We start from the raw sequence: 67,637 nt of genomic DNA, 5'->3' as shown, positions 1-67,637 counted from the left end.
TCAGCAGAGGGAGGAGCCTAAGGCCATGCCAGAAGCCAAGGTGAGGATCTTTAAGGAGCATTGAAGGAACGTCCCAAACCTGAAGAGAGCGATCCCGGATTAGCCCTGTCCCTGTGGTCATCTACTAGAGGCCCCATGTCAGAAGGATGTAGAGGCCCCTGACTTCCTCCTGGGGAAGAGAGATGCAGGTCTCAGGAAAGTGAGACTTGGATGAGGGGTACGTCTTCAGATCAGCAGAGAAAGGCGTGCCAGTACCTTCCATGAATCAAAATATCCTGTTGAAGGAGTAAGGGGACCCTCGATCACAGAAAAGAAGGGTCCTCAGCCCAACCCCGCATCTGCTATTAGCCTTGGGAGTCCCCAGGAATACAAGGCCCTATGTGTCCGCCTTTGAGATCTCCTGGAGGGAGGGGAGATCTCAAGGAGAGGAAATCTTTGATCTGAAAGGTGCTGCACTTGGGTCAGCAGAAGGGAGGGCCTAGGTCCCGTCGGTAATCAAAGGGAGGGTCCTGAGGGAGGCTTGAAGGGGCCCTGGACTCCGGAAGAGAGGGGACCTCCACCAGCAACAAAAACCCAACCTAGCTGTCAGCTGTGGGAAGCCCCATGACAGTCTGGGCAAATGTAGTATTTGTCACTTCCACCTGGGGACTGGGAAGGCAGTTTGGCTTCCTCTGAGGTGTGAATCCTCAAGTCAGCACAGAGAGGACTCCCAGACCCTGCGATGTGAAGGTAAATAAAGACCCTGAGGGAGGATCAAGGGACCCAGGACCCCAGAAAACACAGAGGGGACCTCCCAGAGTTCGCGACCTTGCGTCCTTCATGGAAGGGCCCTGGGCCTGTACGGACTTGCGGCAGCAAGTCTGTCCGGATTTCCACAGCCGGGTCTCAGAGACACGGGGTGGGGGGGGGGGGGGGGAGAGGGGTTTGGGACACCTCAGGTCACCAGAGAGCAGGGCCTGGATCTTGGGGCGATTCCTGGTGAGGACGCAGAGGGAGGACGGAAGAGCCTGGACCCCTCAACAGAATCAGTCCGAGTAGGCCCCCAGACGGGATGGGGACACTGTTAGAGCCTGGGCTTCGGCATCTGGGTCTCAGAGGGCGGGGACCGGGGAGTGGGGGGCGGTTCGGGGGTCGGACGGGTGAGCTGGGGAGGACGGGGGACCCACCAAGTGCACAGGAGGCCACCTAGGGAACACGAAGGGAGGGACTCCGGCCCCCAGAACGGAGGCCCCGGCCCGGAAGGCGACCCCTAGCGGCAGCCTAGGCAAGCCCCTAGTGGGAATGAGGCCCCGCGGGGTGTCTGGACTTCCGCATCCGGGTCTCAAGAGACTGGCGGGGCGGGGCGGGGCGGGGCGGGGCGAGGCGAGGGGGCCTCGGCGTCGTCGGCGTCTTCCGGCCTGCGCCTCGAAGCCCGTCGGGCGCGGGAAGGGCGCCGAGCCTCGTGGGCTTCGAGGTGAGGCCCAGAGGGAGGAGCGAGGGAGCCGGGACCCAGAGGGGAATGAGTCCGGCGGTGGGGGCGGCGGTGGAGGCCGCAGGGTGGCGCGACCACGACGACCGTGACCAGGGCGTGAGGCGTGGGCGGCCTCGGGCTCTGGGTCCCAGCCCGACCGAGAGCTGGTTGCGCGCGAGGAGCCGGCGTCAGGCGGCAGAGCCCGAGGCCCAGGCCGCCCAGGGAGTCCGGATGGGGACGAGAGGACAGGGCTGAGGGACCCCAAGGAACCCATGTGAGCCCCTGCCATCGGCCCCGGGCCTCCCCGGACTTGGTCGCCTCGTGCGACGCCAGCCGCCTTGGCCCGGACCTCGCCGGGCCGGGAGGGCTCTGGTGGGAGGCAGCGGGCCCGGGGCTCCCCGGGAGAGCCGTGCGGGAGGACGGCCGGAGGCCCCTTGGACCCCAGCCCCGGGGCCGCCGTCGGAAAGCCGCCCCCGCGGTGGGTCTGGGCGAGGGGAGGGCCTTGGTGTGCGGGGCTGGAGCCCGGTCAGCCGAGGCAGGATCCCGGGCCCTGGCCGGGGTGCAGGGGAGAGAGGAGGCGCTGCCTCCCAGCCCAGGACACCTACGTAGGGCCCAGGAGGCCTGCCCTGCCGCTCGGGTCCGCTCTGGCTGTCAGCGGAGGCCCAGAAGGGGCAGGTCCAGGCTGGATGGGGTGGGGGCTCCCGGGGTGGGGGGGCGCCCAGAGTCCTGGCCAGAACCTCCTGGCCGCAGTGGGGGGTGGGGGCCCGGGGCGGTGCACGCGGTCGGCACCCACCCTGAGACCCTGAGGCGCCCCCTCCGTCCCTCCCTCCGTCTCTCCCTCCCTCCGTCTCTCCCTCCCTCCGTCCGTCCCTCCCTCCGTCCGTCCCTCCCTCCCTCCCTCCCTCCCTCCGTCTTCCAGGGGCTCGGAGAGCTCTGGAGTTGAGGCCTTGGTCTGAGGCAGGAGTCCCGAGGTCACAGAGCAGAGGAGGCGCGGCCGCGTGCCAGTCGGTTGTCCAGGCGAGGTGCGTGCTCCGCGCGTGGGGCCGGGGGCTCGCCCATCCCACCCCAGAGGGGACCCCTCGGCCCCCAACCCCCACGCGGCCCCGCTCTCAGGCCTGGGAGCTGGGGCTCTGTGGGCTGGGCCTCCCCCTGAGGAGCCACCCCTCATCTGTCTTCAGGGTCTCGCGACCATCATGCCCCTGGGTGAGAGGGGTGCGCTCTGCAAGCTTAAGGAGGAGCCAAGAGAGGTCCCGCTGCCATGGGATGCACCGCTGCCAGAGCCTGAGGACAAGGAGGTGGAGTTGAAGAAGGAGGAGGTGGAGGAGGTGGAGGAGGAGGTGGAGGAGGTGGAGTTGGAGGTGGAGGAGGAGGTGGAGGAGGTGGAGGTGGAGGAGGTAGAGTCGGAGGAAGAGGAGTTGGAGGAGGAGGTGGAGTTGGAGGAGGAGAAAGCAGAGGAGGAGGAGAGGGGGGGCCCGTCTCCCCCCCCCTCCTCCTCCTCCTCCTCCTCCTCCCTGTCCTCCTCCTGCTCTGTCCTCATTCTGGTCCCCCTGGAGGAGGGATCTGCTGCTGCCCGGTCCCCGAGTCCTCCCCAGAGCCCTCGGAGCACCTGCCCCTCCCCCAGTGCCATGGCAGGCGCTCCGGGGAGCCAGTCCCACCAGGGCTCCAGCAGCCCCGATGAGGAGGGGTCGAGCACCTGGGGGGCCCCGGCAGGGGCCCAGGCCTCGCTCCCAGATGCGCTCCGCGTGAAGGTGGCCGGCCTGGTGCTGCTGCTGCTCCTCAAGTATCGCACCAAGCAGCCGACCACACGGGCGGAGATGCTGGCGGCGGTCAGCCGAGATGACCGGGACCGCTTCCCCGTGATCTTCCGCCGAGCCTGCGAGTATCTGCAGCTGGTCTTTGGAGTCGACGTGAAGGAAGTGGACCCCCGCGAGCACTCCTACGTCCTGGTCAGCATCCTGGGCCTCAGCTGCGATGGGACGCCGAGTGGTAGGGACGGCATGCCCAAGACCAGCCTCCTGGTGCTGGTCCTGTGGGTGATCCTCCTGGAGGACGACCGTGCCCCTGAGGAGGCGGTGTGGGAAGCGCTGGGGGTCATGGGGGTGTATGCCGGCAGGGAGCACGTATTCTATGGGGAGCCCAGGGAGCTGCTGACCGAAGTCTGGGTGCAGGAAGGGTACCTGGAGTACCGGCAGGTGCCCGGCAGCGAGCCCGCACGCTACGAGTTCCTGTGGGGTCCCAGGGCCCACGCAGAAACCAGCGGCGCGCAGGTGCTGCAGCACATCCTCGCGGTCAACAGCAGGCAGCCCGGGGTCTCCGTGTCTGTCCGAAGAGGCTGTGAGCCATGAGGAAGAGCGGGCCTGAGCCCGAGGGGCAGCCGGGCCCGTTCCCGCCTGGGGTCGAGCAGCTTCTCCTGCGGGGCACGAAGCCAGGCCACTTCTCGCCTGCGAGTGCGAGCAGAGCGGGCGCTGGGCGTTGTGAGTAGTGGAGGGCCAGGGCGGCTTGGGGGAAAGCGGGGCCAAGAGCACGTTTGGGTGGGTTCTTGTTCTCTGTCTACGTGGCCTCGGAAATCGATCTTTGTTTCCTCGAGGAAGTTTTCAGATGTTGTTCCTTGTCACAGAAGGTTTCGTGAGCTTCGGGCTCAGCGTGGGAGTGGCACCCACGCCACAGGTGTTCGAGAGTCAGAGTTTTGCCGTTTGGTGCAACGAGCCGGGAACCCTTCCGTCCTCGTTCGGGATCCAGAAGGGAATCGCGGTGCCTGGGCTGGGCACAGACAGGGATGTCTTGCAAACGTGAAGACCTTGGCAGTAAACGGATGGTTTCAGGCCATGGAGAAGTAAAAGATGTTCGTTCTTGCTTCTCGTCCCTTGTCGTCTGTCATTCTGGACAAGGGACGTAGAGATGTGTGCCTGCCTTTGCTCGGGTCTCCAAGAAAGGAGGAGACACTCGATCTGAGCAGAGGTCCCCAGCTCACTGGGACATTTGTGGCCGGACATTCGCCGAGCTCTGCTCGCTCTCGGAAGGGCCCTGTGTTGGCAGTGAGGACACTAGGAGAGAGAGGCAGGACACGTCTCGCCCATAGGTGACTATCTAGCAGCTGCGGTCCCCATGGGAAGGCAGGGAAAGGTCCCCTAAGAGGAGCAGAAGAAATGAAAGAAGGCTGAGGCGGTGGGGCTCCAGGGGGGGGAAGCCCTGCAGTGGAGATGCCCTGCCCGAGCCAGGCTGGCCTGGGATCTCGGTTCAGTGCGATGCCTTCCGGGCAGCTGATCACAATGTAGCGGGGAGGGGACAGTGGCTGCGGTGGGCTCCCTGCCTCTGTCTCCAGGAAGTCGGGGAGTGAGAGCCTGGATCTGAGGCGCACAGACTCAGCTGTGCAGAGGGCGGGGGCACGGCCCGAGCCGGTCAGAGTCAAGGTGAGGATCCCGGAAAGGATGGTGACAGAGGTGGGGGCCTCGGTCTGGGATGCCTGGTTCGGGCCGGCAGAGAGAAGGGGCCCGGCCGGGCAGCAAGGCGTGCACGTCGACATGTGAGGGAGCACGGCCGGCCCCCCATCCCGGAATCCAGGTCAGTCCAGCCGGCAGCCCGAGAGACCCCGGCAGGGTGGTCAGGCGGAGCCCTTCTCCCAGCGGGGCTAAGGGTGGTAGACTCGGGGCCCCAGAGGGACGGGCCCAGGCTCTTCCTGGAGCTGGTGTCTGGACCTGAGGGAGAGCGGTAGGGCCTACTACACCCGCCCACCCTGGGTAGAGGCGTTCAGGCCCCGCTGAGGCCCCGGGGTTTCTGGAGAGGGCAGCCGCAGGCTGCGTCCACTCAACTGTACCTCGGGGGTTTGAGGGAGCTGAGGACCTTGGGGTGAGGGACAGGATCCCAGGTCAGAAAGGGCAGGGGCACGGGCCGGGCTAGGGAGTCCAGGTGGGGACATGGGGGGGGAGGACCGAAGGACTCAGGTCCCTAGGACACACAGAAGGAACCTGCCAGAGTTCGGGCACCCGCGTCCTTCTGTGAAGGGCCATGGGCAGGATGGGCATTTGGGTGGACAAGTCGGGCCGGACTTCCACAGCGGAGTCTCACAGCCACGGGGTGTGTGTGTGTGTGTGTGTGTGGGCGGGGGGAGGCGGCTGGGACACCTCAAGTGGGCAGAGGGCAGGGCCTGGGTCCTGCGGCCATTCTTGGCGAGGATGCAGAAGGAGGACAGAGGGAGCCTGGGCCCCTCAACAGAGTCAGTCTGAGCCTTCCGAGTGCCTGCCCCTCCCCCGCTGACATGGCAGGTGCTCCGTGGAGCCAGTCCGATGAGGACCCCAGCAGCCCCGATGAGGAGGGGTCCAGCAGCAGAGGGGACCCAGGAGGAGCCCAGCCCTCGCTCCCAGACGCATTCAGCCTGAAGCTGGCTGACCTGGTGGCATTCCTGCTCCTCAGGTATCGCACTCAGCAGCCGACCGACCACACAGGCGGAGATGCTGGCGGCGGTCAGCCAAGATGACCAGGACCACGTCTCCGTGATCTTCCACCAAGCCTGCGAGTATCTGCAGCTAGTCTTTGGTGTTGACGTGAGGGAAGTGGACCCCAGAGACCACTCCTTCTTCCTGGTCACCATCCTTGGCCTGATATGTGATGGGATGCTAAGCAGTAGGCAGGGCATGCCCACGGCCAGCCTCCTGGTGCTGGTCTTGGGGGTGGTCCTCCTGGAGAACAACTGTGCCCCTGAGGAGGAGGTGTGGAACGTGCGGGCTACCAACTGAGACCTACTCTGATGACAACGTGACCTAGGGGCAAGAAATCAGGACGCGTTATCAGGGCATACGTGAGTAGCACCAACTAACCAGCAGGATCAGTTGGAAGAGACCAAAGTGGGAAGTGTGTGGCCACCATGAATAAAAGGGGAGCTAACAACTGAAAACCAACTCTGAGGACAACGTGACTTGGGGGCAAGAAAACAGGACTTTCTTTTGGGGCTTATCTGAGCAGGACCAACTAACCAGATGGAACAGTTGGAAAAGACCAAAGCAGAAAGTGGGTGGGGGGGGCTACCAACTGGGATCCTACTCTGAGGACCACTTGATCTAGAGGACAAGAAAACAGGACTCTTTGCTCGGGCCTCAATGCGCAGGACCAACTAACCAGCAGGAATATTTGGTGGAGACCAAAGATGGGAGTGTGTGCTGGGGAGGGGTGGCTGGAGTAAAACGGGGGCTACCAACTGGAACCCTACTCTGAGGACCACTTGACCTGGGGGAAAGATAAAAGGACTCATTGTTGTGGCCTATTTGAAGAGGACCAACTAACCGGCAGGAGCAGGTGGAAGAGACCGAGGCGGAACTTTGTTGGGGGTAGGAATAAACGGGGGGCTACCAACTGAGAAACTACTCTGAGGGCAACTTGAACTGGGGGCAAGAGAACAGGACTCTTTGTTGGGGCCTATCTGAGCAGGAACACCTAATCAGCAGGACCAGTAGGAAGAGACCAAAGCAGGAACTGTGCGGGGGGCAGCAGGAATAAAAGGGGGGCAACCACCTGAAACCATTCTCTGAGTAGAACTTAACCTGGGGGCAAGAAAAAAGGACTCTTTGTTGGGGCCTATCTGTGCCGGAGCAACTAACCAGCATTAACATTTTGAAGAGACCAATGCAGGAAGTGGGGGAAACGAATAAAAGGGAAGGCAACCATCTGAGACCCTATCCTGAACACAATTTGACCCGGTGGCAAGAAACCAGGACTACTGGTGCGTGTCTATCTGAGCAGGACCAACTAAGAAGTAGGGACAGTTGGAGGAGACCACAGCGGGAAGAGGGGGAAGGGAACAAAGGGGGACTAAACACTGAAACCCTACTTTGAAGACACCTTGACCTGGGGCAAGAAAATAGGACTCTTTCTTGGGGGCTATCTGAGCCGGACCATCTAAGCAAAAGGAACAGTTGGAAGAGACCAAAGCAGCAAGTGGAAGCAATAAAGGGGGCCTACCAACTGAGACCCTACTCTGAGGACACCTTGACCTGGGGGCAAGTCAACAGGACTCTTTGCTGGGGCCTATCTGAGCAGGACCAACTAACCAGCAGGAACAGTTGCAAGAGACCAAAGCGGGAAGTGGGGAGGGGCAGGAATAAAAGGGGTGCTACCAAGTGAGACACTACTCTGAGGACAATTTGACATAGGGGGCAGGAAAACAGGACTCTTGGTGGTGCCTATCTGAGCAGAACCAACTCATCAGGAACATTTGGAGGAGACCAAAGCAGGAAGTGAGTGTGTGTGTGTGTGTGTGTGTGTGTGTGTGTGTGTTGGGGGGTGGCAGGAATGAAAGTGGGGCTACAAACTGAAAACCAACTCTGAGGACAAATTGACCTGGGGGAAGAAAATCAGTCTTTGTCGGGGCTTATCAGAGCAGGTCCACTTAACCAGAAGGAACTGTTGGAAGAGATCAAAGTGGGAATTGGGGGAGGACAAGAATAAAAGGAGGGTACAAACTCAGACACTACTCTGAGCATAACTTGACCTAGGGGGCATGAAAACATAACTCTTTGTTTGCCCTATCTGAGCAGGAACAATGAACCGGCAGGGACATTTGGAAGAGACCAAAGTGGGAAGTGAGGAGGCAGGAATAAAAGAGGGGTACCCTCTGAAACCCTACTCTGAGGACTCCTTGACCAGGGAGCAAGAATATAGGACTTTTTGTTGGGGCCTATCTGAGCAGAACCAACTAACAAGCAGGAATACTTGGAAAAGACCAAAGCAAAATGTGTGGGGTGAGGCTGCGAGTATAAAGGGGGCGTACCAACTGAGACCCTACCTTGGGGACAGCTTCATCTAGGCAGCAAGAAAATAGGACTTTTCGTTGGGGCCTAAGCAGAGCAAGGATCCAGCAGGGACATTTGGAGCAGACATAAGCGGGAAGTTGGGATGTGCAGGAATAAAGGCAGGGCTACTGCCTGCAACTCTACTCTGAGGACAACTTGACTTGGGGGCAAAAAAACAGGACTCTGTGTTGGGGCCTATCTGAGCAGGATGTACTCATCAGCAGGAACAATTGGACGAGACCAAAGCAGGAAGTGTGGGGCGGGGGGCAGGAATGGGTGGGGGGGCTACCAACTGAGACCCTACTCTGAGGGCAACTTAACCTAGGGGGCAAGAAAACAGGACTCTGTGTTGGGACATAGGTGAGCAGGACCAACTAACTAGAAGGAACAGTTAGAAGAGACCAAATAGGGAAGTGTGTGGGGGGTGGGAATAAAAGGGGAGCAACCAACTGAGACCCGACTCTGAGGACAACTTGACTCAGGAGGCAAGGAAACAGGACTCTTTGTTGGGGGCCTACCTGACCAGGAACAACTAACCAACAGGAGCAGTTGGAAGAGACCAAAGCGAGAAGTGAGGGAGGGGCAGGAATAAAAGGGGGACTACCAACTGAGAACTTACTCTGAGGACAACTTGTCCTGGGGCAAGAAAACAGGACTCTTGGTTGGGGCCTATCTAAGCAGGACCAGCTAACCAGCAGGAACAGTTGGAAGAGAGCAAGCGGGAAGTGGGGGTGGGGCAGTTATAACAGGGGGGCTAAAAGCTGAGACCCGACTCTGAGGACAACTTGACCTATGGGACAAGAAATCAGGACTCTAAGTTGGGGCCTATGTGAGCAGGACCACCTAAGCAGCAGGACCATTTGGAAGAGACCCATGCAGGAAATGTGGGGGGTGCGGGAATAAAAGTAGGGCTACCAACTGAGACCCTACTCTGAGGACAACTCGACCTAGGGAGTAAGAAAACAGGACTCTTCTTTGGGGCCTATCTGAGCAGGACCAACTAAGCAGCAGGAACTGTTGGAAGAGACCAAAGCAGGAAGTAGGGGGCGCGGGAATAAAAGGGGGCTAACAACTAAGACCTTACTCTGGGGACAACTTGACCTAGGGGGCAAGTAAAGAGGACTCTTTGTTGGGCCCTATCTGAGCAAGACCAAGTAACCAGCAGGAATAGTTGGAAGAGATCAAAGTGGGAAGTGGGGGAGAGAGAATAAAAGGGGGGCTACAAACTGAAACACTACTCTGAGGACATCTTGATCTGGAAAAACAGATCTTGATCAAGAAAACAGGACTCTTTGTTGGGACTGTCTGAGGAGGGCCAGCTCACCAGTAGGAACAGTTGTTAGACAGCCAAGCAGAACATGTGCAGAAGGGTTAGGAATAAAAGGGGAGGCTACCAACTGAGACCATGCTCTGAGGACAACTAGACCTAGGGGGCAAGGAAACAGGACTCTTTGCTGTGGCCTATCTAACAAGGCCCAACTAATCAGCAGGAACAGTTGGAGAAGACAGAAGCTTGAAGCAGGGTGGCAGCGTTAAAGTGGGGCTACCAACTAAGGCCCTACTCTGAGGACCATGTAACCTGGGGCCAAGAAAACAGGGCTCTTTGTTGGGGCCTATCTGAGCAGGACCAACTCACTAACAGGAACAGTTGGAAGAGGCCAAAGTGTGAATTGCAGGGGCAGGAATAAAAGGGGGGCCACCGACTGAGACCCTACTCTGAAGACAACTTGATATAGGGGACAAGAAAACAGGACTATTGGTTCCGGCCTATCTGAGTAGGACCAACTAACTAACAGGAACAGCTGGAAGAGACCAAAGAAGGATTGGGGGGCAGGAAAAAAGGGAGGCTGCCAACTGAGAACCTGTTCTTCAGACAAGTTGACATTGGGGGCAAGAAACAGGGCTCTTTGTTGGGACCTACCTGAGCAGGACCAACTAACCAGCAGGACCAGCTGGAAGAGACCAAAGCGGGAAGCGTGGGGGGAGAAAACAATAGCGGGGGGGAGCCACAAACTGAAACCCTACTCGGAGGGGAACTTGACCTGGGGCAAGAAGAAAACAGGACTCTTTTGGGGGGCCTATCTGAGCAGGAGTAACCAACCAGCAGGAAAAACTGGATTAGACCAAAGGAGGAAGCGGGGGCGGGGGGGGGGGCAGGAATAAATGGGGAAGCTACAAACTGAGACCCTACTCTGCAGAAAACTTGACCTAGAGGGCAAGAAAATAGGACATTTTCTTGGGGCCTATCTGAAGACAACCAACTAACCAGCAGATACAGTTGGAACATACCAAAGCAGGCAGAGGGGGGAGGCAGGAATAGAAGGGGTACAACCAACTGAGACCATACTCTGAGGATAACTTCACCTAGGGGTCTTGAGAAATGGACTCTTTGTTGCGGCCCATCTGAGAAGAACCAACTAACTAGCAGATACAGTTGGAACAGACCAATGCGGCAAGTGTTTGGTGGAAGCAATAAAAGGGGGTCTGCCAACTGAGGTCCTACTGTGAGATCAACTTGACCTAGTGGGAAAAAAACAGGACTCTTTTTTGGGCCTATGTGAGCAGGACCAACTAACCAGCAGGAACAGTTGGAAGAGACCAAAGCTGGAAGTGTGTGAGGGGGTGCAGGAATAAAAAGGGGCTACCAGCTGAAACCCTACTCTGAGGACAAACTGACATGGGGGCAAGAAAACAAGACTCTTTGTTGGAGTCTATCTGAACAGGACCAACTAACCAGCAGGAACCTTTGGAGCAGATCAAAGCTGGAAGTGAGGGGAGGCATCAATAAAGTGGGGCTACCAACTGAGACCCTACTCTGAGGACCATTTGACCTGGAGCAAGAAAACAGAACTCTTTGTTGGGGCTTATCTGACCAGGAACAACTAACCGGCAGGAGCAGTTGGAAGAGACCAGGAAGTGGGGAGGGCAGGTATAGAAGAGGGCCTACCAACTGAGACCCTGCTCTGAGGATAACTTGATGTGGGGGCATGAAAACAGGACTCTTTGTTGGGGCCTATCTTAGCAGGACCAATGAACCAATAGTAGCAGTTGTGAGAGACCAAAGCAGCATGTGGGGAGGCAGGAGAAAAAGGGAGGCAACCAACTGAGACCCTACTCTGAGGACAAATTGACCTAGGGGGCAAGAAAACAGGACTCTTGTTTCGGGCCTACATGAGCAGGACCAACTCACCAGCAGGAACCATTACGAGAGAAGAAATGAGGAAGTGTGTGTAAGGGGGTGGCAGGAATAAAAAGGGGGCTACCGACAGAAACCCTACTTTGAGGACAACGTGACATAAGGACATGAAAATAGGACTGATTGTTGTGGCCTACCTGAGTAGGACCAACTAACCAGCAAGAACTGTTGGCCCAGGAATAAAGGGGGGGGGGGCTAACAACTAAGACTTTACTCTGGGGACAACTTGACCTAGGGGGCAAGTAAAGAGGACTCTTTGTTGGGCCCTATCTGAGCAAGACCAACTAACCAGCAGGAATAGGTGGAAGAGACCAAAGCGGGAAGTGGGGGAGAGAGAATAAAAGGGGGGCTACAAACTGAAACGCTACTCTGAAGACAACTTGACATGGGGGTAAGAAAACGGGACTCTTTGTTGGGACTATCTGAGGAGGGCCAGCTCACCAGTAGGAACAGTTGTTAGACAGCTAAGCAGAAAGTGTGCAGAGGGGGTAGGAATAAAAGGGGGCCTACAAACTGAGACCCTACTCTGAGGACAACTTGACCTAGGGGGCAAGGAAACCGGACTCTTTGCTGCAGCCTATCTAACAAGGCCCAACTAATCAGCAGGAACAGTTGGAGAAGACAAGAGCTTGAAGCGGGGTGGCAGCATTAAAGTGGGGCTACCAACTAAGGCCCTACTCTGAGGACCATGTAACCTGGGGCCAAGAAAACAGGACTCTTTGTTGGGGCCTATCTGAGCAGGACCAAGTTACCAAAGTAGTTGGAAGAGACCAAAGGGGGAAGTGTGTGGGGGCAGGAATAAAAGGGGGACTACCAACGGAAACACACCTCTGAGGAAAACATGCCCTGGGGGCAAGGAAACAGGAATTTGGGGGGGGGGGTCTGAGTAGGACCAACTAACTAGAGGGAACAGTTGGAAGGGACCAAAGCAGGAATTGTGTGGGTGAGGCAGCAGGAATAAAAGTGGGGCTGCCAACTGAAACCCTACTTTGAGGACAAATTGACCAGGGGGCAAGAAAATAGGAGTCTTTATTGGGGTCTACCTGAGCAGGACCAAGTAAGCATCAGGAACTGTTGGAAGAGACCAAAGCAGGAAGTAGGGGGTGCAGGAATAATAGGGGACGCAAACAACTAAGACCTTACTCTGGGGACAATTTGACCTAGGGGGCAAGTAATTAGGACTCTTTGTTGGGCCCTATCTGAGCAGGACCAACTAAGCAGCAGGGATAGGTGGAAGGGACGGAAGCGGGAAGTGTGGGAGAGGGAATAAAAGAGGGCCTACCAACTGAAACCGTACTCCGAGGACAACTTGACTTGGGGGCAAGAAACTAGGACACTTTGTAGGGACTATCTGAGGAGGACCAACTCACCAGTAGGAACAGGTGTTAGACAGCTAAGCAGAAAGTGTGCGGAGGGGGTAGGAATAAAAAGGGGGCTACCTACTGATATACTTCTCTGAAGACAATGTGACCTAGGGGGCAAGAAAACAGGGCTCTTTCCTGGGGCCTATCTTAGAAGGATCAACTAACCAGCATGAGCAGTTGAAGAGACCACCTAGGGAAGTGTTAGGTGGAGAAGGAATAAAACTGGGGCACCCAAAGGAAACCCTACACTGAGGGAAACTGGGCCTCGGGGGCAAGAAAAGAGGACTCTTTCCTGGGGCCCATCTGAGTAGGACCAACGAACCATCAGGAATAGTTGTAAGAGACCAAAGCAGAAAGTGGGAGGAGGCAGAAATAAAAGGGGGGCTATCATCTGAGACCCTACTCTGAGGACAACTTGACTTAGGGGACAAGAAAATAGGACTCTTTGATGGGGCCTACCTGAGCAGGACCAACTAAGCAGCAGGAACTGTTGGAAGAGACCAAAGCGGGAATTGGGTGGGGTAGGAATAAAGGGGGGCTAACAACTGAGACCCTACTCTGGGGACAGCTTGACCTAGGGAGCAATAAAACAAACAATACTCTTGGTGGGACCTATGTGAGCAGGACCAACTAACTCGCAGTAACAGTTGGAAGAGACCAAACCTGGAAGAGTGCTGGGGTCAGGAAAAAAAGTGGGGCTAACAGTTGAAACCCAACTCTGGACAATCTGAGCTGGTGGCAAGAAAATGACTCTTTGTTGGGGCCTATCTGAGCAGGACCAACTAACCAGGAGGAACAGTAGGAAGAGTCGAAAGCAGGAAGTGTGTGTGTGTGGTGGGGGGAGAAGCAGGAATAAAAGGGGGTACCAACTGAAACCCTAGTCTGAGGACAACTTGACCTGGAGGCAAGAAAACAGGACTCTTTGTTGAGGGCCATATAAGCAGGACCAAGTAACCAGCAGGAACAGATGGAAGAGACCAAAGCGGAAAGTATGTGGGGGGCTGGAAGAAAAGGGGTACTACCGACTGAGCCCCAACTCAGAGGACAACTTGTCCTGGGCGCAAAAAAAACAGGATTTTTTGTTGGGGCCTATCTGAGCAAGACCAACTAACAAGCAGGAACATTTGGAAGAGACCCAAGCAGAAAGTGTGTGTGTGGGTGGGGGGCAGAAATCAAAGAGGAGGCTACCAACTAGGACCCTCCTCTGGTGACAACTTGATCTAGGCCGCAGGAAAATAGGACTTTTTGTTGAGGCCTATCTAGGTAGAACAAGTAACCAGCAGGAACAGTTGGAAGAGACCAAACCAGAAAGTGTGGGCGGGCAGGAATAAAAGGGGAGGCTACCATCTGAGACCCTACCCTGGGGACAACTTGACCTAGGGAGCAAAACAAAACAAAACAAAACAAAACAAAACAAAACAGGAATCTTGGTGGGGCCTCTCTGAGCAAGACCAACTAACCAGCAGGAACAGTTGAAACAGATCAAAGAGGGAAGTATGTGGGGAACAGGAATAATGGGGGGGGGATACAAACTGAAACTCAACTCTGAGGACAACTTGAACTCGGGGCAAGAAAACAGGAGTATTGTTGGGGCCTGAGAAGGAACATCTAACGAGTAGGAACAGTTGAAAGACACCAAATCAGGACGTGTGTGTCGGGGGGTGGCAGTAGTAAAAGGGGGACTTCCCAACTGAAATCATACTCTGAGGACAACTTGATTTGAGGGCAGGAAAACAGCACTTTTTGTTGGGGCCTATCTAAGCAGGACAAACTATCCACCCGGAACAGTTGGAAGAGACCAAAGCAGGAAGTGGGGGGGGGCAGGAGTAAAGCGGGGGGGGGGGCACGAAAGTAAGACCCTACTCTGGGGAAAACCTGACCTAGGGGGCAAGAAAACAAGACTCTTTCTTTGGGCGTATCTGAGCAGGACCAAGTAACCACAAGGAGAATTTTGGAAGAAACCAAGGAGGGAATTGTGTGTGGTGCATGAATAAAAGGGGTGCTACCACCTTAAACCCAACTCTGAGGACAACTTACTTTGGGGCAAGAAAACATGACTTATTCTTGGGGCCTATCTGAGCAGGACCAACTAAACAGCAGGAAGTGTTGGGAGAGAACAAAGCAGGAATGGGGGGAGCAGGAATACAAAGGGAGGCTACAAATGAGAACCTACTCTGGGGACAACATGACCTAGGGGAGAGAAAATAGGACTCTTTGTTGGGCCCTACATGAGCAGGACAAACTTACCAACAGGAGTGGTTGGACGAGACCAAGGAGGGAAGCGTGTGGGGTGCAGGAAACAAGGTGGGCTACGAACTTAAACCCAACTCTGAGGACAATTTACCTGGGGGCAAGAAAACATGACTTATTCTTTGGGCCTATCTGAGCAGGACCAACTAACCAGCAGGAACAGTTGGAAGAGATCAAAGCAGGAATTGGAGGGGGGCAGGAATGAAAAGGACGCTACAAATGAGACCCTACTCTGGGGACAACTTGACCCAGGGGACAAGAAAATAGGACCCTTTGTTGGGCCCTATATGAGTAGGACAAACTAACCAACAGAAGAGGTTGGAAGAGACCAAGGAGGGAAGTGTGTGGGGTGCAGGAATAAAAGGGGGGCTACCAACTGAAATCCAACTCTAAGGACACCTTGACCTGGGGACAAGAAAATAGGACTCTTTGTTGGGACCTATCTGAAAGGGAACAACTCACCGCCACGAACACTTGGAACAGACCAAAGTGGGAAGTGTCAGTTGGGAGGGGCATTAATAAAAGGAGGGCTCCCAACTGACACACTACTCTGAGGACAACATGACCTTGGGGGCAAGTAAACAGGACTCTTTTGCGGGGCCTATCTAAGCAGGACCAGCTAACCAGCAGGAACAGTTGTTAGAGACCCAAGCAGAAAGTGTGGGGAGGAAGGAATAAAACGGGAGGCTACCAACTGAGACCATACTCTGGGGAAAACTTGACCTCGAGGGCAAGAACAGGACTCTTTGTTGAGGACCAAGCAGGACCGACAAACCAGCAGGAACAGTTGGAGCAGACCACAGTGGGAAATGGGGGGGCAGCAATAAAAGTGGGGCTACCAATTTACACCCTCCTCTGAGGACAACCTGGAACAAGAGAACAGGACTCTTTGTTAGGGCCTATCTGACCAGGACCAACTAACCAGCAGGAGAATTTGGAAGAGACCAAAGAGGGGTGTTGGCTTAAAAGGGGCCTACGGACTGAGACCCTACTCTGAGGACAATGTGACCTGGAGCAGGAAAATAGGACTCTTTACTGGGGCCTATCTGAGAAGTACCAACTAAGCAGCAGGAGTAGTTGGTAGGGATCAAAGCGGGAAGTGGTGGGGGAGGGAATAAAAGGGGGGCTTCAAACTGAGACACTACCCTGGGGACAATTTGAATTAGGGATCAAGAAAACAGGACTCTTGGTGGGGCCTATCTGAGCAGGACCAACCAACCAGCGGGTACAGTTGGAGCACACCGATGTGGGAAGTGTGTGTGTGGGGGGGGCAGGAATAAAAGGGGGTCTACCAATTCAGATCCTACTCTGAGGACAACTTGACCTAGGGGGCAATAAATCAGGACTCTTTTGGGGGGCCTATCTGAGCAGGACCGACTAACTCACAAGAACAGTTGGAAGAGGCCAAAGTGGGAATTGGGGGGGAAGAAATAAAATGGTGGCAACCAACTGAGACCCTACTCTGAGGACAACTGGACCTGGGGGGCAACCAAACAGGAAACTTGGTCTGGGCCTCTCTGAGCAGGATCAACTAATCAGCAGGAAGAGTTGGAAGAGACCAAAGCGAGAAGTGTGGGGGTTCAGACATAAAACAGGGCAACCAAGTCAGACCCTACTCTGAGGACAACTTGACCTTGGGGGCAAGAAACGGGACTCTTTCTTCGGGGCTATCTGAGAAGACGCACTCACCAGCAGGAACAGTTGGAAGAGACCAGAGCAAGAAGCGTTGTGGGACAGGAATAAAAAGGGGGCTACCAACGGAGACAGTACTCTGACGGCAAGTTAATCTGGGGGTAAGAAAACAGGACTTTTTCTTGGGGCCTATCTGAGCAGGAGCAACTAACTAACAGGAGAAGGTGGAAGAGGCCACGAAGGGAAGTGTGTGAGGTACAGGAATAAAAGCGGGGGCTACCACCTTATACCCAACTCTGAGAACAACTTGACCTGGGGGCAAGGAGACACGATTATTTTGGGGCCTATCTGAGCAGTACCGACTAACCAGTAGTAAGAGTTGGAAGAGAACAAAGCAGGAACTGTGTGTGTGTGTGGGGGGGGGGCAGTGGCAGGAACAAAAAGGGGGCTACCAATTAAACCCTACTTTGAGGACAGCTTGACCTAGGGGCATGAAAATAGGACTCTTTGTTGGGGCCTATCTGAGCAGGATAAAGGAACAGTTGCAAGAGACTAAATTGAGAAGTGGTGGTGGGGGGCTATAAAAGGGGTGCTACCAACTAAGACCCTACTCTGGAAACAACTTTACCTAGGAGGCAGAAAATAGGTTTCTTTGATGGGGCCTATCTGAGCAGTACCAACTAAACCAGCAGGAAGGGTTGGAACAGTGCAAGGCGGGAAGTGTCGGGGGGGCAGCAATAAAAATGGTGCTCCCAACTGAGACCATACTCTGAGGACAGCTTGACTCTGGGGGCCAGAAAACAGGACATTTTTTGGGGGGCCTATCTGAGATTGATGTCTAACCAGCAGGAACATTTGGAAGAGACTAATGCAGGAAGTGTGGGGGGCAGGAATAAAAGGGGGGGCTAGTAACTGAGACCGTACTCTGAGGACAACTTGATCTAGGGGGCAAGAAAACAGGGCTCTTTGTTGGGACCTATCTGATAAGGACGAACTAACCAGCAGGAACAGTTGGAAGAGAGCAAAGCAGGAAGTGGGGTGGGGAGAGAATAAAAGGGGGACTACAAACTGAAATCCTACTCTGAGGACAAGTTGACTTGGTGGCAAGAAAATAAGACTTTTTGTTGTGGCCTATCTGAGCAGGACCACCCAACCAGCAGGAAAATTTGGAAGGTCCAAACCAGGAAGGTGGGGGGGCAGGAACAAATGGGGGGCTACAAATTGAGATGCTACCCTGTGGACAACTTGACAGACGAGGCAAGAAAACATGACTCTTATTGGGGCCTATCTGAGTCGGACCAACTGACGAGCAGGAACAGTTGGACGAGATCAAAGCAGGAATTGGGAGGCAGGAATAAAAGCGGACACCAACTGAGATCCTACTCTATGGACAACGTGACCTGGGGGGCAAGAAACCAGGGCTCTTCCTTCTGGCCTATCTGAGCGGTACTACCTAATCAGCAGGAAGAGCTGGAAGACACCAAAGCAGGAAGTGTGGGAGGCATGAGTAAAAGGGGGGCTACCAACTAAGACCCTACTCTGAGGACAACTTGAACTGGGGCAAGTAAACAGGGCTCTTAGTTGGGGCCTATCTGACCAGGACCAACTAGCCACCAGGAGTGGTTGAAGAGACCAAAGCAAGAAGTTTGCCAGGGCAGGTAAAAACGGGGGCTACCAACTGAGACCCTAATCTGAGGATGACTTGACCTGGGGGCAAGAAAACAGGACTCCCTTTTGTGGCCCATGTGAGCAGGACCAAGTAACCAATAGAGCAGTTGGAATGGACCAAAGCAGGAAGTGGGGGGGGGCAGGAAAAAAGGGAGGCAACCAACACACACCCTACTCTGAGGACAACGTGACCTCGGGGGCAAGAAAACAGGACTCTTGGTTCGTGCCCATGTGAGCTGGACCAACTAACCAGCAGGAACAGTTGGAAGAGACCAAATCAGGAAGTGTGTTTGGAGGAGTGGCAGGAATATAAAGGGGACTACCAAATTAAACCAGACGCTGAGAACAACGTGACCTAGGGGCATGAAACTAGGACTCTTTCTTGCAGCCTACTTGAGAAGGAACAATTAACCAGCAGGAACACTTGGAAGATACCAAAGCAGGAACTGGGTGGATCAGGAATAAAAGGGGGCTACCAACTAAGACCCCACTCTGGAGACAACTTGACCTAGGGGGAAAGAAAACAGGAATCATGGTGCAGCCTATCTGAGCAGGGCCAACTAACCAGCAGGAAGAGATGAAAGAGACCAAAGTGAGAAGTGTGGGGGGGGGGAGCAATAAAAGGGGGGCTACAAACTTAAACCCAACTCTGAGGACAACTTGACCTGGGCCAAGGAAACAGGAATATTTGTTGGGCCTTATCTGAACAGGACCAACTAACCAGCAGGAGTGGTTGAAAGAGACCAAACCAGGAAGTGTGTGTGTGTGGGGGGGGTGGTCAGCAGGTACAAAAGGGGGGTGCCAAATTAAACACAACTATGAGGACAACTTGTCCTAGGGGCAGGAAAATAGGATTCTTTGTTGAGACATATACAAGCAGGACAAACTAACCTATAGGAACAGTTGGAAGAGACCAAAGCAGGAAGGGGGAGGCAGGAATAAAAGGGGTTAGGCTACCACCTGAAATCCTACTCTGAGGTCAACTTGACCTAGTGGAATAAAAATAGGACTCGTAGTTGGGGCCTATCTGAGCAGGACCAATTAACCAGCAGGAACAGGTTGAAAAGACCGAAGCAGGAAGTGTGGGGTGGGCAATAGGAATAAAAGAGGGGGGCACCAACTGACTCCCTACTCTGATGACCACTTGACCTGGGCGAAAGAAAATAGGACTCTTTGTTGGGCCCTATCTGAGCAGGACCAAGTAACAAGCAGGAACCGTTGGAAGAGACCAAAGTAGACAGTGTGGGAGGGCAGGAAAATAAAGGGGGGGCTACCAAGTAAGACCCTACTCTGGGGACAACTTGATCTAGATGGTAAGAAAACAAGACTGTTCGGTCCTATCTGAGCAGGAGCAAATAACCAGCAGGAGCCTTTGGAAGAGAACCAAGCGGGAATGGGGGGGGGATAAGAGGGGGGCTGCCAAATGGGACCCAATTCTGAGGACAACTTAACCTGGCGGCAAGATAATAGGACTCTTTGGGGGCCAATCTGAGTAGGACCAACTAACCAGTGGGAACAGTTGGAAGAGGCCAAAGCAGGAACTGGGGGGCAGGAATAAAAGGGGGGCTACCAGCTGAGACCATACTCTGAGAACAACTTGACAAAGCGGGCAAGTAAATTAAGACTCTTTTGGAGCCAGTATGAGTAGGACCATCTAACCAGCAGGAAGAGTTGGAAGAGACCAAAGCAGGAAGTGTGGTGAGTAGGAATGAAAGGGGCCTAGTAACTGAGACCCTACTCGGAACACTACTTGACCCAGGGGGCAAGAAAACAGGACTCTTTATAGGGGCCTGTTGAGCAGGACCAACTACACATCAGGAATCGTTGGAAGAGACCAAACCGGTAAGTGGGAGGGAGCAGGAGTAAAAGGGGGGCTGCCAACTGAGTCCCTACTCTGAGGACAACTTGTGTTGGGGACAAGCCAACAGAACTCTTTGTTGGGACATATCTGAGCATGACCAACAAACCAGTGATTACAGTTGGAAGAGACCAAAGCAAGAACTGTGTGTGTGTGTGGGGGGGGGCAGTGCAGCAGGAATAAACGGGGAGGGGGGGGGCTGCCAACTGCAACAATACTCTGAGGACAACTTGACATGGGGTCAAGAAAATAGAACACTTTGTTGGGGCCCTGTCAGAGCAGAATCAACCAACCAGCAAGAACAGCTAGAAGAGACCAAAGCAAGAAGAGAGGGGGGAGGAATAGAAGGGGGGCTACCAACTGAGACACTCCTCTGAGGACAACTTGTCCTAGGAGCAAGAAAACAGGAGGCTTTGTTCAGGCCTATCTGAGCAGGACCAAGTAACCGGCAGGAACGGTTGGAAGAGAGAAAAGTCGGAAGTGTGTGTGGCGGGGTGGCAGGAATAATAGCGGGGACGGGCCCAGGCTCTTCTGCAGCAGGTGTCGGGACTTCATGGAGATCCGCAGGGCCCATCCCGCCCCGGGGAGAGGAGATCAGCCTGGGCCGCGGTGCCGGGCTACCTGTAGAGGGTGGCCGCAGGCCCCGTCCACTCAACTGTGCCTCGGGGATCTGAGGAAGCTGAGGACCTTGGGGTGAGGGACAGGATCCTAGGTCAGGAAAGGGCAGGGACACAGGACGGGGCCACGGTGTCCAGGTGGGGGTCAGAGGGAGGACTGAGGGACTCAGGTCCCCAGGACAGAGGGGACGTCCCAAAGTTCAAGACCTCACGCCTTCTGAGAAGGGCCCTTGGGAGGCATGGGGACTCGCGGAGGAGAGTCGGGCCTGACTCCCGCAGCCGGGTCTCAGAGACACCGGAGGAGGCGCAGGGGGCGGGGGGAGCACTGGGACGCCTCAGTTCTGAAGAGGGCAGGGCCCGTGTCCTGGGGCGATTCCTAATGAGGAGCAGAGGGATCTGCAGGCAAAGGAGCCAGGACCCCACAACAGAGTCAGTCCGCGCAGGCCCCCGGGAGGGATGGGGACACTGGGCGAGGCTGGACTTGGGCATCCGGGTCTCGGATCACCCGGACCGGGGAGTGGGGGTCGGATGGGTGAGCTGGGGAGAACCGAGGACCCGCTGTCGGTCGGGAGCAGCCGCTCCGGCGGGCAGAGGGGAGGAGGGCCCAGGTGCTGTCAGGAGACCAGGTCCACCCCAGCCCAGAGCTACGAAGTCAGTCCGTGCCGCAGGCCCGGGGAGCCCCTGCATCGGGTGGCCAGAGGTGGCGGGCGCCCCGTCACTGAGCCTGGGCGGTGCGTCCCAGAGACCTTCGGACCCTGGTCTGAGGGGCACGAGTTCCCTTCGTCAGCGGCCACGCGCCCAGGCCATCCCCGGGGTGCAGGAGGCCACGGAGGGAGCACCGAGGGAGGGACTCCGGCCCCCAGAACGGAGGCCCCGGCCCGGAAGGCGACCCCTAGCGGCAGCCTAGGCAAGCCCCTAGTGGGAATGAGGCCCCGCGGGGTGTCTGGACTTCCGCATCCGGGTCTCAAGAGACTGGCGGGGCGGGGCGGGGCGGGGCGGGGCGAGGCGAGGGGGCCTCGGCGTCGTCGGCGTCTTCCGGCCTGCGCCTCGAAGCCCGTCGGGCGCGGGAAGGGCGCCGAGCCTCGTGGGCTTCGAGGTGAGGCCCAGAGGGAGGAGCGAGGGAGCCGGGACCCAGAGGGGAATGAGTCCGGCGGTGGGGGCGGCGGTGGAGGCCGCAGGGTGGCGCGACCACGACGACCGTGACCAGGGCGTGAGGCGTGGGCGGCCTCGGGCTCTGGGTCCCAGCCCGACCGAGAGCTGGTTGCGCGCGAGGAGCCGGCGTCAGGCGGCAGAGCCCGAGGCCCAGGCCGCCCAGGGAGTCCGGATGGGGACGAGAGGACAGGGCTGAGGGACCCCAAGGAACCCATGTGAGCCCCTGCCATCGGCCCCGGGCCTCCCCGGACTTGGTCGCCTCGTGCGACGCCAGCCGCCTTGGCCCGGACCTCGCCGGGCCGGGAGGGCTCTGGTGGGAGGCAGCGGGCCCGGGGCTCCCCGGGAGAGCCGTGCGGGAGGACGGCCGGAGGCCCCTTGGACCCCAGCCCCGGGGCCGCCGTCGGAAAGCCGCCCCCGCGGTGGGTCTGGGCGAGGGGAGGGCCTTGGTGTGCGGGGCTGGAGCCCGGTCAGCCGAGGCAGGATCCCGGGCCCTGGCCGGGGTGCAGGGGAGAGAGGAGGCGCTGCCTCCCAGCCCAGGACACCTACGTAGGGCCCAGGAGGCCTGCCCTGCCGCTCGGGTCCGCTCTGGCTGTCAGCGGAGGCCCAGAAGGGGCAGGTCCAGGCTGGATGGGGTGGGGGCTCCCGGGGTGGGGGGGCGCCCAGAGTCCTGGCCAGAACCTCCTGGCCGCAGTGGGGGGTGGGGGCCCGGGGCGGTGCACGCGGTCGGCACCCACCCTGAGACCCTGAGGCGCCCCCTCCGTCCCTCCCTCCGTCTCTCCCTCCCTCCGTCTCTCCCTCCCTCCGTCCGTCCCTCCCTCCGTCCGTCCCTCCCTCCCTCCCTCCCTCCCTCCGTCTTCCAGGGGCTCGGAGAGCTCTGGAGTTGAGGCCTTGGTCTGAGGCAGGAGTCCCGAGGTCACAGAGCAGAGGAGGCGCGGCCGCGTGCCAGTCGGTTGTCCAGGCGAGGTGCGTGCTCCGCGCGTGGGGCCGGGGGCTCGCCCATCCCACCCCAGAGGGGACCCCTCGGCCCCCAACCCCCACGCGGCCCCGCTCTCAGGCCTGGGAGCTGGGGCTCTGTGGGCTGGGCCTCCCCCTGAGGAGCCACCCCTCATCTGTCTTCAGGGTCTCGCGACCATCATGCCCCTGGGTGAGAGGGGTGCGCTCTGCAAGCTTAAGGAGGAGCCAAGAGAGGTCCCGCTGCCATGGGATGCACCGCTGCCAGAGCCTGAGGACAAGGAGGTGGAGTTGAAGAAGGAGGAGGTGGAGGAGGTGGAGGAGGAGGTGGAGGAGGTGGAGTTGGAGGTGGAGGAGGAGGAGGAGGAGGAGGAGGAGGTGGAAGAAGTGGAGGTGGAGGTGGAGGTTGAGGTGGAGGACGTGGAGTCGGAGGAAGAGGAGTTGGAGGAGGAGGAGTTGGAGGTGGAGTTGGAGGTGGAGGAGGTAGAGTCGGAGGAAGAGGAGTTGGAGGAGGAGGAGTTGGAGGTGGAGTTGGAGGTGGAGGAGGTAGAGTCGGAGGAAGAGGAGTTGGAGGAGGAGGAGTTGGAGGTGGAGTTGGAGGTGGAGGAGGTAGAGTCGGAGGAAGAGGAGTTGGAGGAGGAGGAGTTGGAGGTGGAGTTGGAGGTGGAGGAGGTAGAGTCGGAGGAAGAGGAGTTGGAGGAGGAGGTGGAGTTGGAGGTGGAGTTGGAGGTGGAGGTGGAGGAGTTGGAGGAGGAGGAGGTGGAGGAGGAGGTGGAGGAGGTGGAGGTGGAGGAGGAGGAGTTGGAGGTGGAGTTGGAGGTGGAGGAGGTAGAGTCGGAGGAAGAGGAGTTGGAGGAGGAGGTGGAGTTGAAGAAGGAGGAGGTGGAGGAGGTGGAGGAGGAGGTGGAGGAGGTGGAGGTGGAGGTGGAGGAGGTGGAGTTGGAGGTGGAGTTGGAGGTGGAGGAGGTAGAGTCGGAGGAAGAGGAGTTGGAGGAGGAGGAGTTGGAGGTGGAGTTGGAGGTGGAGGAGGTAGAGTCGGAGGAAGAGGAGTTGGAGGAGGAGGAGGTGGAGGAGGTGGAGGAGGAGGTGGAGGAGGTGGAGGTGGAGGAGGTGGAGTTGGAGGTGGAGTTGGAGGTGGAGGAGGAGGTGGAGGAGGTAGAGTCGGAGGAAGAGGAGTTGGAGGAGGAGGAGGTGGAGGAGGTGGAGGAGGAGGTGGAGGAGGTGGAGGTGGAGGAGGTGGAGTTGGAGGTGGAGTTGGAGGTGGAGGAGGAGGAGGAGGAGGAGGAGGAGGAGGTGGAAGAAGTGGAGGTGGAGGTGGAGGTGGAGGTGGAGGAGGTAGAGTCGGAGGAAGAGGAGTTGGAGGAGGAGGTGGAGTTGGAGGAGGAGAAAGCAGAGGAGGAGGAGAGGGGGGGCCCGTCTCCCCCCCCCTCCTCCTCCTCCTCCTCCTCCCTGTCCTCCTCCTGCTCTGTCCTCATTCTGGTCCCCCTGGAGGAGGGATCTGCTGCTGCCCGGTCCCCGAGTCCTCCCCAGAGCCCTCGGAGCACCTGCCCCTCCCCCAGTGCCATGGCAGGCGCTCCGGGGAGCCAGTCCCACCAGGGCTCCAGCAGCCCCGATGAGGAGGGGTCGAGCACCTGGGGGGCCCCGGCAGGGGCCCAGGCCTCGCTCCCAGATGCGCTCCGCGTGAAGGTGGCCGGCCTGGTGCTGCTGCTGCTCCTCAAGTATCGCACCAAGCAGCCGACCACACGGGCGGAGATGCTGGCGGCGGTCAGCCGAGATGACCGGGACCGCTTCCCCGTGATCTTCCGCCGAGCCTGCGAGTATCTGCAGCTGGTCTTTGGAGTCGACGTGAAGGAAGTGGACCCCCGCGAGCACTCCTACGTCCTGGTCAGCATCCTGGGCCTCAGCTGCGATGGGACGCCGAGTGGTAGGGACGGCATGCCCAAGACCAGCCTCCTGGTGCTGGTCCTGTGGGTGATCCTCCTGGAGGACGACCGTGCCCCTGAGGAGGCGGTGTGGGAAGCGCTGGGGGTCATGGGGGTGTATGCCGGCAGGGAGCACGTATTCTATGGGGAGCCCAGGGAGCTGCTGACCGAAGTCTGGGTGCAGGAAGGGTACCTGGAGTACCGGCAGGTGCCCGGCAGCGAGCCCGCACGCTACGAGTTCCTGTGGGGTCCCAGGGCCCACGCAGAAACCAGCGGCGCGCAGGTGCTGCAGCACATCCTCGCGGTCAACAGCAGGCAGCCCGGGGTCTCCGTGTCTGTCCGAAGAGGCTGTGAGCCATGAGGAAGAGCGGGCCTGAGCCCGAGGGGCAGCCGGGCCCGTTCCCGCCTGGGGTCGAGCAGCTTCTCCTGCGGGGCACGAAGCCAGGCCACTTCTCGCCTGCGAGTGCGAGCAGAGCGGGCGCTGGGCGTTGTGAGTAGTGGAGGGCCAGGGCGGCTTGGGGGAAAGCGGGGCCAAGAGCACGTTTGGGTGGGTTCTTGTTCTCTGTCTACGTGGCCTCGGAAATCGATCTTTGTTTCCTCGAGGAAGTTTTCAGATGTTGTTCCTTGTCACAGAAGGTTTCGTGAGCTTCGGGCTCAGCGTGGGAGTGGCACCCACGCCACAGGTGTTCGAGAGTCAGAGTTTTGCCGTTTGGTGCAACGAGCCGGGAACCCTTCCGTCCTCGTTCGGGATCCAGAAGGGAATCGCGGTGCCTGGGCTGGGCACAGACAGGGATGTCTTGCAAACGTGAAGACCTTGGCAGTAAACGGATGGTTTCAGGCCATGGAGAAGTAAAAGATGTTCGTTCTTGCTTCTCGTCCCTTGTCGTCTGTCATTCTGGACAAGGGACGTAGAGATGTGTGCCTGCCTTTGCTCGGGTCTCCAAGAAAGGAGGAGACACTCGATCTGAGCAGAGGTCCCCAGCTCACTGGGACATTTGTGGCCGGACATTCGCCGAGCTCTGCTCGCTCTCGGAAGGGCCCTGTGTTGGCAGTGAGGACACTAGGAGAGAGAGGCAGGACACGTCTCGCCCATAGGTGACTATCTAGCAGCTGCGGTCCCCATGGGAAGGCAGGGAAAGGTCCCCTAAGAGGAGCAGAAGAAATGAAAGAAGGCTGAGGCGGTGGGGCTCCAGGGGGGGGAAGCCCTGCAGTGGAGATGCCCTGCCCGAGCCAGGCTGGCCTGGGATCTCGGTTCAGTGCGATGCCTTCCGGGCAGCTGATCACAATGTAGCGGGGAGGGGACAGTGGCTGCGGTGGGCTCCCTGCCTCTGTCTCCAGGAAGTCGGGGAGTGAGAGCCTGGATCTGAGGCGCACAGACTCAGCTGTGCAGAGGGCGGGGGCACGGCCCGAGCCGGTCAGAGTCAAGGTGAGGATCCCGGAAAGGATGGTGACAGAGGTGGGGGCCTCGGTCTGGGATGCCTGGTTCGGGCCGGCAGAGAGAAGGGGCCCGGCCGGGCAGCAAGGCGTGCACGTCGACATGTGAGGGAGCACGGCCGGCCCCCCATCCCGGAATCCAGGTCAGTCCAGCCGGCAGCCCGAGAGACCCCGGCAGGGTGGTCAGGCGGAGCCCTTCTCCCAGCGGGGCTAAGGGTGGTAGACTCGGGGCCCCAGAGGGACGGGCCCAGGCTCTTCCTGGAGCTGGTGTCTGGACCTGAGGGAGAGCGGTAGGGCCTACTACACCCGCCCACCCTGGGTAGAGGCGTTCAGGCCCCGCTGAGGCCCCGGGGTTTCTGGAGAGGGCAGCCGCAGGCTGCGTCCACTCAACTGTACCTCGGGGGTTTGAGGGAGCTGAGGACCTTGGGGTGAGGGACAGGATCCCAGGTCAGAAAGGGCAGGGGCACGGGCCGGGCTAGGGAGTCCAGGTGGGGACATGGGGGGGGAGGACCGAAGGACTCAGGTCCCTAGGACACACAGAAGGAACCTGCCAGAGTTCGGGCACCCGCGTCCTTCTGTGAAGGGCCATGGGCAGGATGGGCATTTGGGTGGACAAGTCGGGCCGGACTTCCACAGCGGAGTCTCACAGCCACGGGGTGTGTGTGTGTGTGTGTGTGTGGGCGGGGGGAGGCGGCTGGGACACCTCAAGTGGGCAGAGGGCAGGGCCTGGGTCCTGCGGCCATTCTTGGCGAGGATGCAGAAGGAGGACAGAGGGAGCCTGGGCCCCTCAACAGAGTCAGTCTGAGCCTTCCGAGTGCCTGCCCCTCCCCCGCTGACATGGCAGGTGCTCCGTGGAGCCAGTCCGATGAGGACCCCAGCAGCCCCGATGAGGAGGGGTCCAGCAGCAGAGGGGACCCAGGAGGAGCCCAGCCCTCGCTCCCAGACGCATTCAGCCTGAAGCTGGCTGACCTGGTGGCATTCCTGCTCCTCAGGTATCGCACTCAGCAGCCGACCGACCACACAGGCGGAGATGCTGGCGGCGGTCAGCCAAGATGACCAGGACCACGTCTCCGTGATCTTCCACCAAGCCTGCGAGTATCTGCAGCTAGTCTTTGGTGTTGACGTGAGGGAAGTGGACCCCAGAGACCACTCCTTCTTCCTGGTCACCATCCTTGGCCTGATATGTGATGGGATGCTAAGCAGTAGGCAGGGCATGCCCACGGCCAGCCTCCTGGTGCTGGTCTTGGGGGTGGTCCTCCTGGAGAACAACTGTGCCCCTGAGGAGGAGGTGTGGAACGTGCGGGCTACCAACTGAGACCTACTCTGATGACAACGTGACCTAGGGGCAAGAAATCAGGACGCGTTATCAGGGCATACGTGAGTAGCACCAACTAACCAGCAGGATCAGTTGGAAGAGACCAAAGTGGGAAGTGTGTGGCCACCATGAATAAAAGGGGAGCTAACAACTGAAAACCAACTCTGAGGACAACGTGACTTGGGGGCAAGAAAACAGGACTTTCTTTTGGGGCTTATCTGAGCAGGACCAACTAACCAGATGGAACAGTTGGAAAAGACCAAAGCAGAAAGTGGGTGGGGGGGGCTACCAACTGGGATCCTACTCTGAGGACCACTTGATCTAGAGGACAAGAAAACAGGACTCTTTGCTCGGGCCTCAATGCACAGGACCAACTAACCAGCAGGAATATTTGGTGGAGACCAAAGATGGGAGTGTGTGCTGGGGAGGGGTGGCTGGAGTAAAACGGGGGCTACCAACTGGAACCCTACTCTGAGGACCACTTGACCTGGGGGAAAGATAAAAGGACTCATTGTTGTGGCCTATTTGAAGAGGACCAACTAACCGGCAGGAGCAGGTGGAAGAGACCGAGGCGGAACTTTGTTGGGGGTAGGAATAAACGGGGGGCTACCAACTGAGAAACTACTCTGAGGGCAACTTGAACTGGGGGCAAGAGAACAGGACTCTTTGTTGGGGCCTATCTGAGCAGGAACACCTAATCAGCAGGACCAGTAGGAAGAGACCAAAGCAGGAACTGTGCGGGGGGCAGCAGGAATAAAAGGGGGGCAACCACCTGAAACCATTCTCTGAGTAGAACTTAACCTGGGGGCAAGAAAAAAGGACTCTTTGTTGGGGCCTATCTGTGCCGGAGCAACTAACCAGCATTAACATTTTGAAGAGACCAATGCAGGAAGTGGGGGAAACGAATAAAAGGGAAGGCAACCATCTGAGACCCTATCCTGAACACAATTTGACCCGGTGGCAAGAAACCAGGACTACTGGTGCGTGTCTATCTGAGCAGGACCAACTAAGAAGTAGGGACAGTTGGAGGAGACCACAGCGGGAAGAGGGGGAAGGGAACAAAGGGGGACTAAACACTGAAACCCTACTTTGAAGACACCTTGACCTGGGGCAAGAAAATAGGACTCTTTCTTGGGGGCTATCTGAGCCGGACCATCTAAGCAAAAGGAACAGTTGGAAGAGACCAAAGCAGCAAGTGGAAGCAATAAAGGGGGCCTACCAACTGAGACCCTACTCTGAGGACACCTTGACCTGGGGGCAAGTCAACAGGACTCTTTGCTGGGGCCTATCTGAGCAGGACCAACTAACCAGCAGGAACAGTTGCAAGAGACCAAAGCGGGAAGTGGGGAGGGGCAGGAATAAAAGGGGTGCTACCAAGTGAGACACTACTCTGAGGACAATTTGACATAGGGGGCAGGAAAACAGGACTCTTGGTGGTGCCTATCTGAGCAGAACCAACTCATCAGGAACATTTGGAGGAGACCAAAGCAGGAAGTGAGTGTGTGTGTGTGTGTGTGTGTGTGTGTGTGTGTGTTGGGGGGTGGCAGGAATGAAAGTGGGGCTACAAACTGAAAACCAACTCTGAGGACAAATTGACCTGGGGGAAGAAAATCAGTCTTTGTCGGGGCTTATCAGAGCAGGTCCACTTAACCAGAAGGAACTGTTGGAAGAGATCAAAGTGGGAATTGGGGGAGGACAAGAATAAAAGGAGGGTACAAACTCAGACACTACTCTGAGCATAACTTGACCTAGGGGGCATGAAAACATAACTCTTTGTTTGCCCTATCTGAGCAGGAACAATGAACCGGCAGGGACATTTGGAAGAGACCAAAGTGGGAAGTGAGGAGGCAGGAATAAAAGAGGGGTACCCTCTGAAACCCTACTCTGAGGACTCCTTGACCAGGGAGCAAGAATATAGGACTTTTTGTTGGGGCCTATCTGAGCAGAACCAACTAACAAGCAGGAATACTTGGAAAAGACCAAAGCAAAATGTGTGGGGTGAGGCTGCGAGTATAAAGGGGGCGTACCAACTGAGACCCTACCTTGGGGACAGCTTCATCTAGGCAGCAAGAAAATAGGACTTTTCGTTGGGGCCTAAGCAGAGCAAGGATCCAGCAGGGACATTTGGAGCAGACATAAGCGGGAAGTTGGGATGTGCAGGAATAAAGGCAGGGCTACTGCCTGCAACTCTACTCTGAGGACAACTTGACTTGGGGGCAAAAAAACAGGACTCTGTGTTGGGGCCTATCTGAGCAGGATGTACTCATCAGCAGGAACAATTGGACGAGACCAAAGCAGGAAGTGTGGGGCGGGGGGCAGGAATGGGTGGGGGGGCTACCAACTGAGACCCTACTCTGAGGGCAACTTAACCTAGGGGGCAAGAAAACAGGACTCTGTGTTGGGACATAGGTGAGCAGGACCAACTAACTAGAAGGAACAGTTAGAAGAGACCAAATAGGGAAGTGTGTGGGGGGTGGGAATAAAAGGGGAGCAACCAACTGAGACCCGACTCTGAGGACAACTTGACTCAGGAGGCAAGGAAACAGGACTCTTTGTTGGGGGCCTACCTGACCAGGAACAACTAACCAACAGGAGCAGTTGGAAGAGACCAAAGCGAGAAGTGAGGGAGGGGCAGGAATAAAAGGGGGACTACCAACTGAGAACTTACTCTGAGGACAACTTGTCCTGGGGCAAGAAAACAGGACTCTTGGTTGGGGCCTATCTAAGCAGGACCAGCTAACCAGCAGGAACAGTTGGAAGAGAGCAAGCGGGAAGTGGGGGTGGGGCAGTTATAACAGGGGGGCTAAAAGCTGAGACCCGACTCTGAGGACAACTTGACCTATGGGACAAGAAATCAGGACTCTAAGTTGGGGCCTATGTGAGCAGGACCACCTAAGCAGCAGGACCATTTGGAAGAGACCCATGCAGGAAATGTGGGGGGTGCGGGAATAAAAGTAGGGCTACCAACTGAGACCCTACTCTGAGGACAACTCGACCTAGGGAGTAAGAAAACAGGACTCTTCTTTGGGGCCTATCTGAGCAGGACCAACTAAGCAGCAGGAACTGTTGGAAGAGACCAAAGCAGGAAGTAGGGGGCGCGGGAATAAAAGGGGGCTAACAACTAAGACCTTACTCTGGGGACAACTTGACCTAGGGGGCAAGTAAAGAGGACTCTTTGTTGGGCCCTATCTGAGCAAGACCAAGTAACCAGCAGGAATAGTTGGAAGAGATCAAAGTGGGAAGTGGGGGAGAGAGAATAAAAGGGGGGCTACAAACTGAAACACTACTCTGAGGACATCTTGATCTGGAAAAACAGATCTTGATCAAGAAAACAGGACTCTTTGTTGGGACTGTCTGAGGAGGGCCAGCTCACCAGTAGGAACAGTTGTTAGACAGCCAAGCAGAACATGTGCAGAAGGGTTAGGAATAAAAGGGGAGGCTACCAACTGAGACCATGCTCTGAGGACAACTAGACCTAGGGGGCAAGGAAACAGGACTCTTTGCTGTGGCCTATCTAACAAGGCCCAACTAATCAGCAGGAACAGTTGGAGAAGACAGAAGCTTGAAGCAGGGTGGCAGCGTTAAAGTGGGGCTACCAACTAAGGCCCTACTCTGAGGACCATGTAACCTGGGGCCAAGAAAACAGGGCTCTTTGTTGGGGCCTATCTGAGCAGGACCAACTCACTAACAGGAACAGTTGGAAGAGGCCAAAGTGTGAATTGCAGGGGCAGGAATAAAAGGGGGGCCACCGACTGAGACCCTACTCTGAAGACAACTTGATATAGGGGACAAGAAAACAGGACTATTGGTTCCGGCCTATCTGAGTAGGACCAACTAACTAACAGGAACAGCTGGAAGAGACCAAAGAAGGATTGGGGGGCAGGAAAAAAGGGAGGCTGCCAACTGAGAACCTGTTCTTCAGACAAGTTGACATTGGGGGCAAGAAACAGGGCTCTTTGTTGGGACCTACCTGAGCAGGACCAACTAACCAGCAGGACCAGCTGGAAGAGACCAAAGCGGGAAGCGTGGGGGGAGAAAACAATAGCGGGGGGGAGCCACAAACTGAAACCCTACTCGGAGGGGAACTTGACCTGGGGCAAGAAGAAAACAGGACTCTTTTGGGGGGCCTATCTGAGCAGGAGTAACCAACCAGCAGGAAAAACTGGATTAGACCAAAGGAGGAAGCGGGGGCGGGGGGGGGGGCAGGAATAAATGGGGAAGCTACAAACTGAGACCCTACTCTGCAGAAAACTTGACCTAGAGGGCAAGAAAATAGGACATTTTCTTGGGGCCTATCTGAAGACAACCAACTAACCAGCAGATACAGTTGGAACATACCAAAGCAGGCAGAGGGGGGAGGCAGGAATAGAAGGGGTACAACCAACTGAGACCATACTCTGAGGATAACTTCACCTAGGGGTCTTGAGAAATGGACTCTTTGTTGCGGCCCATCTGAGAAGAACCAACTAACTAGCAGATACAGTTGGAACAGACCAATGCGGCAAGTGTTTGGTGGAAGCAATAAAAGGGGGTCTGCCAACTGAGGTCCTACTGTGAGATCAACTTGACCTAGTGGGAAAAAAACAGGACTCTTTTTTGGGCCTATGTGAGCAGGACCAACTAACCAGCAGGAACAGTTGGAAGAGACCAAAGCTGGAAGTGTGTGAGGGGGTGCAGGAATAAAAAGGGGCTACCAGCTGAAACCCTACTCTGAGGACAAACTGACATGGGGGCAAGAAAACAAGACTCTTTGTTGGAGTCTATCTGAACAGGACCAACTAACCAGCAGGAACCTTTGGAGCAGATCAAAGCTGGAAGTGAGGGGAGGCATCAATAAAGTGGGGCTACCAACTGAGACCCTACTCTGAGGACCATTTGACCTGGAGCAAGAAAACAGAACTCTTTGTTGGGGCTTATCTGACCAGGAACAACTAACCGGCAGGAGCAGTTGGAAGAGACCAGGAAGTGGGGAGGGCAGGTATAGAAGAGGGCCTACCAACTGAGACCCTGCTCTGAGGATAACTTGATGTGGGGGCATGAAAACAGGACTCTTTGTTGGGGCCTATCTTAGCAGGACCAATGAACCAATAGTAGCAGTTGTGAGAGACCAAAGCAGCATGTGGGGAGGCAGGAGAAAAAGGGAGGCAACCAACTGAGACCCTACTCTGAGGACAAATTGACCTAGGGGGCAAGAAAACAGGACTCTTGTTTCGGGCCTACATGAGCAGGACCAACTCACCAGCAGGAACCATTACGAGAGAAGAAATGAGGAAGTGTGTGTAAGGGGGTGGCAGGAATAAAAAGGGGGCTACCGACAGAAACCCTACTTTGAGGACAACGTGACATAAGGACATGAAAATAGGACTGATTGTTGTGGCCTACCTGAGTAGGACCAACTAACCAGCAAGAACTGTTGGCCCAGGAATAAAGGGGGGGGGGCTAACAACTAAGACTTTACTCTGGGGACAACTTGACCTAGGGGGCAAGTAAAGAGGACTCTTTGTTGGGCCCTATCTGAGCAAGACCAACTAACCAGCAGGAATAGGTGGAAGAGACCAAAGCGGGAAGTGGGGGAGAGAGAATAAAAGGGGGGCTACAAACTGAAACGCTACTCTGAAGACAACTTGACATGGGGGTAAGAAAACGGGACTCTTTGTTGGGACTATCTGAGGAGGGCCAGCTCACCAGTAGGAACAGTTGTTAGACAGCTAAGCAGAAAGTGTGCAGAGGGGGTAGGAATAAAAGGGGGCCTACAAACTGAGACCCTACTCTGAGGACAACTTGACCTAGGGGGCAAGGAAACCGGACTCTTTGCTGCAGCCTATCTAACAAGGCCCAACTAATCAGCAGGAACAGTTGGAGAAGACAAGAGCTTGAAGCGGGGTGGCAGCATTAAAGTGGGGCTACCAACTAAGGCCCTACTCTGAGGACCATGTAACCTGGGGCCAAGAAAACAGGACTCTTTGTTGGGGCCTATCTGAGCAGGACCAAGTTACCAAAGTAGTTGGAAGAGACCAAAGGGGGAAGTGTGTGGGGGCAGGAATAAAAGGGGGACTACCAACGGAAACACACCTCTGAGGAAAACATGCCCTGGGGGCAAGGAAACAGGAATTTGGGGGGGGGGGTCTGAGTAGGACCAACTAACTAGAGGGAACAGTTGGAAGGGACCAAAGCAGGAATTGTGTGGGTGAGGCAGCAGGAATAAAAGTGGGGCTGCCAACTGAAACCCTACTTTGAGGACAAATTGACCAGGGGGCAAGAAAATAGGAGTCTTTATTGGGGTCTACCTGAGCAGGACCAAGTAAGCATCAGGAACTGTTGGAAGAGACCAAAGCAGGAAGTAGGGGGTGCAGGAATAATAGGGGACGCAAACAACTAAGACCTTACTCTGGGGACAATTTGACCTAGGGGGCAAGTAATTAGGACTCTTTGTTGGGCCCTATCTGAGCAGGACCAACTAAGCAGCAGGGATAGGTGGAAGGGACGGAAGCGGGAAGTGTGGGAGAGGGAATAAAAGAGGGCCTACCAACTGAAACCGTACTCCGAGGACAACTTGACTTGGGGGCAAGAAACTAGGACACTTTGTAGGGACTATCTGAGGAGGACCAACTCACCAGTAGGAACAGGTGTTAGACAGCTAAGCAGAAAGTGTGCGGAGGGGGTAGGAATAAAAAGGGGGCTACCTACTGATATACTTCTCTGAAGACAATGTGACCTAGGGGGCAAGAAAACAGGGCTCTTTCCTGGGGCCTATCTTAGAAGGATCAACTAACCAGCATGAGCAGTTGAAGAGACCACCTAGGGAAGTGTTAGGTGGAGAAGGAATAAAACTGGGGCACCCAAAGGAAACCCTACACTGAGGGAAACTGGGCCTCGGGGGCAAGAAAAGAGGACTCTTTCCTGGGGCCCATCTGAGTAGGACCAACGAACCATCAGGAATAGTTGTAAGAGACCAAAGCAGAAAGTGGGAGGAGGCAGAAATAAAAGGGGGGCTATCATCTGAGACCCTACTCTGAGGACAACTTGACTTAGGGGACAAGAAAATAGGACTCTTTGATGGGGCCTACCTGAGCAGGACCAACTAAGCAGCAGGAACTGTTGGAAGAGACCAAAGCGGGAATTGGGTGGGGTAGGAATAAAGGGGGGCTAACAACTGAGACCCTACTCTGGGGACAGCTTGACCTAGGGAGCAATAAAACAAACAATACTCTTGGTGGGACCTATGTGAGCAGGACCAACTAACTCGCAGTAACAGTTGGAAGAGACCAAACCTGGAAGAGTGCTGGGGTCAGGAAAAAAAGTGGGGCTAACAGTTGAAACCCAACTCTGGACAATCTGAGCTGGTGGCAAGAAAATGACTCTTTGTTGGGGCCTATCTGAGCAGGACCAACTAACCAGGAGGAACAGTAGGAAGAGTCGAAAGCAGGAAGTGTGTGTGTGTGGTGGGGGGAGAAGCAGGAATAAAAGGGGGTACCAACTGAAACCCTAGTCTGAGGACAACTTGACCTGGAGGCAAGAAAACAGGACTCTTTGTTGAGGGCCATATAAGCAGGACCAAGTAACCAGCAGGAACAGATGGAAGAGACCAAAGCGGAAAGTATGTGGGGGGCTGGAAGAAAAGGGGTACTACCGACTGAGCCCCAACTCAGAGGACAACTTGTCCTGGGCGCAAAAAAAACAGGATTTTTTGTTGGGGCCTATCTGAGCAAGACCAACTAACAAGCAGGAACATTTGGAAGAGACCCAAGCAGAAAGTGTGTGTGTGGGTGGGGGGCAGAAATCAAAGAGGAGGCTACCAACTAGGACCCTCCTCTGGTGACAACTTGATCTAGGCCGCAGGAAAATAGGACTTTTTGTTGAGGCCTATCTAGGTAGAACAAGTAACCAGCAGGAACAGTTGGAAGAGACCAAACCAGAAAGTGTGGGCGGGCAGGAATAAAAGGGGAGGCTACCATCTGAGACCCTACCCTGGGGACAACTTGACCTAGGGAGCAAAACAAAACAAAACAAAACAAAACAAAACAAAACAGGAATCTTGGTGGGGCCTCTCTGAGCAAGACCAACTAACCAGCAGGAACAGTTGAAACAGATCAAAGAGGGAAGTATGTGGGGAACAGGAATAATGGGGGGGGGATACAAACTGAAACTCAACTCTGAGGACAACTTGAACTCGGGGCAAGAAAACAGGAGTATTGTTGGGGCCTGAGAAGGAACATCTAACGAGTAGGAACAGTTGAAAGACACCAAATCAGGACGTGTGTGTCGGGGGGTGGCAGTAGTAAAAGGGGGACTTCCCAACTGAAATCATACTCTGAGGACAACTTGATTTGAGGGCAGGAAAACAGCACTTTTTGTTGGGGCCTATCTAAGCAGGACAAACTATCCACCCGGAACAGTTGGAAGAGACCAAAGCAGGAAGTGGGGGGGGGCAGGAGTAAAGCGGGGGGGGGGGCACGAAAGTAAGACCCTACTCTGGGGAAAACCTGACCTAGGGGGCAAGAAAACAAGACTCTTTCTTTGGGCGTATCTGAGCAGGACCAAGTAACCACAAGGAGAATTTTGGAAGAAACCAAGGAGGGAATTGTGTGTGGTGCATGAATAAAAGGGGTGCTACCACCTTAAACCCAACTCTGAGGACAACTTACTTTGGGGCAAGAAAACATGACTTATTCTTGGGGCCTATCTGAGCAGGACCAACTAAACAGCAGGAAGTGTTGGGAGAGAACAAAGCAGGAATGGGGGGAGCAGGAATACAAAGGGAGGCTACAAATGAGAACCTACTCTGGGGACAACATGACCTAGGGGAGAGAAAATAGGACTCTTTGTTGGGCCCTACATGAGCAGGACAAACTTACCAACAGGAGTGGTTGGACGAGACCAAGGAGGGAAGCGTGTGGGGTGCAGGAAACAAGGTGGGCTACGAACTTAAACCCAACTCTGAGGACAATTTACCTGGGGGCAAGAAAACATGACTTATTCTTTGGGCCTATCTGAGCAGGACCAACTAACCAGCAGGAACAGTTGGAAGAGATCAAAGCAGGAATTGGAGGGGGGCAGGAATGAAAAGGACGCTACAAATGAGACCCTACTCTGGGGACAACTTGACCCAGGGGACAAGAAAATAGGACCCTTTGTTGGGCCCTATATGAGTAGGACAAACTAACCAACAGAAGAGGTTGGAAGAGACCAAGGAGGGAAGTGTGTGGGGTGCAGGAATAAAAGGGGGGCTACCAACTGAAATCCAACTCTAAGGACACCTTGACCTGGGGACAAGAAAATAGGACTCTTTGTTGGGACCTATCTGAAAGGGAACAACTCACCGCCACGAACACTTGGAACAGACCAAAGTGGGAAGTGTCAGTTGGGAGGGGCATTAATAAAAGGAGGGCTCCCAACTGACACACTACTCTGAGGACAACATGACCTTGGGGGCAAGTAAACAGGACTCTTTTGCGGGGCCTATCTAAGCAGGACCAGCTAACCAGCAGGAACAGTTGTTAGAGACCCAAGCAGAAAGTGTGGGGAGGAAGGAATAAAACGGGAGGCTACCAACTGAGACCATACTCTGGGGAAAACTTGACCTCGAGGGCAAGAACAGGACTCTTTGTTGAGGACCAAGCAGGACCGACAAACCAGCAGGAACAGTTGGAGCAGACCACAGTGGGAAATGGGGGGGCAGCAATAAAAGTGGGGCTACCAATTTACACCCTCCTCTGAGGACAACCTGGAACAAGAGAACAGGACTCTTTGTTAGGGCCTATCTGACCAGGACCAACTAACCAGCAGGAGAATTTGGAAGAGACCAAAGAGGGGTGTTGGCTTAAAAGGGGCCTACGGACTGAGACCCTACTCTGAGGACAATGTGACCTGGAGCAGGAAAATAGGACTCTTTACTGGGGCCTATCTGAGAAGTACCAACTAAGCAGCAGGAGTAGTTGGTAGGGATCAAAGCGGGAAGTGGTGGGGGAGGGAATAAAAGGGGGGCTTCAAACTGAGACACTACCCTGGGGACAATTTGAATTAGGGATCAAGAAAACAGGACTCTTGGTGGGGCCTATCTGAGCAGGACCAACCAACCAGCGGGTACAGTTGGAGCACACCGATGTGGGAAGTGTGTGTGTGGGGGGGGCAGGAATAAAAGGGGGTCTACCAATTCAGATCCTACTCTGAGGACAACTTGACCTAGGGGGCAATAAATCAGGACTCTTTTGGGGGGCCTATCTGAGCAGGACCGACTAACTCACAAGAACAGTTGGAAGAGGCCAAAGTGGGAATTGGGGGGGAAGAAATAAAATGGTGGCAACCAACTGAGACCCTACTCTGAGGACAACTGGACCTGGGGGGCAACCAAACAGGAAACTTGGTCTGGGCCTCTCTGAGCAGGATCAACTAATCAGCAGGAAGAGTTGGAAGAGACCAAAGCGAGAAGTGTGGGGGTTCAGACATAAAACAGGGCAACCAAGTCAGACCCTACTCTGAGGACAACTTGACCTTGGGGGCAAGAAACGGGACTCTTTCTTCGGGGCTATCTGAGAAGACGCACTCACCAGCAGGAACAGTTGGAAGAGACCAGAGCAAGAAGCGTTGTGGGACAGGAATAAAAAGGGGGCTACCAACGGAGACAGTACTCTGACGGCAAGTTAATCTGGGGGTAAGAAAACAGGACTTTTTCTTGGGGCCTATCTGAGCAGGAGCAACTAACTAACAGGAGAAGGTGGAAGAGGCCACGAAGGGAAGTGTGTGAGGTACAGGAATAAAAGCGGGGGCTACCACCTTATACCCAACTCTGAGAACAACTTGACCTGGGGGCAAGGAGACACGATTATTTTGGGGCCTATCTGAGCAGTACCGACTAACCAGTAGTAAGAGTTGGAAGAGAACAAAGCAGGAACTGTGTGTGTGTGTGGGGGGGGGGCAGTGGCAGGAACAAAAAGGGGGCTACCAATTAAACCCTACTTTGAGGACAGCTTGACCTAGGGGCATGAAAATAGGACTCTTTGTTGGGGCCTATCTGAGCAGGATAAAGGAACAGTTGCAAGAGACTAAATTGAGAAGTGGTGGTGGGGGGCTATAAAAGGGGTGCTACCAACTAAGACCCTACTCTGGAAACAACTTTACCTAGGAGGCAGAAAATAGGTTTCTTTGATGGGGCCTATCTGAGCAGTACCAACTAAACCAGCAGGAAGGGTTGGAACAGTGCAAGGCGGGAAGTGTCGGGGGGGCAGCAATAAAAATGGTGCTCCCAACTGAGACCATACTCTGAGGACAGCTTGACTCTGGGGGCCAGAAAACAGGACATTTTTTGGGGGGCCTATCTGAGATTGATGTCTAACCAGCAGGAACATTTGGAAGAGACTAATGCAGGAAGTGTGGGGGGCAGGAATAAAAGGGGGGGCTAGTAACTGAGACCGTACTCTGAGGACAACTTGATCTAGGGGGCAAGAAAACAGGGCTCTTTGTTGGGACCTATCTGATAAGGACGAACTAACCAGCAGGAACAGTTGGAAGAGAGCAAAGCAGGAAGTGGGGTGGGGAGAGAATAAAAGGGGGACTACAAACTGAAATCCTACTCTGAGGACAAGTTGACTTGGTGGCAAGAAAATAAGACTTTTTGTTGTGGCCTATCTGAGCAGGACCACCCAACCAGCAGGAAAATTTGGAAGGTCCAAACCAGGAAGGTGGGGGGGCAGGAACAAATGGGGGGCTACAAATTGAGATGCTACCCTGTGGACAACTTGACAGACGAGGCAAGAAAACATGACTCTTATTGGGGCCTATCTGAGTCGGACCAACTGACGAGCAGGAACAGTTGGACGAGATCAAAGCAGGAATTGGGAGGCAGGAATAAAAGCGGACACCAACTGAGATCCTACTCTATGGACAACGTGACCTGGGGGGCAAGAAACCAGGGCTCTTCCTTCTGGCCTATCTGAGCGGTACTACCTAATCAGCAGGAAGAGCTGGAAGACACCAAAGCAGGAAGTGTGGGAGGCATGAGTAAAAGGGGGGCTACCAACTAAGACCCTACTCTGAGGACAACTTGAACTGGGGCAAGTAAACAGGGCTCTTAGTTGGGGCCTATCTGACCAGGACCAACTAGCCACCAGGAGTGGTTGAAGAGACCAAAGCAAGAAGTTTGCCAGGGCAGGTAAAAACGGGGGCTACCAACTGAGACCCTAATCTGAGGATGACTTGACCTGGGGGCAAGAAAACAGGACTCCCTTTTGTGGCCCATGTGAGCAGGACCAAGTAACCAATAGAGCAGTTGGAATGGACCAAAGCAGGAAGTGGGGGGGGGCAGGAAAAAAGGGAGGCAACCAACACACACCCTACTCTGAGGACAACGTGACCTCGGGGGCAAGAAAACAGGACTCTTGGTTCGTGCCCATGTGAGCTGGACCAACTAACCAGCAGGAACAGTTGGAAGAGACCAAATCAGGAAGTGTGTTTGGAGGAGTGGCAGGAATATAAAGGGGACTACCAAATTAAACCAGACGCTGAGAACAACGTGACCTAGGGGCATGAAACTAGGACTCTTTCTTGCAGCCTACTTGAGAAGGAACAATTAACCAGCAGGAACACTTGGAAGATACCAAAGCAGGAACTGGGTGGATCAGGAATAAAAGGGGGCTACCAACTAAGACCCCACTCTGGAGACAACTTGACCTAGGGGGAAAGAAAACAGGAATCATGGTGCAGCCTATCTGAGCAGGGCCAACTAACCAGCAGGAAGAGATGAAAGAGACCAAAGTGAGAAGTGTGGGGGGGGGGAGCAATAAAAGGGGGGCTACAAACTTAAACCCAACTCTGAGGACAACTTGACCTGGGCCAAGGAAACAGGAATATTTGTTGGGCCTTATCTGAACAGGACCAACTAACCAGCAGGAGTGGTTGAAAGAGACCAAACCAGGAAGTGTGTGTGTGTGGGGGGGGTGGTCAGCAGGTACAAAAGGGGGGTGCCAAATTAAACACAACTATGAGGACAACTTGTCCTAGGGGCAGGAAAATAGGATTCTTTGTTGAGACATATACAAGCAGGACAAACTAACCTATAGGAACAGTTGGAAGAGACCAAAGCAGGAAGGGGGAGGCAGGAATAAAAGGGGTTAGGCTACCACCTGAAATCCTACTCTGAGGTCAACTTGACCTAGTGGAATAAAAATAGGACTCGTAGTTGGGGCCTATCTGAGCAGGACCAATTAACCAGCAGGAACAGGTTGAAAAGACCGAAGCAGGAAGTGTGGGGTGGGCAATAGGAATAAAAGAGGGGGGCACCAACTGACTCCCTACTCTGATGACCACTTGACCTGGGCGAAAGAAAATAGGACTCTTTGTTGGGCCCTATCTGAGCAGGACCAAGTAACAAGCAGGAACCGTTGGAAGAGACCAAAGTAGACAGTGTGGGAGGGCAGGAAAATAAAGGGGGGGCTACCAAGTAAGACCCTACTCTGGGGACAACTTGATCTAGATGGTAAGAAAACAAGACTGTTCGGTCCTATCTGAGCAGGAGCAAATAACCAGCAGGAGCCTTTGGAAGAGAACCAAGCGGGAATGGGGGGGGGATAAGAGGGGGGCTGCCAAATGGGACCCAATTCTGAGGACAACTTAACCTGGCGGCAAGATAATAGGACTCTTTGGGGGCCAATCTGAGTAGGACCAACTAACCAGTGGGAACAGTTGGAAGAGGCCAAAGCAGGAACTGGGGGGCAGGAATAAAAGGGGGGCTACCAGCTGAGACCATACTCTGAGAACAACTTGACAAAGCGGGCAAGTAAATTAAGACTCTTTTGGAGCCAGTATGAGTAGGACCATCTAACCAGCAGGAAGAGTTGGAAGAGACCAAAGCAGGAAGTGTGGTGAGTAGGAATGAAAGGGGCCTAGTAACTGAGACCCTACTCGGAACACTACTTGACCCAGGGGGCAAGAAAACAGGACTCTTTATAGGGGCCTGTTGAGCAGGACCAACTACACATCAGGAATCGTTGGAAGAGACCAAACCGGTAAGTGGGAGGGAGCAGGAGTAAAAGGGGGGCTGCCAACTGAGTCCCTACTCTGAGGACAACTTGTGTTGGGGACAAGCCAACAGAACTCTTTGTTGGGACATATCTGAGCATGACCAACAAACCAGTGATTACAGTTGGAAGAGACCAAAGCAAGAACTGTGTGTGTGTGTGGGGGGGGGCAGTGCAGCAGGAATAAACGGGGAGGGGGGGGGCTGCCAACTGCAACAATACTCTGAGGACAACTTGACATGGGGTCAAGAAAATAGAACACTTTGTTGGGGCCCTGTCAGAGCAGAATCAACCAACCAGCAAGAACAGCTAGAAGAGACCAAAGCAAGAAGAGAGGGGGGAGGAATAGAAGGGGGGCTACCAACTGAGACACTCCTCTGAGGACAACTTGTCCTAGGAGCAAGAAAACAGGAGGCTTTGTTCAGGCCTATCTGAGCAGGACCAAGTAACCGGCAGGAACGGTTGGAAGAGAGAAAAGTCGGAAGTGTGTGTGGCGGGGTGGCAGGAATAATAGCGGGGACGGGCCCAGGCTCTTCTGCAGCAGGTGTCGGGACTTCATGGAGATCCGCAGGGCCCATCCCGCCCCGGGGAGAGGAGATCAGCCTGGGCCGCGGTGCCGGGCTACCTGTAGAGGGTGGCCGCAGGCCCCGTCCACTCAACTGTGCCTCGGGGATCTGAGGAAGCTGAGGACCTTGGGGTGAGGGACAGGATCCTAGGTCAGGAAAGGGCAGGGACACAGGACGGGGCCACGGTGTCCAGGTGGGGGTCAGAGGGAGGACTGAGGGACTCAGGTCCCCAGGACAGAGGGGACGTCCCAAAGTTCAAGACCTCACGCCTTCTGAGAAGGGCCCTTGGGAGGCATGGGGACTCGCGGAGGAGAGTCGGGCCTGACTCCCGCAGCCGGGTCTCAGAGACACCGGAGGAGGCGCAGGGGGCGGGGGGAGCACTGGGACGCCTCAGTTCTGAAGAGGGCAGGGCCCGTGTCCTGGGGCGATTCCTAATGAGGAGCAGAGGGATCTGCAGGCAAAGGAGCCAGGACCCCACAACAGAGTCAGTCCGCGCAGGCCCCCGGGAGGGATGGGGACACTGGGCGAGGCTGGACTTGGGCATCCGGGTCTCGGATCACCCGGACCGGGGAGTGGGGGTCGGATGGGTGAGCTGGGGAGAACCGAGGACCCGCTGTCGGTCGGGAGCAGCCGCTCCGGCGGGCAGAGGGGAGGAGGGCCCAGGTGCTGTCAGGAGACCAGGTCCACCCCAGCCCAGAGCTACGAAGTCAGTCCGTGCCGCAGGCCCGGGGAGCCCCTGCATCGGGTGGCCAGAGGTGGCGGGCGCCCCGTCACTGAGCCTGGGCGGTGCGTCCCAGAGACCTTCGGACCCTGGTCTGAGGGGCACGAGTTCCCTTCGTCAGCGGCCACGCGCCCAGGCCATCCCCGGGGTGCAGGAGGCCACGGAGGGAGCACCGAGGGAGGGACTCCGGCCCCCAGAACGGAGGCCCCGGCCCGGAAGGCGACCCCTAGCGGCAGCCTAGGCAAGCCCCTAGTGGGAATGAGGCCCCGCGGGGTGTCTGGACTTCCGCATCCGGGTCTCAAGAGACTGGCGGGGCGGGGCGGGGCGGGGCGGGGCGAGGCGAGGGGGCCTCGGCGTCGTCGGCGTCTTCCGGCCTGCGCCTCGAAGCCCGTCGGGCGCGGGAAGGGCGCCGAGCCTCGTGGGCTTCGAGGTGAGGCCCAGAGGGAGGAGCGAGGGAGCCGGGACCCAGAGGGGAATGAGTCCGGCGGTGGGGGCGGCGGTGGAGGCCGCAGGGTGGCGCGACCACGACGACCGTGACCAGGGCGTGAGGCGTGGGCGGCCTCGGGCTCTGGGTCCCAGCCCGACCGAGAGCTGGTTGCGCGCGAGGAGCCGGCGTCAGGCGGCAGAGCCCGAGGCCCAGGCCGCCCAGGGAGTCCGGATGGGGACGAGAGGACAGGGCTGAGGGACCCCAAGGAACCCATGTGAGCCCCTGCCATCGGCCCCGGGCCTCCCCGGACTTGGTCGCCTCGTGCGACGCCAGCCGCCTTGGCCCGGACCTCGCCGGGCCGGGAGGGCTCTGGTGGGAGGCAGCGGGCCCGGGGCTCCCCGGGAGAGCCGTGCGGGAGGACGGCCGGAGGCCCCTTGGACCCCAGCCCCGGGGCCGCCGTCGGAAAGCCGCCCCCGCGGTGGGTCTGGGCGAGGGGAGGGCCTTGGTGTGCGGGGCTGGAGCCCGGTCAGCCGAGGCAGGATCCCGGGCCCTGGCCGGGGTGCAGGGGAGAGAGGAGGCGCTGCCTCCCAGCCCAGGACACCTACGTAGGGCCCAGGAGGCCTGCCCTGCCGCTCGGGTCCGCTCTGGCTGTCAGCGGAGGCCCAGAAGGGGCAGGTCCAGGCTGGATGGGGTGGGGGCTCCCGGGGTGGGGGGGCGCCCAGAGTCCTGGCCAGAACCTCCTGGCCGCAGTGGGGGGTGGGGGCCCGGGGCGGTGCACGCGGTCGGCACCCACCCTGAGACCCTGAGGCGCCCCCTCCGTCCCTCCCTCCGTCTCTCCCTCCCTCCGTCTCTCCCTCCCTCCGTCCGTCCCTCCCTCCGTCCGTCCCTCCCTCCCTCCCTCCCTCCCTCCGTCTTCCAGGGGCTCGGAGAGCTCTGGAGTTGAGGCCTTGGTCTGAGGCAGGAGTCCCGAGGTCACAGAGCAGAGGAGGCGCGGCCGCGTGCCAGTCGGTTGTCCAGGCGAGGTGCGTGCTCCGCGCGTGGGGCCGGGGGCTCGCCCATCCCACCCCAGAGGGGACCCCTCGGCCCCCAACCCCCACGCGGCCCCGCTCTCAGGCCTGGGAGCTGGGGCTCTGTGGGCTGGGCCTCCCCCTGAGGAGCCACCCCTCATCTGTCTTCAGGGTCTCGCGACCATCATGCCCCTGGGTGAGAGGGGTGCGCTCTGCAAGCTTAAGGAGGAGCCAAGAGAGGTCCCGCTGCCATGGGATGCACCGCTGCCAGAGCCTGAGGACAAGGAGGTGGAGTTGAAGAAGGAGGAGGTGGAGGAGGTGGAGGAGGAGGTGGAGGAGGTGGAGTTGGAGGTGGAGGAGGAGGTGGAGGAGGTGGAGGTGGAGGAGGTAGAGTCGGAGGAAGAGGAGTTGGAGGAGGAGGTGGAGTTGGAGGAGGAGAAAGCAGAGGAGGAGGAGAGGGGGGGCCCGTCTCCCCCCCCCTCCTCCTCCTCCTCCTCCCTGTCCTCCTCCTGCTCTGTCCTCATTCTGGTCCCCCTGGAGGAGGGATCTGCTGCTGCCCGGTCCCCGAGTCCTCCCCAGAGCCCTCGGAGCACCTGCCCCTCCCCCAGTGCCATGGCAGGCGCTCCGGGGAGCCAGTCCCACCAGGGCTCCAGCAGCCCCGATGAGGAGGGGTCGAGCACCTGGGGGGCCCCGGCAGGGGCCCAGGCCTCGCTCCCAGATGCGCTCCGCGTGAAGGTGGCCGGCCTGGTGCTGCTGCTGCTCCTCAAGTATCGCACCAAGCAGCCGACCACACGGGCGGAGATGCTGGCGGCGGTCAGCCGAGATGACCGGGACCGCTTCCCCGTGATCTTCCGCCGAGCCTGCGAGTATCTGCAGCTGGTCTTTGGAGTCGACGTGAAGGAAGTGGACCCCCGCGAGCACTCCTACGTCCTGGTCAGCATCCTGGGCCTCAGCTGCGATGGGACGCCGAGTGGTAGGGACGGCATGCCCAAGACCAGCCTCCTGGTGCTGGTCCTGTGGGTGATCCTCCTGGAGGACGACCGTGCCCCTGAGGAGGCGGTGTGGGAAGCGCTGGGGGTCATGGGGGTGTATGCCGGCAGGGAGCACGTATTCTATGGGGAGCCCAGGGAGCTGCTGACCGAAGTCTGGGTGCAGGAAGGGTACCTGGAGTACCGGCAGGTGCCCGGCAGCGAGCCCGCACGCTACGAGTTCCTGTGGGGTCCCAGGGCCCACGCAGAAACCAGCGGCGCGCAGGTGCTGCAGCACATCCTCGCGGTCAACAGCAGGCAGCCCGGGGTCTCCGTGTCTGTCCGAAGAGGCTGTGAGCCATGAGGAAGAGCGGGCCTGAGCCCGAGGGGCAGCCGGGCCCGTTCCCGCCTGGGGTCGAGCAGCTTCTCCTGCGGGGCACGAAGCCAGGCCACTTCTCGCCTGCGAGTGCGAGCAGAGCGGGCGCTGGGCGTTGTGAGTAGTGGAGGGCCAGGGCGGCTTGGGGGAAAGCGGGGCCAAGAGCACGTTTGGGTGGGTTCTTGTTCTCTGTCTACGTGGCCTCGGAAATCGATCTTTGTTTCCTCGAGGAAGTTTTCAGATGTTGTTCCTTGTCACAGAAGGTTTCGTGAGCTTCGGGCTCAGCGTGGGAGTGGCACCCACGCCACAGGTGTTCGAGAGTCAGAGTTTTGCCGTTTGGTGCAACGAGCCGGGAACCCTTCCGTCCTCGTTCGGGATCCAGAAGGGAATCGCGGTGCCTGGGCTGGGCACAGACAGGGATGTCTTGCAAACGTGAAGACCTTGGCAGTAAACGGATGGTTTCAGGCCATGGAGAAGTAAAAGATGTTCGTTCTTGCTTCTCGTCCCTTGTCGTCTGTCATTCTGGACAAGGGACGTAGAGATGTGTGCCTGCCTTTGCTCGGGTCTCCAAGAAAGGAGGAGACACTCGATCTGAGCAGAGGTCCCCAGCTCACTGGGACATTTGTGGCCGGACATTCGCCGAGCTCTGCTCGCTCTCGGAAGGGCCCTGTGTTGGCAGTGAGGACACTAGGAGAGAGAGGCAGGACACGTCTCGCCCATAGGTGACTATCTAGCAGCTGCGGTCCCCATGGGAAGGCAGGGAAAGGTCCCCTAAGAGGAGCAGAAGAAATGAAAGAAGGCTGAGGCGGTGGGGCTCCAGGGGGGGGAAGCCCTGCAGTGGAGATGCCCTGCCCGAGCCAGGCTGGCCTGGGATCTCGGTTCAGTGCGATGCCTTCCGGGCAGCTGATCACAATGTAGCGGGGAGGGGACAGTGGCTGCGGTGGGCTCCCTGCCTCTGTCTCCAGGAAGTCGGGGAGTGAGAGCCTGGATCTGAGGCGCACAGACTCAGCTGTGCAGAGGGCGGGGGCACGGCCCGAGCCGGTCAGAGTCAAGGTGAGGATCCCGGAAAGGATGGTGACAGAGGTGGGGGCCTCGGTCTGGGATGCCTGGTTCGGGCCGGCAGAGAGAAGGGGCCCGGCCGGGCAGCAAGGCGTGCACGTCGACATGTGAGGGAGCACGGCCGGCCCCCCATCCCGGAATCCAGGTCAGTCCAGCCGGCAGCCCGAGAGACCCCGGCAGGGTGGTCAGGCGGAGCCCTTCTCCCAGCGGGGCTAAGGGTGGTAGACTCGGGGCCCCAGAGGGACGGGCCCAGGCTCTTCCTGGAGCTGGTGTCTGGACCTGAGGGAGAGCGGTAGGGCCTACTACACCCGCCCACCCTGGGTAGAGGCGTTCAGGCCCCGCTGAGGCCCCGGGGTTTCTGGAGAGGGCAGCCGCAGGCTGCGTCCACTCAACTGTACCTCGGGGGTTTGAGGGAGCTGAGGACCTTGGGGTGAGGGACAGGATCCCAGGTCAGAAAGGGCAGGGGCACGGGCCGGGCTAGGGAGTCCAGGTGGGGACATGGGGGGGGAGGACCGAAGGACTCAGGTCCCTAGGACACACAGAAGGAACCTGCCAGAGTTCGGGCACCCGCGTCCTTCTGTGAAGGGCCATGGGCAGGATGGGCATTTGGGTGGACAAGTCGGGCCGGACTTCCACAGCGGAGTCTCACAGCCACGGGGTGTGTGTGTGTGTGTGTGTGTGGGCGGGGGGAGGCGGCTGGGACACCTCAAGTGGGCAGAGGGCAGGGCCTGGGTCCTGCGGCCATTCTTGGCGAGGATGCAGAAGGAGGACAGAGGGAGCCTGGGCCCCTCAACAGAGTCAGTCTGAGCCTTCCGAGTGCCTGCCCCTCCCCCGCTGACATGGCAGGTGCTCCGTGGAGCCAGTCCGATGAGGACCCCAGCAGCCCCGATGAGGAGGGGTCCAGCAGCAGAGGGGACCCAGGAGGAGCCCAGCCCTCGCTCCCAGACGCATTCAGCCTGAAGCTGGCTGACCTGGTGGCATTCCTGCTCCTCAGGTATCGCACTCAGCAGCCGACCGACCACACAGGCGGAGATGCTGGCGGCGGTCAGCCAAGATGACCAGGACCACGTCTCCGTGATCTTCCACCAAGCCTGCGAGTATCTGCAGCTAGTCTTTGGTGTTGACGTGAGGGAAGTGGACCCCAGAGACCACTCCTTCTTCCTGGTCACCATCCTTGGCCTGATATGTGATGGGATGCTAAGCAGTAGGCAGGGCATGCCCACGGCCAGCCTCCTGGTGCTGGTCTTGGGGGTGGTCCTCCTGGAGAACAACTGTGCCCCTGAGGAGGAGGTGTGGAACGTGCGGGCTACCAACTGAGACCTACTCTGATGACAACGTGACCTAGGGGCAAGAAATCAGGACGCGTTATCAGGGCATACGTGAGTAGCACCAACTAACCAGCAGGATCAGTTGGAAGAGACCAAAGTGGGAAGTGTGTGGCCACCATGAATAAAAGGGGAGCTAACAACTGAAAACCAACTCTGAGGACAACGTGACTTGGGGGCAAGAAAACAGGACTTTCTTTTGGGGCTTATCTGAGCAGGACCAACTAACCAGATGGAACAGTTGGAAAAGACCAAAGCAGAAAGTGGGTGGGGGGGGCTACCAACTGGGATCCTACTCTGAGGACCACTTGATCTAGAGGACAAGAAAACAGGACTCTTTGCTCGGGCCTCAATGCACAGGACCAACTAACCAGCAGGAATATTTGGTGGAGACCAAAGATGGGAGTGTGTGCTGGGGAGGGGTGGCTGGAGTAAAACGGGGGCTACCAACTGGAACCCTACTCTGAGGACCACTTGACCTGGGGGAAAGATAAAAGGACTCATTGTTGTGGCCTATTTGAAGAGGACCAACTAACCGGCAGGAGCAGGTGGAAGAGACCGAGGCGGAACTTTGTTGGGGGTAGGAATAAACGGGGGGCTACCAACTGAGAAACTACTCTGAGGGCAACTTGAACTGGGGGCAAGAGAACAGGACTCTTTGTTGGGGCCTATCTGAGCAGGAACACCTAATCAGCAGGACCAGTAGGAAGAGACCAAAGCAGGAACTGTGCGGGGGGCAGCAGGAATAAAAGGGGGGCAACCACCTGAAACCATTCTCTGAGTAGAACTTAACCTGGGGGCAAGAAAAAAGGACTCTTTGTTGGGGCCTATCTGTGCCGGAGCAACTAACCAGCATTAACATTTTGAAGAGACCAATGCAGGAAGTGGGGGAAACGAATAAAAGGGAAGGCAACCATCTGAGACCCTATCCTGAACACAATTTGACCCGGTGGCAAGAAACCAGGACTACTGGTGCGTGTCTATCTGAGCAGGACCAACTAAGAAGTAGGGACAGTTGGAGGAGACCACAGCGGGAAGAGGGGGAAGGGAACAAAGGGGGACTAAACACTGAAACCCTACTTTGAAGACACCTTGACCTGGGGCAAGAAAATAGGACTCTTTCTTGGGGGCTATCTGAGCCGGACCATCTAAGCAAAAGGAACAGTTGGAAGAGACCAAAGCAGCAAGTGGAAGCAATAAAGGGGGCCTACCAACTGAGACCCTACTCTGAGGACACCTTGACCTGGGGGCAAGTCAACAGGACTCTTTGCTGGGGCCTATCTGAGCAGGACCAACTAACCAGCAGGAACAGTTGCAAGAGACCAAAGCGGGAAGTGGGGAGGGGCAGGAATAAAAGGGGTGCTACCAAGTGAGACACTACTCTGAGGACAATTTGACATAGGGGGCAGGAAAACAGGACTCTTGGTGGTGCCTATCTGAGCAGAACCAACTCATCAGGAACATTTGGAGGAGACCAAAGCAGGAAGTGAGTGTGTGTGTGTGTGTGTGTGTGTGTGTGTGTGTGTTGGGGGGTGGCAGGAATGAAAGTGGGGCTACAAACTGAAAACCAACTCTGAGGACAAATTGACCTGGGGGAAGAAAATCAGTCTTTGTCGGGGCTTATCAGAGCAGGTCCACTTAACCAGAAGGAACTGTTGGAAGAGATCAAAGTGGGAATTGGGGGAGGACAAGAATAAAAGGAGGGTACAAACTCAGACACTACTCTGAGCATAACTTGACCTAGGGGGCATGAAAACATAACTCTTTGTTTGCCCTATCTGAGCAGGAACAATGAACCGGCAGGGACATTTGGAAGAGACCAAAGTGGGAAGTGAGGAGGCAGGAATAAAAGAGGGGTACCCTCTGAAACCCTACTCTGAGGACTCCTTGACCAGGGAGCAAGAATATAGGACTTTTTGTTGGGGCCTATCTGAGCAGAACCAACTAACAAGCAGGAATACTTGGAAAAGACCAAAGCAAAATGTGTGGGGTGAGGCTGCGAGTATAAAGGGGGCGTACCAACTGAGACCCTACCTTGGGGACAGCTTCATCTAGGCAGCAAGAAAATAGGACTTTTCGTTGGGGCCTAAGCAGAGCAAGGATCCAGCAGGGACATTTGGAGCAGACATAAGCGGGAAGTTGGGATGTGCAGGAATAAAGGCAGGGCTACTGCCTGCAACTCTACTCTGAGGACAACTTGACTTGGGGGCAAAAAAACAGGACTCTGTGTTGGGGCCTATCTGAGCAGGATGTACTCATCAGCAGGAACAATTGGACGAGACCAAAGCAGGAAGTGTGGGGCGGGGGGCAGGAATGGGTGGGGGGGCTACCAACTGAGACCCTACTCTGAGGGCAACTTAACCTAGGGGGCAAGAAAACAGGACTCTGTGTTGGGACATAGGTGAGCAGGACCAACTAACTAGAAGGAACAGTTAGAAGAGACCAAATAGGGAAGTGTGTGGGGGGTGGGAATAAAAGGGGAGCAACCAACTGAGACCCGACTCTGAGGACAACTTGACTCAGGAGGCAAGGAAACAGGACTCTTTGTTGGGGGCCTACCTGACCAGGAACAACTAACCAACAGGAGCAGTTGGAAGAGACCAAAGCGAGAAGTGAGGGAGGGGCAGGAATAAAAGGGGGACTACCAACTGAGAACTTACTCTGAGGACAACTTGTCCTGGGGCAAGAAAACAGGACTCTTGGTTGGGGCCTATCTAAGCAGGACCAGCTAACCAGCAGGAACAGTTGGAAGAGAGCAAGCGGGAAGTGGGGGTGGGGCAGTTATAACAGGGGGGCTAAAAGCTGAGACCCGACTCTGAGGACAACTTGACCTATGGGACAAGAAATCAGGACTCTAAGTTGGGGCCTATGTGAGCAGGACCACCTAAGCAGCAGGACCATTTGGAAGAGACCCATGCAGGAAATGTGGGGGGTGCGGGAATAAAAGTAGGGCTACCAACTGAGACCCTACTCTGAGGACAACTCGACCTAGGGAGTAAGAAAACAGGACTCTTCTTTGGGGCCTATCTGAGCAGGACCAACTAAGCAGCAGGAACTGTTGGAAGAGACCAAAGCAGGAAGTAGGGGGCGCGGGAATAAAAGGGGGCTAACAACTAAGACCTTACTCTGGGGACAACTTGACCTAGGGGGCAAGTAAAGAGGACTCTTTGTTGGGCCCTATCTGAGCAAGACCAAGTAACCAGCAGGAATAGTTGGAAGAGATCAAAGTGGGAAGTGGGGGAGAGAGAATAAAAGGGGGGCTACAAACTGAAACACTACTCTGAGGACATCTTGATCTGGAAAAACAGATCTTGATCAAGAAAACAGGACTCTTTGTTGGGACTGTCTGAGGAGGGCCAGCTCACCAGTAGGAACAGTTGTTAGACAGCCAAGCAGAACATGTGCAGAAGGGTTAGGAATAAAAGGGGAGGCTACCAACTGAGACCATGCTCTGAGGACAACTAGACCTAGGGGGCAAGGAAACAGGACTCTTTGCTGTGGCCTATCTAACAAGGCCCAACTAATCAGCAGGAACAGTTGGAGAAGACAGAAGCTTGAAGCAGGGTGGCAGCGTTAAAGTGGGGCTACCAACTAAGGCCCTACTCTGAGGACCATGTAACCTGGGGCCAAGAAAACAGGGCTCTTTGTTGGGGCCTATCTGAGCAGGACCAACTCACTAACAGGAACAGTTGGAAGAGGCCAAAGTGTGAATTGCAGGGGCAGGAATAAAAGGGGGGCCACCGACTGAGACCCTACTCTGAAGACAACTTGATATAGGGGACAAGAAAACAGGACTATTGGTTCCGGCCTATCTGAGTAGGACCAACTAACTAACAGGAACAGCTGGAAGAGACCAAAGAAGGATTGGGGGGCAGGAAAAAAGGGAGGCTGCCAACTGAGAACCTGTTCTTCAGACAAGTTGACATTGGGGGCAAGAAACAGGGCTCTTTGTTGGGACCTACCTGAGCAGGACCAACTAACCAGCAGGACCAGCTGGAAGAGACCAAAGCGGGAAGCGTGGGGGGAGAAAACAATAGCGGGGGGGAGCCACAAACTGAAACCCTACTCGGAGGGGAACTTGACCTGGGGCAAGAAGAAAACAGGACTCTTTTGGGGGGCCTATCTGAGCAGGAGTAACCAACCAGCAGGAAAAACTGGATTAGACCAAAGGAGGAAGCGGGGGCGGGGGGGGGGCAGGAATAAATGGGGAAGCTACAAACTGAGACCCTACTCTGCAGAAAACTTGACCTAGAGGGCAAGAAAATAGGACATTTTCTTGGGGCCTATCTGAAGACAACCAACTAACCAGCAGATACAGTTGGAACATACCAAAGCAGGCAGAGGGGGGAGGCAGGAATAGAAGGGGTACAACCAACTGAGACCATACTCTGAGGATAACTTCACCTAGGGGTCTTGAGAAATGGACTCTTTGTTGCGGCCCATCTGAGAAGAACCAACTAACTAGCAGATACAGTTGGAACAGACCAATGCGGCAAGTGTTTGGTGGAAGCAATAAAAGGGGGTCTGCCAACTGAGGTCCTACTGTGAGATCAACTTGACCTAGTGGGAAAAAAACAGGACTCTTTTTTGGGCCTATGTGAGCAGGACCAACTAACCAGCAGGAACAGTTGGAAGAGACCAAAGCTGGAAGTGTGTGAGGGGGTGCAGGAATAAAAAGGGGCTACCAGCTGAAACCCTACTCTGAGGACAAACTGACATGGGGGCAAGAAAACAAGACTCTTTGTTGGAGTCTATCTGAACAGGACCAACTAACCAGCAGGAACCTTTGGAGCAGATCAAAGCTGGAAGTGAGGGGAGGCATCAATAAAGTGGGGCTACCAACTGAGACCCTACTCTGAGGACCATTTGACCTGGAGCAAGAAAACAGAACTCTTTGTTGGGGCTTATCTGACCAGGAACAACTAACCGGCAGGAGCAGTTGGAAGAGACCAGGAAGTGGGGAGGGCAGGTATAGAAGAGGGCCTACCAACTGAGACCCTGCTCTGAGGATAACTTGATGTGGGGGCATGAAAACAGGACTCTTTGTTGGGGCCTATCTTAGCAGGACCAATGAACCAATAGTAGCAGTTGTGAGAGACCAAAGCAGCATGTGGGGAGGCAGGAGAAAAAGGGAGGCAACCAACTGAGACCCTACTCTGAGGACAAATTGACCTAGGGGGCAAGAAAACAGGACTCTTGTTTCGGGCCTACATGAGCAGGACCAACTCACCAGCAGGAACCATTACGAGAGAAGAAATGAGGAAGTGTGTGTAAGGGGGTGGCAGGAATAAAAAGGGGGCTACCGACAGAAACCCTACTTTGAGGACAACGTGACATAAGGACATGAAAATAGGACTGATTGTTGTGGCCTACCTGAGTAGGACCAACTAACCAGCAAGAACTGTTGGCCCAGGAATAAAGGGGGGGGGGCTAACAACTAAGACTTTACTCTGGGGACAACTTGACCTAGGGGGCAAGTAAAGAGGACTCTTTGTTGGGCCCTATCTGAGCAAGACCAACTAACCAGCAGGAATAGGTGGAAGAGACCAAAGCGGGAAGTGGGGGAGAGAGAATAAAAGGGGGGCTACAAACTGAAACGCTACTCTGAAGACAACTTGACATGGGGGTAAGAAAACGGGACTCTTTGTTGGGACTATCTGAGGAGGGCCAGCTCACCAGTAGGAACAGTTGTTAGACAGCTAAGCAGAAAGTGTGCAGAGGGGGTAGGAATAAAAGGGGGCCTACAAACTGAGACCCTACTCTGAGGACAACTTGACCTAGGGGGCAAGGAAACCGGACTCTTTGCTGCAGCCTATCTAACAAGGCCCAACTAATCAGCAGGAACAGTTGGAGAAGACAAGAGCTTGAAGCGGGGTGGCAGCATTAAAGTGGGGCTACCAACTAAGGCCCTACTCTGAGGACCATGTAACCTGGGGCCAAGAAAACAGGACTCTTTGTTGGGGCCTATCTGAGCAGGACCAAGTTACCAAAGTAGTTGGAAGAGACCAAAGGGGGAAGTGTGTGGGGGCAGGAATAAAAGGGGGACTACCAACGGAAACACACCTCTGAGGAAAACATGCCCTGGGGGCAAGGAAACAGGAATTTGGGGGGGGGGGTCTGAGTAGGACCAACTAACTAGAGGGAACAGTTGGAAGGGACCAAAGCAGGAATTGTGTGGGTGAGGCAGCAGGAATAAAAGTGGGGCTGCCAACTGAAACCCTACTTTGAGGACAAATTGACCAGGGGGCAAGAAAATAGGAGTCTTTATTGGGGTCTACCTGAGCAGGACCAAGTAAGCATCAGGAACTGTTGGAAGAGACCAAAGCAGGAAGTAGGGGGTGCAGGAATAATAGGGGACGCCAACAACTAAGGCCTTACTCTGGGGACAATTTGACCTAGGGGGCAAGTAATTAGGACTCTTTGTTGGGCCCTATCTGAGCAGGACCAACTAAGCAGCAGGGATAGGTGGAAGGGACGGAAGCGGGAAGTGTGGGAGAGGGAATAAAAGAGGGCCTACCAACTGAAACCGTACTCCGAGGACAACTTGACTTGGGGGCAAGAAACTAGGACACTTTGTAGGGACTATCTGAGGAGGACCAACTCACCAGTAGGAACAGGTGTTAGACAGCTAAGCAGAAAGTGTGCGGAGGGGGTAGGAATAAAAAGGGGGCTACCTACTGATATACTTCTCTGAAGACAATGTGACCTAGGGGGCAAGAAAACAGGGCTCTTTCCTGGGGCCTATCTTAGAAGGATCAACTAACCAGCATGAGCAGTTGAAGAGACCACCTAGGGAAGTGTTAGGTGGAGAAGGAATAAAACTGGGGCACCCAAAGGAAACCCTACACTGAGGGAAACTGGGCCTCGGGGGCAAGAAAAGAGGACTCTTTCCTGGGGCCCATCTGAGTAGGACCAACGAACCATCAGGAATAGTTGTAAGAGACCAAAGCAGAAAGTGGGAGGAGGCAGAAATAAAAGGGGGGCTATCATCTGAGACCCTACTCTGAGGACAACTTGACTTAGGGGACAAGAAAATAGGACTCTTTGATGGGGCCTACCTGAGCAGGACCAACTAAGCAGCAGGAACTGTTGGAAGAGACCAAAGCGGGAATTGGGTGGGGTAGGAATAAAGGGGGGCTAACAACTGAGACCCTACTCTGGGGACAGCTTGACCTAGGGAGCAATAAAACAAACAATACTCTTGGTGGGACCTATGTGAGCAGGACCAACTAACTCGCAGTAACAGTTGGAAGAGACCAAACCTGGAAGAGTGCTGGGGTCAGGAAAAAAAGTGGGGCTAACAGTTGAAACCCAACTCTGGACAATCTGAGCTGGTGGCAAGAAAATGACTCTTTGTTGGGGCCTATCTGAGCAGGACCAACTAACCAGGAGGAACAGTAGGAAGAGTCGAAAGCAGGAAGTGTGTGTGTGTGGTGGGGGGAGAAGCAGGAATAAAAGGGGGTACCAACTGAAACCCTAGTCTGAGGACAACTTGACCTGGAGGCAAGAAAACAGGACTCTTTGTTGAGGGCCATATAAGCAGGACCAAGTAACCAGCAGGAACAGATGGAAGAGACCAAAGCGGAAAGTATGTGGGGGGCTGGAAGAAAAGGGGTACTACCGACTGAGCCCCAACTCAGAGGACAACTTGTCCTGGGCGCAAAAAAAACAGGATTTTTTGTTGGGGCCTATCTGAGCAAGACCAACTAACAAGCAGGAACATTTGGAAGAGACCCAAGCAGAAAGTGTGTGTGTGGGTGGGGGGCAGAAATCAAAGAGGAGGCTACCAACTAGGACCCTCCTCTGGTGACAACTTGATCTAGGCCGCAGGAAAATAGGACTTTTTGTTGAGGCCTATCTAGGTAGAACAAGTAACCAGCAGGAACAGTTGGAAGAGACCAAACCAGAAAGTGTGGGCGGGCAGGAATAAAAGGGGAGGCTACCATCTGAGACCCTACCCTGGGGACAACTTGACCTAGGGAGCAAAACAAAACAAAACAAAACAAAACAAAACAGGAATCTTGGTGGGGCCTCTCTGAGCAAGACCAACTAACCAGCAGGAACAGTTGAAACAGATCAAAGAGGGAAGTATGTGGGGAACAGGAATAATGGGGGGGGGATACAAACTGAAACTCAACTCTGAGGACAACTTGAACTCGGGGCAAGAAAACAGGAGTATTGTTGGGGCCTGAGAAGGAACATCTAACGAGTAGGAACAGTTGAAAGACACCAAATCAGGACGTGTGTGTCGGGGGGTGGCAGTAGTAAAAGGGGGACTTCCCAACTGAAATCATACTCTGAGGACAACTTGATTTGAGGGCAGGAAAACAGCACTTTTTGTTGGGGCCTATCTAAGCAGGACAAACTATCCACCCGGAACAGTTGGAAGAGACCAAAGCAGGAAGTGGGGGGGGGCAGGAGTAAAGCGGGGGGGGGGGCACGAAAGTAAGACCCTACTCTGGGGAAAACCTGACCTAGGGGGCAAGAAAACAAGACTCTTTCTTTGGGCGTATCTGAGCAGGACCAAGTAACCACAAGGAGAATTTTGGAAGAAACCAAGGAGGGAATTGTGTGTGGTGCATGAATAAAAGGGGTGCTACCACCTTAAACCCAACTCTGAGGACAACTTACTTTGGGGCAAGAAAACATGACTTATTCTTGGGGCCTATCTGAGCAGGACCAACTAAACAGCAGGAAGTGTTGGGAGAGAACAAAGCAGGAATGGGGGGAGCAGGAATACAAAGGGAGGCTACAAATGAGAACCTACTCTGGGGACAACATGACCTAGGGGAGAGAAAATAGGACTCTTTGTTGGGCCCTACATGAGCAGGACAAACTTACCAACAGGAGTGGTTGGACGAGACCAAGGAGGGAAGCGTGTGGGGTGCAGGAAACAAGGTGGGCTACGAACTTAAACCCAACTCTGAGGACAATTTACCTGGGGGCAAGAAAACATGACTTATTCTTTGGGCCTATCTGAGCAGGACCAACTAACCAGCAGGAACAGTTGGAAGAGATCAAAGCAGGAATTGGAGGGGGGCAGGAATGAAAAGGACGCTACAAATGAGACCCTACTCTGGGGACAACTTGACCCAGGGGACAAGAAAATAGGACCCTTTGTTGGGGCCTATCTGAGTAGGACCAACTAACTAGCAGAACAGGTTGGAAGAGACCAAAAACGGAATTGTGTGGGGTGCAGGAATAAAAGGGGGCCTGAGACCCTACCCTGAGGACCACTTGACACAGGGGGCATGAAAACAGGACTTTTTGTTGGGGCCTTTCTGAGCAGTACCAAGTAACCAGCAGGAAATTTTGGAAGAGACCAAGGCAGTAAGTATGGGGGGGGAGGGCAGGTAGGAATAAATGGGGGCTACCAAGTAAGACTAGGCCAAGTCCTGTAGGGATTGCCATCTTCTGACAGGTACCGACCCCAAGGGTCCATCTGACCCAGGCAGCCTTGGGGGCAGCCCAAGCCAGGACTAACCAGGGCCTGGCTCTTGACCAAATCTGAGAGACCAGCAACTGGTCTCCCCCATCCCTGGAGTGGGAGTAGACCTCGGATCATGGTTTCTCTTCCCATCCAGGGCCTGGTCCCATGAAACAATGTTCCTGGCTGCAGACAGGAGCCCTTCCTGGGAACTCAAACCAGATGTTTGCATATTCTTTTGGAAAAGAGAGAAGCTGGGGGCCCTGTGCCCATCCCCTCCCCCACACTTGGCCAGTGCTGCCTTGCCAGATCAGCTGTGAGCCACCTTTGTGACATCACATGACAAATAAAGAGGCGATGACTTAGGTAGCTGGTTGCCTCACTACGAGATTCTAGAATTTTGTGGACGGTATATATTGGGCATCCCCATACTGACCGAAGGCATTTGCGACTTGAGAGGTCAGTGAGACATTCTCATGGCAAAAGTGCTCCTGGTCTAGACTAGCTCCATGGCTAGTCAGAGTGCTAAGGAGATACCCAAAGGGAAGCTGGCCCCATCTGATGATGGAGAGCCAGCACCAGAATTACCATCTAGTTCATCCCAGGATCCAAATTTGGATTCCGGGGAGATTTTGGTGATGAATAGGGACCAAGCAGTGATCCAAGATCCAGGCCCCCAAGACAACCCACAACCACAGGCCCCAAACCAAGGTGCCGCCAACGTGGGAGAAAACAACAGTATTCTTGGGCTCTCCTTCCCAAGAAAGCTTTGGATGATCCTGGAGGACAACACCTTCACGTCGGTGCGCTGGAACGATGCCGGGGACACCGTGATCATCGACGAAGACCTTTTCCAGAGGGAGGTTCTTCACCGCAGAGGCGCGGAGAGAATCTTTGAAACTGACAGCTTGAAGACTTTCATCCGCCTGCTGAACCTGTACGGCTTCAGCAAAATACGCGCAACCGACCCTTGGGGGAATCAGTCCCCAGGGAATAAGAGAATGCTGGTAAGTAGAAAGTCCGTGGTTTCCCATGTTTTCTGTCTTTTCAGCACCTTCCTAGTAGACCCCAGATGAATGATCTACTGAAAGGGTTTAATTTCCGAGGACAACTTTCTTTCTCGAGAGACATTATGGAGAGATGAGAAAGTCTAGGCTTTCCTATTAACCTACAACCCCCTTAGATGGAGTGTGCATGTATGACTAAACATTCAGAGGCCAGGTAACGTCAAATAGGTATGTGAATCCCTTCAACTGGGCTTTATGTGTCTTTATTCAGTGAGTTTAGTTAGGTCCCAGGGCATAGTGAGCCTTGTAGACAACTTAAAAGGATCTTTTCTCCATAGTAGAACCAGACCATTATGACTGCTGTGGGAGGGGCCAGAGGCAGGGAGCGGTGGTGGGGGGATCCAGGGGCGGGGAGTGGGGGGGGTAAGGGGGGAGGGGGAATGGGAGGAGGAGGCGGAGGGGGGGAGAAGAAGAGGAAGGAGAGAGGTGGAAGGGGATTGTGGGGGGAAGAGAAGGGAGAGGGAGGCAAGGGGGAGGATGGGGGAGAAGGGGAGGAGGAACGGGGAGGGAGAGGGAGAAGAGGGAAAGGAGGTGGCAGTCTCGGTGGCAGCAGACACAAATCTTCCCTCCCAGAATGACTAAAATGATGAATCTCGCATCTCGTTTCAGATTTACCGCAACGCCAACTTTCAGAGAGACAAGCCTTTCCTGCTCGGGAACATTCAGAGGAAAAGTGACCTGAGAGTCACCACCACCTGGCTAGGCACCAGTGCACCAACTCCAAAGAGAAAGAAGCCGGTGGCAGCAACAAGACAGTCCCCACGAATCCATCACGAGGAACCCGCCAACGACGACGAGACGGTCCCCGGCGCAGCCCCAAACGCTCAGGGTCCCAGCGGCAGCCAGTCCTTCGCCTTCTCTGGCATTTGGTCTCTGAGCAGCGCAGCCGGGTACGCCATGGCAACTCATGGCCCGAGTGAGCCAGGTGGCCTGAGTGGGGAGGGCACCTCCAGGAACATGATGTTTGCGCCCCTGGCTACTGCCAGAAGGGATGACACAGGGGAACTGCCCATCAGCCCCCCAGTTTACCCCGACTATGGTACGGTGATGTCTCTGTATAACACCTGTTATTCCATCCTGCTGGCGGCCCTGTCAGTCATGTCCCCAAACGAGGCCCCCAGTGAGAACGAGGAGCAGGAGGGCTCCTCAGATTACAAGTGTGCCCTCTGTGAACATTTCAAGGAAAATCCGGGTCCCTAGGCTCACAGGCCACTGACGACAGCTAAAAACTCACCACTGTAACCGTCAATCTATTTTTGGCTTTAATGGAAACAAACACAACTCCGCGGGAGTAAATAAACAGTCTGACTAGAACCGCGAATCTGTGTTCTTTCTCACGTATGATGCTACACACACCTTATGCGATAAGCCCGGGGAGGCTGGGAATCCTGGCCTGAGACAGGTTCTGGCCCCCTACTGTCCTCTGTCCTTCGAAGCGGCAGCGTTTTTGCAGCCTCGGCCAAGGACCTGGCTAGGGAGCATGGAGGAGGCAAGCCCAGGAAGATCTGGTCCCCTGAGCCTCGCCTGCGGGTCAGGAGACAGAACCGCCTCACTCCTGACCTTGGGGGTGTCACCTCGTATCATTCGTGTGTTTGAAACAGGAGGGCTTTTCCTCACGGGTGCCCCTGTGATGCCGGGAAGTTTCTGATCAGCAGCTGAGCGCTTCTAGCCCAAGAGCCAGGGGCCTGCCAAAGAGGCCCACCTAAAAGCAGGGCCACCCCATCTGCCAAGGGACGTGGGGCCACTTTCTTGTTGCTCAGAAGAGACGGGCCATTCTAGTCAATGCCTGGGGGTGGGGGTGGGGGAGGGACAGCCCATCTTCCCCATCGGTAAGGACCACCAGAAACTTTGCTAAGAAAGCACACAACGACAACAAAAGATTTCCCACAGAATACACAACACGACTTAATCATTTTCCCATCGGTGCTGTATTTAGGATCCTTCCTTTGGCCATGAAGTAGCTAGCTGTGGGATGTGTCGAACACGCATACTTCATGGGCCAAGGGACGCTTTGACAACAGAGTAAGAGTCGTTTGTAAGAACAGACGGATGCTGTGTCTCAGTCTGATGCTGTCGTCATGGTGAACGGGGGCACCGTGGCTGGCCACCCCTGCACACCCCTTTAGCGCCCGCTCCCAGCCTTCCCACAAGGTCCCCTGGATGCTGTTCAAACGTCCTATGAGTTCTGAGCAGAACAACGAGAGGAGGAAACACGAACTGGTCGTCTTCAGACCTATGTCTTTGTACGACCCGGAAATCAGAAGGACTCAAGTAGTGGCGGCACCAAGACATTTACTGGCCGCTTCCCCTTTATCCCGAACGTCGAAGTCCTGGAGACTGCCGGCGAGCCCAGATAGGCATCTCACGAGGAAAGTCCCGCTGCCCTGTCCCCTGCATCTGAGTGGAGAGACCTGTTTCCACGAACAGCACACAGTGGCAGGGCCGATTCAGACTGAACCGGGCTTGTAGGTCTGCGGCATGACGGTCAGTGGATGGGTCACGATTTAGCCGGTTTCTCGGTAACCTTCCGCACTCGCCAGGCGTCCTGCCCCAAGGGCATCAGGTGCTCTGGGATGTCTACCTGGAAGATATCCTTTCCGCCTTTCCTGGGTATGGGCTCCAGTAACCACCTGGGGTTTGAAAGCACGGTGAGGTACTTCTGCTTCAGGCTGGTCAGCACAGCTTGATTCTCCAGCGCCACAACCTCATCAGGGGCTAAGTCCTCTGGGCACTGTACAGTTTCCCCAATGTCAACAAGCCCTGAGCACAAAGAGAAGCACACGATGGTTTTTCCTTCCAGAAACCAAGGCCCGCCTGTTGGAGAACATGATTATTCAAAGTTACAACCACCAGAGACCAAGAGGGTCTCCCCAAGGGGACACCGGGTACACTGGGCCCCTCGGACTGAGCATACCCGACACGCCAAAGTCTGCTTCAGGCGTTCTGGGTGAGGCCGAGGGAGGGAGCGAAACGGAGCGGAGGGCCTCGTCCTCAATGACCACCCCCAAATAATGGGCTGGCCCCAGCCAGAGAGCTTAGGGCAACAGGCAGAGGTCAGACCAGAAGGGCCCCAGATGCTGGGCGGAACAGGCACTCAGGTCCCCGAGCACTTCAGCAGGTGGCAGGTGCTCGTGTGGGACCTCCCCCACCGAGGGCTTAGGGGACTCACCCAGGATGCAGGGACAGTGGGGGTGGGGCATCGCACAGGAAGCCCGGCAACAGCCCGGGGTCTGGAGTCTGCCCGACCCACTGTGTGCACCGTGCTGCCTCCACGGTCTCTGTCGCACGCACACACGCGGGCACACGTGCGCAACCGTGAGCGAAGGTCACATGCACACTTGGAACCTGTCCCTGTCTCTCAGGTCAGAACCGGGCACTGAGGCCCAGAGCGGAAGCAGGGTTCACCTGAAGTCGTGGGACCTCAGCAACTCCCCCCATCCCCAGTCCCAGGGCCCCCTGCTGCCCCGCCGAAGGTGTGCTGCTTAAAGAAAACACGGCCCCCACACCAAGCAGCTCACACAAGGGAACAAGGCACAAAACTCCTGAGCAAGGTCCTGGGGAGTAGCCCTTGGGGGTGTCTCAGCAGCATGCGGCTTCTCATCACTTGCCAGCGATCACGCCACGGCCATACTTTTCCCTTCCAGAAGCAAGGCCTGAATCTGAGCAGGGGTCATTCCAAGCCTCTCCGCCAGCAGCTCCCTCCATGCGGTGTCTTCCCAGTCCCTGTGAGCAATGTGGATGGCGATGGTACGGTTCCGGTGGCTGCTCAGCAGAGGACGCCAACGCGTCTCCAGGGTCTTGACCCCGTTTAAGACAAAACCTGCATAAGGCTGCCGGAAGGAGAGGCAGCCGAACTTCATCTCCCCAGAGCGCCTTGGGCCTCACCAGACCTGCGGAGACACAGAACCACGAAGGTCAACAGGCATCGTGCCCAGCGCTCCAAGCTCATGACCTGGGGGCAAGACCTCTCCCCAGGGTCCCCCGGGGGTGCCCTGACACCCCACTGACCTGGACGGTGGGGGAACGGAGAGCCTTGGCTCCTCCTCCTCTGTCACTACACGGTCAGCTGACAGGCACAAAGGAAGGGACCGGCGGTCAGGATGACGTGTCCATCACATGGAGTCGTTGGGGACCTCAGAGAGGAGGGCGGGGATAGCTAGAGAAAGGCATGGCCAGGACAGCCTGTGGTCAGTTCTACATCAGAGGTCACTGAGCCCCAGGAGAGCACAGATGGCGAGGGGCCCCTCGGTTGGACGGCTCAGTGAGCTGGCTCTACCTCTCTCCCAGCACAGACAGGGACATCCTGGGCTTCGCCACCCTGGGGCTGCTGAGCGCAAACCCTTGGTATCCGACCTCAGCTCAGCGCTGGGGGCGCCCTGTGATCGCACATGGTCCTGGCAGCTGTCTCCTCCCGACCCCTTTGGGTGCCACCCTCCTCTGACCCCTTCCTGCCCCACTGCTCTCCACCATCAACAGACACCCCCCGACCCTGACCCGGGCCTAGAGAAACCAGGAACCAGAGCAGGAACAGCTGGTACCAGGGCGCACGCACCGTCTCCATGCCAGGCACTGGGGTGGGCGGTGGGCACAATCAACACATCACAGGATTCGATCCTCACATAACCCAGTAAGGCAGCGCTTCGTCACCCTGCTCTATAGCTGAGAAGGAGGCGCCGAGGGATAGAGAGACGGCCCATGATTGCAGGGGACCTGAGTGCACCTACCCCTTGTCCTTGCACCTGGACGAGGGGGTCCCTCCTCCTTGCGCACGGCAGAGCTGTGCAGTGGGAGGAGCACGAGCCTCAGCTGGGTCCTGGCACCTCAAGGAGCCCCAGTCTCCATCGGGGCCGCGAGGACCGGGGACAAGGTGCAGGGGCACCTAGCCCGGCATGTGGCACCTAACAGGACAGCCACAAACAGTGGCCGCCCCTCATCATTATCATCATCCTCATCACAGGGCCTGGGGCACTGCGCTGCACTCAGGAGCACCCCGAATCTGGATCATCTCTCCTCCCAGTTCTCGAAGGACATAAACCTGGCCTCAACCCCTCCTCTCGTTTAAGAGAACACATCTACTCTCAAAGATAAGGCCCTGGGATCACCCCTTTCCCAACCCACCGTCCTGCCGCCCTGGCACCACACCCCCTGCGTTCCCACTGTCTGGGGCTGAGCTGCGCGGCCACCTGCCCTCAGCTGTGCTCTGGGCCAAGCACAGTCCTTCACTGGAGGACCTCACTCCGTCTGCTCTTGCTCAGGCAGCCCTACTCCCCTCCCCTGTGAGTAGATGGTCTCGCTTTCAGAAAGCCACACCTGCACACCCCTCACTGCAGGGACAAAGACCCCCCCCCAACCCAGCCCCTGAGCCCGCACGTGTCTCCAGCACCTGCCAACTTGTCTAAACCTCTGCATAGCAGAGGTCCCAGGAGCAGCGGTCTACACTCACAGTCTCTACTTCTTCCCCTCGCACTGCCCGCCCTCCTCCATGAACACACCGGTTGCCGCAGGCACCAGCGACCTGCCCCGTGCCTGTCCATCTTCATGGAACTCACGGCCGGACAGCCCTGACGCGACTGACACCCCTCCTTCACTTCTCAGCCTTCCACGTTGCACCTCACTCACGGGTTGGTTCTGCTAACCACATAAGGCCCCAGCCGGCGGCAGAGAAAACCATTTCATGTAAGTGGCTCGTGTTCTCACAGCCTAGCAGACCCGTATCCAACAGGAGAAAGAGGACACCAGGCCCTCACACTGTCACACGGGAAGGATTTGGGGGCCCTATAGTCCAGTTCCCCTCAATCAAATCCTGGAAGTCCCCCCCCCGCCCCCGCCCCGGGAGGAGTGACAGGGGCAACAGGCTGAACCCCGCACAGCCGGCGGCCTCGGTGAGGTCGCGGCCCTTAAGGGCCCAGCGGGAGGCGGGGAGGGCCGGAATGACTGCGGACCGGTGCCCGTGCAAAGGTATGGTCGCGTTTCTCCGCGCACACGTACGTCGCGCGCATGTGATGGTGGCGGGAGGAGGGGACAGGGAAGGGTGTCCGCGGCCGCTCTGCGCTTGCTTCCAGACCTCTGGTCCGGGAACCCCCAGCCCAGAGGCACCGTCCCGCCGAGGGTCGAGCAGGCCGCAGCCGCACGGGCTTCCTGGCTCCCTTCGCGCGTGGCGGGTCTCCCCGCCCCCGCCCACCGCAGGCGCGCTCAGCCGATTCGGCTGCGGCCACCGGGCGGGACCGTCCGCTTCCCGTGACCCTGCGAGGCCACCAGCGCCGGGACGACCGCCTCCCACGCCCAGGCGAGGAGACGACGCGGCCCACCGAGAGAGGACAGAGCGCCCGGTCCGCGTCGTGGCTGTCCCGCCATCGCCGCGGCCCGACACCAGGGACCGCTGACAGGTGCCGGGCGCCGGCAGCCCCTCACCTGACGCACCCGCACAGACGCTGCCGCTCCTTTTTTGCGGGGCATACGCCGGCTCGTACCCACGTAGTTACGTACGCACACGGAGGTACGCAGCACGCCAGGGCGAAAGCCCGTAGGCACGCAGCCAAGCAGTTACGTGGACACGCACTTACGTACACACGCACATAGGCCCGCAGGCCCCGGTCGCTAGGAGACGTCGTTGGACTCAAGGGGCCGGGAGGCGCGCGGGACCATCAGGCTTGATAGGGAGCTGGGGCTGGCGGCTGGAGCGGAACCGGAAGGAGGATAGAAATGGGGGTGGGGCGGTGGGGGGGAAGGGGCGGGGCGAAGTCGAGTCTGGGGGTGGGGCTGTGGGCGGGGCGGCGGGAGGCCGCCGAGCTGGGGGAGGAGGTAGGTGGGGGGCGGACCTGTGGGTTAGGAGCTGGGGTAGGAGGAGCCGTGAGACAGGGCTGTGGAAGAAGCTGGCGCCAGTTGTGGGAAAGAGTTGGGGCAGGACCTAGGGCAATGAGCGGGAAGGAGCAGGACGGAGATGGGAAAGCTGCGGAGGAGTAGCTGTGGGAAGAGCAGGGTGGGCCTGGGGAGGTGTAAACTGGGGGAGTTGCAGGGGGGAGCTTGGGGTGGAGCCAAAGGGGAAGCTGGGGGACCACTGGGGAGGAGGGCAGAGCTGACAGGAGGAGCTGGAGCAGGGGCAGGATGGAGCTGGGGCAGTGGAGGCGGAGCTGGGAGAAACTGTGAGGGATGGAGTCAGAGGAGCTGGGGACCCCTGGGGGGAGGGCCCTGGGAGGAGCTGAGCGGAGTTGAGAAGCGGAGCCGGAGAGGGGCGGGGTGGAACCGGGGTGGAAAGGAGGCGGAGGCGGTTGGGTAGGCGGAGCTGTGGGCAGGAGGGGGCGGAGCTGAGAGAAAGCTGTGTTTGGTGGGGGGGGGGTTCAGGGGAGGAGCCAGGGAACCCACGGGTGTGGGGGTAGGGAGGAGCAGAGCGGAGCTGAGAAGGGGAGATGGAGAGGGGCGGGGTGGAACTGAGGAGGTTGGGAAGGTGGAGGTGGGGGTGGAGATGGGCGGAGCTGGAAGAAAGCTTGGCGGGTGGTGGAATCACAGGAGGAGTGGGGGAACCACCGGGTAGAAGGAGGTAGGGTGGAGCAGGATGGAACTACGGGGAGCAGGCGGAGGAGGAGCGGGGCGGAGCTGGCGGACGAGTGGGACGAAATTTAGGAGACGGAGGTGGAGCCATGGGAAGAGCTGGGGAAGCACAATGGATGAGCACCTGGGGAGTAGCAGGGCCGGGCTGGGGGACCCTCCAAAGGCAGAAGTGGGGGACTAGGAGGGCGTGGCTGGTGGCAAGTTAGGAGGGAGAGGTGAGGATGAGCCGGGCCGGTCTGGGGGAAAGGTCGGAGAAGTAGTAGCTAGCGCCGGGGGTGGGGAGGGTGGCACGGGGATGGGCAAAAGCTGGGAGAAGGTGGGGAGGTGACCAGCGGGGCTGGGGTTGAGTAGAACGACGTGGGCGGGGGAAGCTCGGAGCAGAAAATGGGGAGGAGTGGGGCGGGGCTTTCGAGGCTCGAAGTGGACTGGTGAGATAGCTGGGAGGGGGAACAGGGCGGGGCTGTAGAGAGGCTGGGCGGGACTGCTAGGATAGTTCGGAGGAGGAGCTGCGGAGGGGCTGGTGTGGGGAGAGTAGCAAGGTTGGAATGGTAGGGTATCTGGAAAGTGAAGCTGGGGGGAGCAGGGTGGGACTGGTGGAATAACTCGGGGGAGGAGCTGGGGTGGAGCAGGGTGTGGTACGGGAGGAGCGTGAGCGGGACTCGTGGAATAGCTGGCGGGGAGGGGCTGGGGTTGAGCAAGGCTGTACTGGTGTAGTGGCGGGGAGGAGGAGCTGGTGTGTCGCGGGGCGTGGCTGGGGTGGAGCTACGTTGGAGGAGGGCGGAGCTGGCAAGGCCGGAATGTTGGACCTTGGGGACCGCGCGGGGCTGAGCAAAGGTGTGCCAGTGGCGCAGACCAGGCAGTGCCCTTTATAAGCGTTCCGTCCGCGCCGCACTCGTAGGCAACAAAGTGGCAGCCCAGGGTCCTCAGCGACCTGAGGTGACCCTTAAAATGGACCCCGGAGAGCACGGAGGGCGGGAAGAGGGTGGTACCTGCAGGTTGAATCCCGCACCTCCGGGCTGAACGCCCAGGCACCCTGGGATGGCCAGTGGGGGCCTGAGGGACGGACTTTATATGAACGTATTTTGCAGGTGAGAAGAAAAAATTCCTACTCTGTTTCCTGCTGCCCCTCAGACCTGACATGTGCCAGACAGAGTCAACCGCCCTGTCAGAGCTGTTTCCTGCCCTCTACCTCTCAGTCAGGGACTCAACACACTCCCTGTCGCCCTGCTTTGTTCCTGGGGTTCCCTTACCCTCACCCTCCTTCCGCATTTGCTTGGTGACCAAATCCGGTGTCCCTGCCTCCCAAATGCCTGATTAGAATAGATGCTCCTCTTCTTGTCCCCACTGCTACTTCCTGAGTTCAGGTCTGAGGTCTGGGGCTTTTTACCTGAGCCCCCACACCGGCCTGGATGCCTCCTGTCTTTCTTCCTCTGTAGGGGTAACTTCAAAAACATTCAGGTCCCTCCCTGTACTTCAGAGTGGCCTGCAAGTGAGGTTTTCCTGAACACTTTTTTCAAAGCACGAGAATCTCTTTTTCCTCAGC

The 67,637-nt window shown here is 56.6% G+C and overlaps 5 protein-coding genes and 3 long non-coding RNA genes across 14 annotated transcripts; 7 read left to right on the top strand and 1 right to left on the bottom strand.

The window, feature by feature from the left end:
- The first annotated feature begins 1,354 nt into the window (after positions 1 to 1,354).
- LOC122236297 lies at positions 1,355 to 2,760 on the top strand. The gene is made up of 3 exons (XR_006214375.1): positions 1,355 to 1,453; positions 2,370 to 2,472; positions 2,629 to 2,760. It is a non-coding gene; the product is annotated as an uncharacterized LOC122236297 (long non-coding RNA).
- A 175-nt stretch (positions 2,761 to 2,935) lies between these two features.
- Positions 2,936 to 4,302, top strand: LOC122236293 (melanoma-associated antigen 9-like). 3 transcript variants are annotated; one of them, XM_042977164.1, is made up of 2 exons: positions 2,936 to 3,924; positions 4,071 to 4,302. In XM_042977164.1, exon 1 carries the CDS (start codon positions 3,076 to 3,078, stop codon positions 3,793 to 3,795), a length of 720 nt encoding a protein of 239 aa, XP_042833098.1. In that variant the 5' UTR covers positions 2,936 to 3,075; the 3' UTR covers positions 3,796 to 3,924; positions 4,071 to 4,302. The 3 variants fall into 3 exon arrangements, with proteins under 3 accessions (XP_042833098.1, XP_042833096.1, XP_042833097.1); XM_042977162.1 differs by having other exon boundaries at positions 4,068 to 4,302; XM_042977163.1 differs by having other exon boundaries at positions 4,042 to 4,302.
- A 17,512-nt stretch (positions 4,303 to 21,814) lies between these two features.
- On the top strand, positions 21,815 to 23,220 carry LOC122236296. The gene is made up of 3 exons (XR_006214374.1): positions 21,815 to 21,913; positions 22,830 to 22,932; positions 23,089 to 23,220. It is a non-coding gene; the product is annotated as an uncharacterized LOC122236296 (long non-coding RNA).
- A 1,096-nt stretch (positions 23,221 to 24,316) lies between these two features.
- On the top strand, positions 24,317 to 25,710 carry LOC122236294 (melanoma-associated antigen 9-like). Of its 3 annotated transcripts, none has more exons than XM_042977169.1 (2): positions 24,317 to 25,332; positions 25,479 to 25,710. In XM_042977169.1, the coding sequence occupies exon 1, from the start codon at positions 24,484 to 24,486 to the stop codon at positions 25,201 to 25,203; it is 720 nt and encodes a 239-aa protein (XP_042833103.1). In that variant the 5' UTR covers positions 24,317 to 24,483; the 3' UTR covers positions 25,204 to 25,332; positions 25,479 to 25,710. The 3 variants fall into 3 exon arrangements, with proteins under 3 accessions (XP_042833103.1, XP_042833101.1, XP_042833102.1); XM_042977167.1 differs by having other exon boundaries at positions 25,476 to 25,710; XM_042977168.1 differs by having other exon boundaries at positions 25,450 to 25,710.
- Positions 25,711 to 43,221: 17,511 nt separating this feature from the next.
- On the top strand, positions 43,222 to 44,627 carry LOC122236295. The gene is made up of 3 exons (XR_006214373.1): positions 43,222 to 43,320; positions 44,237 to 44,339; positions 44,496 to 44,627. It is a non-coding gene; the product is annotated as an uncharacterized LOC122236295 (long non-coding RNA).
- Positions 44,628 to 44,809: 182 nt separating this feature from the next.
- On the top strand, positions 44,810 to 46,163 carry LOC102955712 (melanoma-associated antigen 9-like). Of its 3 annotated transcripts, none has more exons than XM_042977166.1 (2): positions 44,810 to 45,785; positions 45,932 to 46,163. In XM_042977166.1, exon 1 carries the CDS (start codon positions 44,937 to 44,939, stop codon positions 45,654 to 45,656), a length of 720 nt encoding a protein of 239 aa, XP_042833100.1. In that variant the 5' UTR covers positions 44,810 to 44,936; the 3' UTR covers positions 45,657 to 45,785; positions 45,932 to 46,163. The 3 variants fall into 3 exon arrangements, with proteins under 3 accessions (XP_042833100.1, XP_042833099.1, XP_007085630.1); XM_042977165.1 differs by having other exon boundaries at positions 45,929 to 46,163; XM_007085568.3 differs by having other exon boundaries at positions 45,903 to 46,163.
- An 11,744-nt stretch (positions 46,164 to 57,907) lies between these two features.
- On the top strand, positions 57,908 to 59,860 carry LOC102963883 (heat shock transcription factor, X-linked member 3-like). Its single transcript, XM_007074505.2, has 2 exons — positions 57,908 to 58,486; positions 59,156 to 59,860. Exons 1-2 carry the CDS (start codon positions 57,989 to 57,991, stop codon positions 59,744 to 59,746), a joined length of 1,089 nt encoding a protein of 362 aa, XP_007074567.1. The 5' UTR covers positions 57,908 to 57,988; the 3' UTR covers positions 59,747 to 59,860.
- Positions 59,861 to 60,451: 591 nt separating this feature from the next.
- On the bottom strand, positions 60,452 to 65,225 carry EOLA1 (endothelium and lymphocyte associated ASCH domain 1). The gene is given in 6 exon segments (XM_042977170.1): positions 60,452 to 61,100; positions 61,103 to 61,306; positions 62,155 to 62,181; positions 62,184 to 62,436; positions 62,555 to 62,702; positions 64,958 to 65,225. Coding segments are annotated over 4 exon segments (504 nt in total). The 5' UTR covers positions 62,407 to 62,436; positions 62,555 to 62,702; positions 64,958 to 65,225; the 3' UTR covers positions 60,452 to 61,050.
- Positions 65,226 to 67,637: the final 2,412 nt, after the last annotated feature.

Source organism: Panthera tigris, assembly GCF_018350195.1.
Source record: "Panthera tigris isolate Pti1 chromosome X unlocalized genomic scaffold, P.tigris_Pti1_mat1.1 chrX_random_Un_scaffold_119, whole genome shotgun sequence".
NCBI classification, from domain to species: domain Eukaryota; kingdom Metazoa; phylum Chordata; class Mammalia; order Carnivora; family Felidae; genus Panthera; species Panthera tigris.
The sequence above is the reverse complement of the archived record's forward strand: the minus strand, read 5'-3'. Positions and strand labels throughout refer to the sequence as shown.

What these genes read in the sequence shown, in the direction of transcription:
- LOC122236294 (XM_042977169.1), top strand. Translation starts at nt 24,484, where the DNA reads ATGGCAGGCGCTCCGGGGAGCCAGTCCCACCAGGGCTCCAGCAGCCCC.
- LOC122236293 (XM_042977164.1), top strand. Translation starts at nt 3,076, where the DNA reads ATGGCAGGCGCTCCGGGGAGCCAGTCCCACCAGGGCTCCAGCAGCCCC.
- LOC102963883 (XM_007074505.2), top strand. Translation starts at nt 57,989, where the DNA reads ATGGCTAGTCAGAGTGCTAAGGAGATACCCAAAGGGAAGCTGGCCCCA. An exon ending in CAGGGAATAAGAGAATGCTG is followed by an intron (nt 58,487 to 59,155) that starts GTAAGTAGAAAG and finishes ATCTCGTTTCAG; the next exon opens with ATTTACCGCAACGCCAACTT.
- LOC102955712 (XM_042977166.1), top strand. Translation starts at nt 44,937, where the DNA reads ATGGCAGGCGCTCCGGGGAGCCAGTCCCACCAGGGCTCCAGCAGCCCC.